Below are 52,188 nucleotides of genomic sequence, written 5' to 3'. Positions count from 1 at the left end.
GTTAGAAGAGAAGGAGAAATTCTGCAGTGATTTAGATGAAGTGATGCAGAGCATCCCCAGAGGTGAGAGAGTGGTGACTGGTGCAGATTTCAGTGGACATGTAGGTGAAGGGAACAGAGTTGATGAGAATGTGATGGGCAGGTTTGGTCTTCAGGACGGGAACGCAGAAGGACAGATGGCGGTAGCCTACGAAAGAGGATGGAAATGGCTGTAGCGAACACTTTCTTCCAGAAGAGGCAGGAACATAGGGTGACATAGAAGAGTGGAGGTAGAAGCACTCAGGTGGACGACATCTTCTGTAGACATTGTAATCTGAAAGAGATCAGTGATTGTAAAGTATTGGTAGGGGAGAGTGTAGCCAGACAACACAGGATGGTGGTGTGTAAAATGACTCTAGGGGTGAGGAGGATGAAGAGGACAAAGGCAGAACAGATGATGAAGTGGTGGAACTTCAAAAAGGAAAAATGTTGTATAGCTTTCAGGGAGGAGTTGAGACAGGCTCTGGGTGGTCAGGAGGTGCTTCCAGATGACTGGACCACTACAGCTAATGTGATCAGGGAGACAGGTAGTAGGGTACTCGGTGTGTCATCTGGAAAGAGGAGGCAGAGGTGGATTTGTACAGGTTGGCCAGACAAAGATATAGAGATGGGAAGGATGTGCAGCAGGTTAGGGTGATTAAAGATAAGGATTGAAATGTATTGACAGGTGCCAAGAGTGTGAAGAGCTGATGAATGAGGAAAATGATAGGGAATGAAGAGTAGAAGAGGAGACTGGTGTGGAGCAGGAAGTAGCAAAGATTAGAAAGAGTGAAGTGAGGAGGGCGTTGAAGAGGATGAAGAGTGGAAAGGCAGTTGGTCCTGATGACATACCTGTGGAGGTATGGAAGTGTCTAGGAGAGGTGGCAGTAGACTTTCTGACTAATTTGTTAAACAAGATCTTGGAGAGTGAGAGGATGCCAGAGGACTGGAGGAGAAGTGTACTGGTGCTGATTTTTAAGAACAAGGGAGATGTGCAGAGCTACAGAGGAATAAAGCTGATAAGCCAGAATTAAGTTGTGGTGAAGAGTAGTGTAAGCTAGGCTAAGGGCAGAGTTGAGCATTTGTGAGCAGCAATATGGTTTCATGCCTAGAAAGAGTCCAACAGATGCAGTATTTGCTTTGAGGATGCTGATGGAGAAGTACAGAGAAGGTCATAGGGAGTTGGATTGTGTCTCCGTAAATTTTGAGAAAGTGTATGACAGGGTGCAGAGAGAGGAGCTGTGGTATTGTATGAGGATGTCTGGAGTGGCAGAGAAGTATGTTAGAGTGGTGCAGGACATGTATGAGAGCTGTAAGACAGTGGTGAGGTGGGCTGTAGGTGTGACAGAGGAGTTCAAAGTGGAGGTGGGTCTGCATCAAGGATCGGCTCTGAGCCCATTCTTGTTTGCTCTGGTGATGGACAGGCTGACAGATGAGGTTAGACAGGAATCTCCATGGAATATGATGTTTGCCGACAGATGGCCACGCCAGGTGTCACCACTTTCCAGGAATTTGTGTGGACCTGCTGTACAACTTTAAGTACAAGTCGAAATGACCAAAAAATAAATAAACATTTCAAATAATATATCTTTACATTGAAATAAAATACATGCATTATGTACAGTTAAGGTTTCTGTCACTTTAGAATTGTGTAGCAGTTACAACAAGGCAGATAATTACCTCTCCCGATTTGTTCATTATTATTTTATCAGGACTATTTCCATTAAAAAAGAAAAAGATTCAAAACCTAAATTATGTCTTTGGCATTTCTTACACGGAACAAATGCTTATAGCACTTCATAGAGATATTTAGTTTTCACTTCACTCATGTGATTTTGGCCTCCTATAACCTAGATATAGTCATTGCTTATACCAAGCTATTACCTGATTATTACCTAGGGAAGTGACCATAATAATATTATTTTTAATCAATCTAGTGGTCCTGTTAAAATGTTATTCTCACTTATTAATGTGTTAATACCGACATGTATCCAATCACTTCATAAACCGATTTGTATTTATTTGAAATGATTTTCTAACTGCCCCTGTCTGGCCACCACATTCCAAGTTTTTCTAGATCCTTCCCTGGCTGTTTGATGGCAACTTGAAGGCATCACGGGGTCAACAGCAAACACGAGCTCTGGACCCGCAAAACATTTGGTTTCAGCCATGTTAGGGTCCAATTTGGTTCTTGTTGGCGGGAGCTGGGATGCAGACTTGGCATGACGGGGCAGCCAGCAAGCGGCGCTTCAGTCCCAGCTCAGCTGAAAATGTCCATAGAGGATCGAGTTACACTACGCCCCATGTTTAAGCCCCACTCGGCGCGCCGTTAGCCGCAGGACAACAGAGGGGAGGCTCGGAGGCTGGCCGCCGGCGGACTTCAGGCTCCACATTCATGTAAGTGACCATTTCCAAAAAGCGACCGAGGCTTTTGGAATTAAAACAACTTCGGCTTTTTGCAGGAGCCGCGTCACTTTGCCCCAACGTCGCCGATGAGCGGAAACTCCTCCGAGACGCCTGTTGCTGTCGCGGCGCGTCCACAAAGCGAAGAAGAGCGAGTTTAGGTGAAGCTTTTAAGCGTCTCTTTTCGGGCACAAAATGCTTTTATATGCGCTGGGAATAACCACCGTGCAGCCACGCTACGTAACTTCTTCACCGTCTTCCTCGTCGGAAGCCTGTTGCTTTCTTGCTCCACGGATGAGATGGGAAGGAGGAGGAGGAGGAGGAGAGAAAAGCGGATTGTCCCGGGAGCTCCGGCGACTACAATCAAAATATCGCAGCCCTGCCCGAGCGGGTTTATTAATAATGTTTACAGGTTTATTGTAGCTGACGTGTTTTTTACGGTAGTAGGTAATATAGGGGGGGGGGCGTAGTCGATGTGCGTATTATTTGGACGAAGGACTGTGTTCAAAAATGACAGCCTGCTATTACTGGCTGTTTGCGGTCACGGCAAAGCTCACACATGACTTTTTCGATTGTTAACGGAGCCGAACGAAAGCTGCCATGTTGCAAAGTCCACTGTGTTTCCTTCGGTGAGTCATTACCACATAGTTTAAAAAAAAAAACAAAAAAAAAACGGCGCTGCTTTACTACACCATCAGTACATTTGAGCAGACGTCCCTGAAAGCAACACCCATCTGTGGTGTACGTACTCCTTTATACCTTTCAGTGTCATAATTTCAATCCACGTCATGGAGTTTTATAAGTACATATTGAATGATGTAGTATTTTTCTTTTACATTACTAAGTACATGATCTGAGTACCTGTCACACCTATACCACTGTGTAACCATTGGAGCCCCGTTATTGTAATAGGATACGATAAATGTATACATTAATCTATAGAGGGAAGGGCAGTGGGCACTCTGTGGAGTTTTATGGCTCACAACCATAAAGGAACATAATGGAAAGGGTGATTTATTAAAGCAGAAATGTGTAAGCATATACTTCTCTAGTTCTGAATGCAAGAAGTCATGTGGTCGCACAGTTAATTAAATGTTCTTCAGTAGCATTATTACAGTGATAGAGATAATCAGCTTTACGCAGCACCACTGTATGTTCTGCAGTTATTTATTAGTACAGAAAATGAAGTTTGATTTTACAAGCAAAGGATGAAAATAATTCCCAGGTCAAGGCAATTAAATGACAAAGCTACTGCATGCTGTGTTTAGAAAGCTCATTAGTCAGTTGGAAAGTTGTAAACTTACAGAAAATAAAGCATATAAGGGGAACATAAACACACCAGTGCTGTGGTGATCCTGTTGCCACATTCACTGTAGCTATTCTCAGCCTCTATACAGGGCTTTTCATTATCTCACCAATCTCCTTTAATCGTGTCTCCCTGAGTCATGTCAGGCCTGTAACAAAGCCACTTCTAAAATCAAGCATGACGTTCCTGAGATGGGAGCTGGCAGCCATCACACCCTTAATAAAAGCATTAGTCAAATAAAAGAGACATAACCGCGTTCATATCTTATTCAGCTTTAACAGTCTGATGAAGGCAGCAAGATTCTTCGTGACAGTGGCTTTGTTTACACAGCACAAAGTAATCTCTCCCTCCTTTGTTCTGATTTAAGCAGTGTGTGACAAATACAACTGTCACATGTATTCTGGTGGCAAAATGTTCATTAGAAAACTGCTGTGGTTAGAGTTACAATGGGCCATAAACGTAATATTTCTCTTGAGCAGCGGAGCACGGCAAATAAAACAGAATTTAAAGGGGGGGAAAAATAACATCAAAAATGCTTCAACTGGAGGCTGAAATCATGATGTGAGCAGGGTGTTAGACTAGTTCCAAAAAAGTCTTGCTAATCATCGAAACATTATTTTAGAAGGAAATGCAGCTATATTGTTTGGATGGAAATGCAGTGGATAGTCATATTTACTGCAGAGAAGTAAATATGACTACTGCCAAAGTGCACTGAACAACCCCCCCACCCCCCACCCCCAGGAATGTAAATTGCCAGGTGTTAATCCATCAATAAGGACATTAGTCAAATATAAGGGAACTAACAACCTACAGTGGATGCAGTCTACTGCTCGTAAAGGCACCACCGAGCTGGTTCTCACATTAAATAGCCTGCAGTTCTTCAGCACAATGGCTACTCTGTGATGTGATGGTGAACCATTCCTAAGAGATAAATATGGCCCTGACAGAAGGGAAATATATCCATTTTCTCTTTCATGTTGACCTTTCGAGTAGAGAATGTTTAAGACGCTGGGTTCAGAGGAGAATAAACCTTTCGTGCTATTTTTTTCCCTCCCAGTATACAGCATATGTGAAAGTAAAAAAAAATAAAAAATCCTGCCTTCATTGTTAAGAAAAAATACCCAACACATTGTGTTTTACTTTGCAGGCCTTGAAAAGAGAAGAGTGTGAAACTGTTGTTATTGGGGGAGAAGTCACATTCAGCTGGAGATAGAAAAATGATTGAAACAATGGGTAAGTCTGCATTTTTATTGTTTTACTGTGGCCAGATAGACGTGGCCGAGTCAGTGTAACTACTGTTAATGATCATAATGGGGTTTTTACATGGCTCACTATCAATGTGTGTCTCAGGTTCATCTTCAAGTGTTCATCAATGGTATTTTTACTTCATATTTCATGAAGGCCCAGCTTAAAATAACAGAATTTTGAGTCTGTCTCCAACACAAAACGTTTTCCTTGTGCAGTTTTAGCAGAGGGGTTAGTCTAGTCAGTTGGGGGTCCATCTTTGAGTCCCACATTTGGCTCCTGCTGTGAGTTTTCTCTACCAGCGTAAGAGGCTCGGGATTCAGTTCAAGGCTTATGGACGGCCAGTGTTGCCACATCTGAAAATGCTGCAACTGTCAATTGAGGAACAAAAAAAAACAACAACTGCATATTCTCAAGAGTTATTGACTTGTTTACAACCTTTGTTCAAACAACAAAGGTACAAAAAGCTTAAGACCTCGTGTACGGCCTATTAGGTGTTAGTCACAGTTGTTGAGCTTCAGACATTGCTTCATTTTTGTCCAGATGACATTGGCCTGACCCATCCTCAATAACAAAGCACTCTGCTTTGGAGTTGGTGTGGGGCTTATGCAGGGTCCAGTAAGCAACCAGTCAAAGGTCTGGTTCTTTTTATCCTTTCCTCTTGATACCTACTCTATGCTTCTGTGCAACCCACCCTAACCTAAAGGCAAAAAAAGAAGGAAATGTTTCTATTTTGAAAAAAAGTAACAGTATGTTGAAAATTTTGTTTTTTTTCCTCACTTGGTGCAGAACCTGATGCTGTGTGATTTCAATATAGTAAGGTCTGTTGAGCATAACTCAGCTGTGACTAAGCTGATTCATCCTTCCTTCATCCTTCCTCTGTGATTCATTTACATGTCATAAAGAGAAAAGTTAAGCATATGCAAAATTGTTATGGAAAAATGTATGTATCATTCGAGGTAAAGTGAAATAACAAGAATTCAAATACATAAATAAGGTCATGTCCAGACCCCCTTACCTGTCTCACTATGTCTTCCTATGTTCTGATAAAGCTTCTTTCCTCATCACCTCTTTCCACCTCTATCTCTCCCACTCCTCCTTCTCCCTGCACCCCCTCCTTTACTCTGTCACTAAAAAATGCGATGGCTTGCAGATACACAGCGTGCCTTGCAGGCGGTGGAGCGTCTCCAGGCCAAACTGAAGGAGAGGGGGGAGGTGCCCACCGAGGAGAAACTCAGCCTGCTCAAATCGGTGCTGCAGAGCCCCCTCTTCCACCAGATCCTGGCCCTGCAGAAGTCCGTCCAGTACCTCAGAGACCAGGTATAGTCCCTAAATTATTTCATGGTATCCGCTTTTGTTAAATACATAATAATGCAATAAACATAACGGTAAGACTTTTTGGAAGGTCCCTAAGAGGCCATAGTTTTGAGTTATTAGTTCACGAGTATGAACTTTTTAAATATAAGTTAGCAGCATCATGCTAAAGAGAAGTAAAGAAGGAGTAGTTTGGTGAAAAATCAGAGCTAATTTAATCTATTTTAGTTAACATTATGTTAGATAAGGGGTTGAGTCAGTGTAACTTCCCATCAACTATTCATTTACTCGTACGTGTCTTGTATGAATCATGGATAACAGTGACTACACATTCATGTACACTTTCTTATTTACTGCTGATTACGGCTTCATGCTATACCATTTGAGCCTTGTGGTCGGGATGTGAGCATCCACAGTAGTCGCATCCCAGGATGTGCATGTCAAGACAGGCAAATTAACTCAAACACATCATGTGACAGCTTTTGTTCTGCTTGGAGCAAAGGAAAAGGCCCTGCAGAGTTCATTAAACCTAGGTAGCAAGGCATTCAGGGACTGTATAGAGTGTAGTTAAGTTGAGTTTTTTGAATCACTGCAATCATTCTCATTAATTATTTCCACATGGAGCTATTCAGGCCATCTAGCAAAAAAATCCTTTTTTACAACGGCTGTAGCCGAGAAAAAATTTCACAACGTGAGTGTTTTTCAAATATTGTGCAGCCCTACTACTGTTCAGTGTTCCCGGGGACATAAGGGTTGTAGTTCAAAGACAGATGCGAGTGGCACTGTGGGGCAGTCTATTGTTAGACTTTACATTATAGCCATAACGTCACCAAGAAGAAGATAGCATTTAAACTCCTGTGTTACCTGTATTCCATCAAGGTTTGAGTGTTGTCCATATCTGTATTCTGGAGGGTTGCTACTGCATTTATCTTCCCTGTGTCCTGGGTGACCTCACTGATTCTGTTTCTGCCTGGTGTCAAGACTCAACCCCCCACCCCTTTCAATCCCCATCCCCAGCAGTGCTGCTGCTGTGGGCCAAACTGCTGCCAGGGTTCATACAAGCCAGACACTATATGGGTGCATGGGCAGAGATAGTTGGTCCATGTGAGTGAACTCTTTTTCAAGCTGATTCTCCCCATTGAGAATTGAACATTTGATAGGAAGGAAAGAGCTCTTGAGTCACAGTGGAAAAGAGGCCAGGGTAAGCGTTTGAGAAATAGAGATGAAAATATGTGAGCTATGCAGTGGGAGGCTGAGAAGCGAGAGGTTTTTGCCCCTTGTGGAATTTAGATTATAAAGGCCCTGCTGGCATCTTTGTGTACTGGCAATTTAGCTTATTTCAAAAGAGGTGCATTCTTCTCTGTGTGTTTGTGTTCGGCTGCATGTGTGTTTGTTTTACTTTGTAAAAATTATCAAGCTCACATCCATTTTAAATTCCCTAGAGATCTTACAATAGCACCAATGTTGTAACAATGGCAAAGAGACATATTTGATAAACTACAACAAATATATTAGAATTTTGACAGAGATTTTAAACCCAAATGCGCTCGTTTTGGAAGCCTTATGTGAGACAACAGCCAGATGCATAAATACACACACACACTGTCTGTCTTCTGGCTCTGCTAGTTAAGGCCTTACTCAGCCCATGTCACTATGGCGACAAGGCCCTACTCTCCAATGAAAAAGAGGCCACTGTGTGAAGTGGGGCAGAAACAATTTCTTAAATGTGCAAGAACCAAACTGGAACTTTAATCCTCTTAGCCAGGCCCCAGCTAACAAAGCTCATGGATGGGGACAGTAACTTAGCAGCATGCTACGCTAACTTAGCTCGGCCCATAGGGTTTTGTTTGCACTGTGCAGCACTAATGTGCCCTGTCCTGTGAAGTTTTGTTTCTGAGCACTAATCTGAGACTGCGTTTAAAATAAGGCATAATTTACTGTACATGTTTTCTAAGATCTGAAAGTTCCACAGTTCTAAATAGGGTGCACAAGTTTACAATGACAGCTTTCACTTGGAAATGCCATGTGCCAAATGGGGTGTTATGAAATTATCACTGTGTGTTATTTCTGTCCTTTGGAATCCAATTCAGATGGTCATAAACGTTATGCCCTTTGGCTAATGAAATTGGAAAAAAAACAGTTTTATGTTGTTGTCACTTTCATGTAACTCATCTGTCACACAAGTAAAGTCATTGCAGTAATTAAAACCCAGGCATATTAAGGCATCCAGATGGCCAGTGATGCTTTTCGAAATATTGTATTTGGAGCATAGTCATTGTTGGAACATCAGCTACAGTAAGAGCCATTATCTGCTGAAGGATTAGGCTGCCATAGATCCAGCTAATCATGGTGGGATAACAAACTATCTGCCATCGCAGACTTCAGGGTTTTGGTTTCTAAAATTAAACTAACTAAACTAAATGCTTATGTTCCCACTAGGAATAAGTTGTGATGGTTTCTTTTTGTTTTGTCTTTGGCTGGTTAAACACCATTAACTGCTGCTGTGTGTAGGATCACCGTAGACATTTCAAAGATGTTTGAAGTACTTTTTATATGTAACAGGCAAGATTGCAAGTTTCATAATTGAGTGGCTCATTTTCTGTTTGAGAGTTTATTCAGATGAAAATGCAGAAAAATCTGTCAGTCAAAACCACGCAGTTTTATACATAATCCACTACACATTTCTTTGTTTTTGTGTCCAGGGAAGTGTCCCAGCAATACGTGGAAGTGACCTTGGCGATCATGTCACAACAGAGAAGCCCAATGGTGGCCATGTCTCCAATTCAGATATTTCAGCTGCTACGAATATCAATGGCAAGACAACATCTGAAGACTTTGAACGCATCATTCAGTCCATGGCACAGGTATTAACAATTACCAAAGCTGAAGTAAGTGCTGTGATGTTTGCATATTGGTTGTGAGTTTACTAAAATGTAGTGTTGAGACCAACAGAAAATAGAAAGACAGAACCACAGACACACACACACTCACGCTCTGTCCTCTTGAGGCACTTCAAACAGACTTTTAAAAGGCTGACTCTAGCTTTGATGCTATAGTGAATCAGCATAGGGTCAGAGTGTACCATATATATTTGTGTGTGTGTGTGTGACACAGGGGCGCTACGTGACACACGTGGAGTTACAGAAGCCAGTGTCAGGAGGTCTGGGCTTCAGCGTGGTGGGCCTAAAGAGTGAGAACCGCGGTGAGCTCGGCATCTTCATCCAGGAAATTCAGCCGGGAAGTGTGGCTCACTGGTATGTAAGGATAAAAATGTCATCATTCAGACAGCCATGTGAACACTGATAGACTTTAAACTGAAATAATAAAATATTATCTACTGTATATGTTTCAGTTTGTCAAAATCTGGCCAAAATTGCAAGTACAAAGTCACCAAAGTGGAGAATGTTATGAGAGTTATATTAGGTCTTTACTAAGCTACTAAGCTAGATAGTGTATCCTTTCCTCTAAATGACACTCTCTGCATCTTTCCCATTCAGTGATGGAAAGCTCAAAGAAGCTGACCAGATCTTGGCCATTAACGGCCAGCCCCTGGACCAGACGGTGACCCACCAACAGGCAATAGGCATCCTGCAGAGTGCTTCAGAAAGGGTGCAGCTTTCAGTGGCTAGAGGGCCAATACCTCCACTGCCTAGTCCTGGCGTGTCCCGCACACCCTCTGCTGCCAGTACACTGTCAGCAAACTCCAGCGCGGTAAAATATATCTACAAAGTCGATTTGTTAGTGAACAGTGAGAACAAGAATTGTACATTTACTTCTCTGTACAAAAAAATGCTATTTTTTAAAAATATGGATCCAATAATCCCATGTATGCAATTGACTTCCTACTTTAAAGGACACTGTAGATAAAATCGATAAAACTGTACTTTCAGTGAACACCATCAGCATTATAGAACTGAAGCTTTTTTTGGATCTTTTAAAATTTGGCTAACTACGTATGTTCTGCAGTTAATCTCCCAAACACTGGTCTTCCCACTAGACTTATTCTGTGTTCCTCTGTATCTACATAGTGGCAGCACGTGGAGACAATTGAACTGGTCAACGATGGGACCGGTCTCGGTTTCGGCATCGTCGGAGGAAAAACAACTGGAGTTATTGTCAAAACCATCCTTTCTGGAGGCATAGCTGATCAGGTGATGGTATTAATTGCAATAATTAGCATTGCTAAGGCAGTAATTACCATGAAAAGCGGAAGATTTCTTTTTGTGTTTTATGACACTTTCAGTGTTCTAGATAGATGACTCCTGTCAGACCAGTATAATGAGTATGTGGTAATTGGAAGCAAGCACTGACTTAACTGTCACTCAGTGTTTTTTGTTTGGTATTGGCAGCATCATTATTTTCTGATTTCTACTAAAGCTCCACAAACTAAGGCGGAAAACATGCTCCTTCTTCCTCAGGATGGACGCTTGCGCAGTGGGGACCACATCCTGAGAATCGGAGACACTGACCTCTACGGCATGGGCAGCGAGCAAGTGGCTCAGGTCCTAAGGCAGTGTGGGAACAGGGTGAAGCTGGTTGTTACCAGAGGTCCTGTGGAAGAGAATCCCTCCCTCTCTGCTGTCATGCCGGTGGTGCTTCCCACTGTGGATGAACAACAGGTGAGAGACGATGTTTCATTGTAGAATAAAAATACTTATTCTTACAATAAGGAAATACACCCGTCAGCTACAGCATTGGCCAACCTTGCATTTTTCCCATGCTGACCCCTGTTCATCAACATCAAAACCCCATATAATACATATTCAAACAAACAATTCAGACCCAAACTTTAGACCATTTATTCACCATCTTTCTTACTTCTTGACAGGCCTGGATACACAGAATTAAAGAAAATTGCAGGTTACATCACCTGTGACTCACTCTTTGAAGAGCAGATGCCGCTTTACTTTCTCAGAAACACCACTCACAAACAGCAATTTCATCACTATTCTCAACACTTAGCTCTAAACCTTGAATCAATTCCATTGACTGGCTACAAATAATGGACATTGGATCCTTTTCATAACAAACATTAGTTGAGTGTTTTTTGTTTTGTTCGTTTGTTTTTTGCTGCTAATAAGCTCGACTTCCGTCTTACGCAAAGTAGAAAATATTTTTTGGTGATCATGTGGGACATTTGGATGAGTCATGATTTGCTTTTCTGCTGTTGATTGTTGATGTTCATGATGTCATTCTCGTTGAATGTCTCACAGGACTATGAGGAAGAGGAGACCGAAGCGTTTGATGTGAGCCTTACTAAGAACGCCCAAGGTTTGGGGATTACTATTGCTGGCTATGTTGGAGACAAAAATGCTGGTGAGAAATGGCATATTATTTTTCAGAATAAAAAAGTCTGTGATTCTGGGATTTACAAAATATAAAGTTGAATATTTTTAAGTATATGAACAATGGATCAAATGCATAATCCATTTCTGTTTCATCACCCAACAGTACAGTGTTTTAGTGGCTTTTAGGTTGTTATTTTGGTTTCAAGACCCACAACCATGTTCCAAGCTGTTTTTTTATTATTTTTTTAAGCAGAAATGCTCTGATAAAACAATTTTACTAAACTTTAACACAAGTTTGCTTTGTGCAGCTAAAGACTCTGAAACAGGAAATTAAAACAGAGCTATAAATACTATTACCACATCACACTTGGATGTCCTGATCCTTTAACCAAAATATGATCAGTTCATCCTTAAGCCTGAGTACATTTTTATGCCAAATTTGAGTAAAGTTCGTGAACAGTTCTTGTGATACCAAATACCAAAAATGCTACATTTCGAAAACTCTATTAACACAATAAAAAGGGGTGAAAGTAAGAGCTTTTTCACATGGAAAGAAAAACAACTACTCAAATTTGTGTTTTTTTGTGCTTATGTTCTTGAATCGATGTGACAACTGCAACATTTTAGTAACAGGAATAATGTAGTGTCATTGCTGTGTTTTTATACCTTTCAAAGATTTCAAAATGTCAAAAACAAAATCCAGTCAAGGCTTTTTAAAACAGGACCAAAATTGTCTGTTTATTATAACTTGTTATGCTTGCTGGAACAAACAGACTATTGAATAGTCTTGGATAAACACCACTCTACATTTTGTCTTTATTTTCAAGGTTAACATAGCAAGTGCAATACGTTTATCATATAATTTCGCAGTGAAACCTGTTTACTAACTGTGTCTTTCTACATCGTCGTAAAATATCATGGCATTCTTCCTCGTTTGTTAGCATTTTTTTCACTTGTTTTCGCTTCTCAGAGCCCTCTGGTATTTTTGTGAAGAGCATAACAAGAGACAGTGCCGTAGATCAAGATGGCCGTATTCATGTAGGAGACCAGATAATAGCTGTAAGTATCCCACATTATGCTCTTCTTAGCTATTACTATTTCCCGTGTCTTCAGTGGCACGAGGTAAAATATGCAGTGAATCTTTTATATTATTCATTGTAGTGGTCACATTTACTCATTCAGTCAGTGAAGGAAAATTATGAGATGCATAATTTTGAATAATTCAGAATTAACTGATACTTAATAGTGTTTTTTTTTCTTGTTCTCCTAATAAAGAAAGTTGAATTAACACACTTAGCTATTCAATTTTTATTTCATTACTGCAGGACATTAACAGTGAATTTAAACTGTCTGTAATGCCTTGCATCATTTGAAACATCAGTTAACATTGCCCTGTGATTTCTACAGTTCTCACAAACTCTTGTTTTGTTCTGCTGTGTGTGCAGAAGCTGGATGGAGTTTTGTTCCTAAACATAAATGAAAATGTGCTTTGGAACACAACTAAAGAACTTAATAAACCACCTAATTGACTGTGGATTATTTAAACACATGGATTTTGTACCTGCCCTAAATGATCTTAAATAAATTAAGCGAATTGCTAAAGTAGATTGAAAATCTCATGTGCAGCAGTTACTGTGTATGCCTGCTGCTTGTTTTGATCAATCTTATTTCAATTGTATTTATGTCTACCAATAATATAGGGGGCATTTCAGCTCACTAACAATGTCTACCCAAGCTCTTTTGCACTGATTTGATCCTTGGGCTCACAAATGATCACCCCCTGCAGGTCGATGGTGTAAATATCCAGGGATACACCAATCAGCAGGCTGTGGAAGTTCTCAGACACACCGGCCAGACAGTCAATCTCAAGCTGATCCGGCGGGGCTTCAGACCTGAGGAGATCCCCCCTGCTGTGACCCCAAGTGTCACTGTCCTGCCCCCTTCATCTCCATCCACCTCCATCCCCATCACCGTGATGAGGGAGCACGAGCTGGAGAAGAAGAAGGCAGAGGAGGCTGTGCAAGGTAAGAAGTGCGAGAAATTTAATAAGTAGAGAAAAACACCTTCCTCGTTACTCATCATCCTGTCAGAAAAAGATGTCATTGGATGTGTAAATGTGGCTTGGAGATCATTTATAATACAGTGAGGAATAATTTCTGTGTGACTCTAGATTTCTAAATATTGTTCAAATATAGAAACTGAATTTTTTCCAAAGTTTCACTTAAATACTTAAGTTCTCATTATATATGTTGACAGTGATAGAATTATGAACAACCACACTTCTAAATAAGGAACCAAGATTTTCATATTATGTTGTGTAGAAAGTAGACCACACTCAGTAAAAACACTGCATGTTGAGACAAATGTTCGACACAGTATCTGTATAAAATAAATGTATAAGTAACCATTTGCATTTTCATAATATTTATATATTTTGTAATACATCAACCAAGATACGCATAGAGAGTAAACAGAAACATTTTCATCTCCTGGTGTCCTGACAGGACCTTCAGGCTATCACAGAAGCATGAAACGGAACTTGCATAAGTTGTTTGGTGTCAATAGTGATTGATAGGAGTTTGAGCCCCTGTAGCCCCAAAATCTGCAGAAAAGAGTTTTTTCCTGAGTGCTGTAAAAACCTGTCATAACAATATACAGGAGTTTGCACTTGGGTGTATAACATAATAAAGAAAGATGTGTTAAAGATTCCCTGGGTGCAAAACCAAAACAATGTGGTGGGTAACTATATCTCTTTTAGCTAACTTACAGGTTTGATATAAAAACTTTTAATAGGTCACTAAAAGTAGTTGAACAAAAGTTGTGAAGTTCCTTTTTCTTATACCAGACTAACCACTGTAGTATGAGTTTAATGTTGGCACTTAAAAGATGCTGATGCTTGTGCTCATAGGCAGTGACTTCATGGGTGACCAGTTTGGTGCCCTGTGGAACTCCAAAGACATAAACGGTCACATAAAGTTGTAAAAAAAAAAAAACGTGCCGGGGTCCTTAAACATGTATTTAAATTCTTGGTACACTAACTAAAGGGACATCACAATTCTAAGAGGAGTTAAAATGTAAGACTATGAAGCTCAAATTATTCAGAAAGAATTAAGTAGCGTAGGATGAAATAAATCAAATACATTCATTAATGGTGGACATTTTCATGTATTTCAGTACGTATGTGTGCTATGCTGGTAAGTCCTTTTTTCCCCAGGCTGTGTACATCTAACTGTCAGGTTTGGGTGCCTGCCGCCTGCCTCTGTCTATCTCACTGTTCATTGTGTGCTTGCAGTCACCACAGATGAAAAGACGCTAAAAACAAAGAGTGAAGGATTTGATGTCAGCCCAGCCATGGATCAGCTAACAGAAGACAAACATGGTAGGAGGCTGGGAGTCTTCTTTAAATATGCCAGCAAGAGATACTGGGCAGACATCTGACAGATAAGGGTTATTGTTGTCAGGACCACACTGACTAGCAATACACAATGTGAGGAAATATAGTGATGGGTGCTGCTTGTTGTTTTACAGACTGTGCAATACTTTTAAATTGTATTCTAGATAAAGTATTATTTAAAAAAGTATTGTAAGTACTTTTCATTGTGTTTTTCCAGGCACGAAGTCGACCGCCGTTGAAGAAGAACAACTAATGAAAAAATGGCAGGAGATTCTGGGTCCAACTAATGAAATTGTAGTAAGTTTCACTTTCAAAGTGATTTTTCCTTTTGCTCATACATCAACCTGGAACTTTGTTTACTGGCAGCCATCAAACAAAGAGGAGCTAAATTATTAACATAGTTTTAATCGTGTTTGAGAGACAAATCCTTCTACCTGCAAATTGTGTTTCGATGACAGGTGGCTCAGGTGGAGAAGTTTAGTGAGAACAGTGGCCTGGGCATCAGTCTCGAAGCAAACAGTGGGCATCATTATATCCGCTCTGTTCTACCTGAAGGACCCGTGGGTCGCTGTGGCAAGCTGTTCAGTGGGGATGAACTGCTTGAGGTACGTAGTGTCTTAAATGAGACACAGAAACAGTGTAGAATGTTTTAAAGTGCACCTGATGTTATTATCTGCAAACACTTAAATGTTGAAATGTAAAAGTACTTTGTTTATGAGACAACACACATAATGTTATAGTATGCATAGCATACGTATGCATACTGGAACTATCAGTTGCATTTACTCCACAAGCAGTATTTTTATGATAACAAAAAGCTGAAAGTGTGTCAGTTCTGCTGCCCCCAAGTGGATGAAAACAACATTGACGTCTTATTAACCTGATGTGCATGATGTGTTTATTTTTGTTCTACACATGCTCATACTAACATTTCCTGTCACAGGTCAGTGGTATATCTTTGATTGGTGAGACACACAAGGAAGTAGTGAAAATCTTAAAGGAACTCCCACTTCGAGTATGCATGATATGCTGTAGACCTGCCCCTCACCTGCAGACTGACATGGATTCTGTCCAGCCAGAATCAGAGGCTTTGCCCACATCAAGTAAATTAAAGGTACTGCATGTCCATTTTTCTCACAGCTTATCACTATGATAACTTATGCATAAGTGAAAAACCCAAAGAAAGTGAATTAGTCTTTGTCTTCTCAATGCTAAAAATATGCAGGCTGTATTACTTGCAGCATATGATGCATAAAAGTAGGAAACTCCCTGCGTTTCCTTGACATGCTGCAGTATATCATGAAACTTGTTTTCCCGCCCCTGCATAATGGAGAGGGGAACGTGACTGGAGAGCGATACTCTATAAGTATTCCTCCTCCTTTATAACCCATCAACCATTATTAGTGTAGCCTGGGCTGTCAATCGCTCCATTGGCTTCCCACATTGCCAGCCATGATGGATTAAGACTTGATGATAAGCAGGGGAGGCTGAAGGTTTATTAAGACCAATTCTAATGCCTCACAAGCAGTGGCCAACAACATTTGCCAGTGATATGAGACATCAAAAGCAGCATCGCTTTAGGGGTTTTCATCTCTCTAGCTTTATCTCTGAATGTACTAAGGTCCTAGTATCCCAAAGATATTTACCTTTTATCTTCTATCAGTAACCTGAGCCAGAAACAACTAGAGGGTAGCAGCCTATGAGTTGGGAGGAAAAGTGAGGAATAGATACAGTTACATGGAAATGCTGTTGTTTTTTTCCTCTGCAGAAACAAATAGACCTGAGCAGTATTCTGGTTGCTGAAGACTCACAGGTGAACACAACGGCAAGGACACAGGATAATGTGACGGAGGAGGCCATGGGATCTCCTTTGGCCATGTGGGAGTTGGACATCCAGAATATTGAGCTGGAGAAGGGAGAAGGAGGGTTGGGATTCAGCATTTTGGACTACCAGGTTAGAGTTCTGTTTTTGTGCAGAGATATTTTGGCTTATCTTACACAGATGTATTAGTTTGGTATTAACTTCAATAGATGTTGCTGTCTCATAGACACAAGCGTAAATCTGAAAAAAATGGCGTACTTCATTGAATCCCCTGTTAATTCTGCATATGTTTAAGGCTGTGATCATTCACTTTACTCACTTGGCTCCACGACAGGACCCACTGGACCCGGCCAAGACAGTAATTGTGATTCGCTCTCTGGTTCCCAACGGTGTGGCTGAGCAGGATGGCAAACTGTTGCCAGGAGACCGACTCATGTATGTTAACAGCACCAACTTGGAGAACGCCAGCCTGGAGGATGCCGTCCAGGCACTGAAGGGGGCCAAGCTCGGCAAGGTCCAGATAGGAGTCGCTAAACCACTGCCTGTAAGCATTAATACAATTTCTTTCCTCTTTGTTTGCTTTCATTTCAATTTGTGTGAATATTAAAGGTTGGGGCCAAATAGACAAGTTGAGGTTATATGTTGGCGGTTACTGCTTTTGTGAATATTTTTTAACAAAATTTGCTCATCTTGCTGGCGATTTATCACTGCGTGTATATAAGGTTACGAGTCAGGTTGTCTTCACAACATGCAACTTTTATCCAGTTACGAGGGTTCAGCTTACAAGGGCTTGAATTTTTCATGCAGGAAAAGAAAAGAGGTAGGCTGCATGGTTTAGCATTCCACCCACTTGTTCCTTCAGAAGAGGCGGCCGACCTAAAATGCTTTGTGCCCTTAGTTTCATATTATTATGTTATTGAATTTTCCAAGAACACTGAGCCTCTTGTACACTGGGGCACCTGTCAAAAGTGAGGTCTGTGCAAAGGCATGTCCTTCACTCTGAGCATCTGTACTCTTTGTATAGGATGCTTCTCTCTGCAAAAGTGCTTGCATTCTTTTAGCTTTATAGCTGCATCTTTCTTTTACTGAACCTGCCAATGGATTACACAGTGAGACCTCTGGGCTGCCAAGGCTAACTTAGCAGGGCTGTAGGAGACCCGCGGTCTTGTCTAACTCTCCTGCAGGACGTGGAATGTACTTCTACTGGCTATTTTGTTGTTTTGCCTCTCAAAATTGAGTCTGACATGTACAATCCTCCAGTATGCCTTCCTGCTTTTGCTATACAGTCTTTATGCAATGCATGCTTTGCAAAGTCAATATCAAGACCTCCTCTAAAACAGTACCCGTCCGCTGAGAATAATTTCCAGGAAATTCAAACTATTTTTCCTTTTAAAGTCTTAGACCACATTTATTCTTTAATTCTGCAGTTAGAGTATACAATGTTTCATTCATTTCTAACATCTTTTTCCATTTCATACTAAATCCTTTGTCCTTGATTTGGTCACTAGAATATAAAAGACTAAAAAGCTCATCATATAATATCATACAAAGCTGGAGACACTGAAAGAATTTCTCCACTTTCCTAGGGAATATGTGGATATTCCCACTCTCCACACCCATATGGTGAGCAGGAAATTACATCATCATCCACCATCCATTCATTTGACTTCAGCAATATTTTGGTAGAAGAAGGACAGGAAGAAGGACTGACTGAGGGCATCGTTTACCGAGCAGAGCCTGCATTGGTTAGTTAGCTTTTGGGAAAACCTAAAGAAAAAAAAAGTCAGATCATCCTGAAAAATTAAAAACAAATTGCACTTTACATGTGATAAATCCCGCTGTGTGGTTTGTATGTATTTAACCTATATATGGTTTACTGTGTATTATGTGTGCCATTTACTGATTATTATCTTTTTATTTTTATTTCAGTCTTACAGTTTTTGTATTAGTGCCATCTAGGGTCATAGAACAGCACGATAATTTTATCTGTCTGTGATCGGATACTTTATTGAATAGCTGAAATATAGACAGTTTTGCGTTTCAGTTCATCACACGCTTTCCATTCGGTATCACAGATTGACACCTGTGAAGCAGACCTGTCTGATGAAAAGGTGCTTGAACATACCTTTACCGAGATAGAGGACGACACTTTCCAGGCATCCATGATAGCTCTTCATGGCAGCAGCTGTCGCACAGACCTGGATTTCCTTAACTCCTCCACACCTAAGGTAAATAAAGATTTTTTTACCGCAACACAGATTGTCACATAACAGAAACCAGAAGCACAACTTGAAATCATTTTCTCATTTTATTAAATGTTACGACAACAGTAACCGCCCTTTGTCACGATGAACTACACAGCATGTAGTCATTATTCTTGCTATTGTGAAGCAAAATGTCATGAAAAGTGTTTTTTTTTTTTTTTTCATTTGTTAAGGGAGTAACAACATTACTGACTTTCTTTGTTATAAGAGGATTGTAGCTGTGGCTGCTTTTGTTGCCTTGGGTGCCCAAGCACTGCAATTCCCCAGATGGATATTAAATTATAAGGAAAATAAACAAAGACGAGCAAGAGCCACGCAAAGTGTTTTCCTAAGGGCATCTCTGTGCTGCCAGTTTCCCCAAAGGTCACAGCTGAACTTATTTGAAGGGCCTTCCTAAGAAACTTACACATAAATAGACATGGGCCAGAACAACTTAGGGCATTTTATACCGCAGTGGGATTTGACAAAAGTGATATCAAGTGTTTGTATGAGGTCAGACAGCTCAGTCTCCTTGTGATGATGAACCGTTTTTTCCCCTAAAGCTCTAGAGAGAGACAACAAGTCCTGGTGATAAATCTCTGATCAACTTCAGTGACTGTAACCAGCGTTGACCAGCGTTTTCAGATATCTGACACCATCTAAGTTGAGATATTTTTAGCTGGATTCTAAAGATTGAATAAGTGCAGCGATTCCAAAGACAGTCACTGTCAGTGAAACAGTGACATTTTTTTTCCTCAGCAGATTAGAGTAAATGCCTTTCTAGTGTCTAGTTTTGAAGACGGTGGTTGCATTGGCTGTACTGTTTAAAACTGTTAAAGATCATTTTGAGACTCTCTATTTTATCTCCATAATAAGGAAGAAAGTGCCCTTTTAAAATGTAACTAATAAAACAAATTTAACAGAGCAAACCAGACCAATACCATAATTTATGCCTTAGATTAATTTTCAAAGCGATTATAAAGAAATGTAGCTTTCATGGCACCTTGAGCTTTACTTACACCCAGAGCGTGAAAGAAGTATTTGATTTTATCATGATGATTTAATGTCATATGTGATTAATTTTGAGAGATGCTGAAGGAGTGTGTACGAAGTCTGCCTTTTGGTAAAAACGTCTTATGTTAATCATCACCTCTCTAATAATTTAATGCATCCCATAAAAATTGACATATCATTATGCACACTTTTAATGTTGTGCATTCAGTCAAGACATACTATATACTAATAGTGATTCATGTCTTTTAGGGTGAAAACACACTGCAAACTCTACATTTTCCCCTATTGCCTATAAATGTCTTTTATATTCTGATATATTCTGGTCACCTTAAACTTATTTCATTGCCTCACAGGTATATAAAAGCTCCCCTGAGCTTTTTAATGTGGGGTGAACATATCACGGCCTAGTTCACCCTAGATGGATTTCTTTTTTTTTTCTCTACCTGCTTATCGAGCCCCACCTGTATTTACTTTTGCACATTTAAACTTTTTTGGCCCTTAAAGGGGAGTTCTCTCTCCCTTTGAGATCACTAGCTAGCCTGGTTCTAATAAAGTCTTAAACGCTGTTATAATAAAACTATATTTTGTGCATTATGCTGTCAAGATCACCAGTAATTCCCACAGTCCTTTGTGGCCACTGATGGCTTTTCTATGGCTCATTACAAGGAGGGCAGGATAGCAACTGAGCAAGATGAATTCCCCCTGTTGGGCAATTGTCTAACTAACACAGTGGAACGTTCATTCAGCTGCTGTACTTTGTTTTACCCCAGCTGACAGCTCGCCTCGACTTGTTGGAGGAGCATCCCTGCTTTGCAACGACAGTGTCCAGCTTCGGAGACAACACCCAAGTGTTCTCCCCGGAGAATTCGGCCTCTTTCACCCCTCCAAGTTTGAGAGGTCATGTCCCAGCTTTTAATGCCATGCTAAGTGGTCCAGATCACTACCTGGCACAGCACTCGACCAAAGAAGAACCAGTAGAGTGCGCAAACTTGTACAGTCTGTTTGCTGAAATAGCGACTGGATCAAATGATCAGGAGGAACCAGCGGAGTCCCTTCACTATCAGAAAGAGCCAGCCATCTCTTTTGGGGATATGGGAGATATAAAGATTTTGATGAAGGTAAGGCTCTGATTATAAATTTAATTCAGCTATGAGCATCCAGTTGAACTAATGAATTAGTGATTGGCATGTCATGAACATCAGATGTCAAGGTGCATTTTTAGAAAATTGTTTTTGAACTTGAACTTTAATTAACATGAAACTTTTCCCCAGTTTTACACAAAGCTGTTGTCAGATAGTTGATAAAAGAAAATACTAAGCTCATTTATTAGACATTCATTTCCACAGCTACTATTTCTCTAGAGAACCCTGCTTTGTGAAACTAAACTAAAATTTTCATTTACTTTGAATCATCACTCTGAAGGACGAGGAGCCCGGTGTGAAAGAATCAGCAGAAGATGGTGACAAGGAAATCCTGACCTCCGGGAGCAATTTTGAAAGGACTATCACAGTTGTCAAGGGCAACTCCAGCCTTGGTTTGTGTTAATTTCCTCACATTCTTTGATTTGATCTTTGTATTTATATTCCCCTCATCTTTGGCAGAAGTGCAAATGAGGTTGTGGCACTGAAAGGCGTATTTGGCCTCTACATTTGTGTGATGTTTTATGAATGCCAGATTTGAAGTTAAATGACAGAAACTAGTTTTGGCAGTTTTCCAGTCTGAAAGGGTAATTCTATTGCTGCACAAGGTATTTGCATTACAAAACCTGCCCATGGGGCTGCCACTGGCTTGGAGAGTAAGTTTTACCTCCTGAAACAAATAGATGTTGTGAAGGCAGTGTTAAAATCCTCCAAACCGCTATGAAAACGGTATCTTATTAATATCTTAAGTATTTTGTGAAAATCTTTGTTGGTTAATGGAAAAATGTGTGCTTACATTATTATTGACTTCAAGTATTCAGTTCAAAAAAAGTGCAACCGCTGCTGGCTAATTTGTTTCTACCACAAGTCTTTGTGATTATTACTACACAAAATTCAACGATGGCTATGTGTGATCAACCTCAAAGGCATGACTGTAAGCTCCATGAAAGATGGTTTGGGGATGCAGATCCGCAGTATAATCCACGGTGGGTCCATTAGCCGTGATGGTCGTCTTGGTGTTGGGGATCTCATCCTGGCCATCAATGGGGAGCCCACAGCCAACCTGACCAACGCCCAGGCTCGTGCCATGCTGCGAAGACACTCTCTCATTGGACCAGACCTGGGGTAAGAGATGTTTGTGTACTTTGATGAAACTCTACGTAGGGAAGTGTTGTGGTTGCTTCTACACTGAAAATACAGTTCATTTTAACGCACAATGTAACACTATTATTATTAAATCAGGATCTTTCTGCTTCTTTAAAAATGTGGATTTCCAAGGACTTTTTGGAATTTGGGAAATAGAAAAAATATCAGTTTCCATATTGATAAAGACATTTGCAAGTGCAAATGAAAGTAGAGGACCAGAATTTAATATTCGATTCAGTCTGTGTGTATATATCTAATTTTTGTAATTTCTTTCTTTGCACTTAAGTGAATTCAGTTCCAAGGTCTTGTGATTGTTTTTTACTCTTAAAAAAAAAAAAGATTGTGCTGACAAGTTTTGTACTTCTGAAAGTAGCAAAGCTTTCACGTATCTCCAAAAAAATATGAAAGCCAGAATACATTAAACCTCAAGGTCCAACAGTATTAAGTTGGTATAAGATTGCTTATCTGCAAACCTAGCATTGAGTACATAATTTTTCTAAAAAATAAAAACAAAAAAAAACGGGGGGGGGGGGGGGGGAATACAGGCTGGGAAAACAGGCAAGGCTAAGTAAATATAAAGGCAAAATAATAAACATTTTATTTCAGTTATTTATCTGAACTGCAAAATTCCTACATGCAGTAAGTTAGGTTATAAGAGATTATTAGAGATACCCATTCCTCCCACCCTTTACAACAAATTGCCTTACAAATAAATTAGATGTGGTATTTTAAGTGCTGCTTGCTAAACTCAACTCAGCTTTGGTGCATAAAAGCCAACTCTTCACATTCTAGATCTGCTTGTGCACCTGAGGACGATCTGTGCCCATTTTATGTGTGAGTATGACTAACTTCCACGCTGGTGGCGTTTCAGCAAAAAAGCTGCCGTCTTGGTTTCTTTCCTCTCGTTTTCTCCATCTGCTGCCGGGCTTCACTGCAGTCTGTTGAAGAGTTTTATCCAGACAGATTTAGAAAATGGTCCGTGTCAAACAACAGAAACAATGACAACAGATATCTGTTGTCACTGTTTCTGTTGTTTGACATTTGGCTTGGACTCAATTTATAAATATGATGTTTTTGATATTGTTCAAATATTCCGATTAACATTTAACCATGATGTGACTGTAACATTAACCAATAAAAATAGTCTTGTGGCAACTAAGTCAAAAATGTGTCACTACACATCTTAACACACAAAATCGTTAAAGTACTATCTGGATAAATCTTGATGGACTGCATCACTTACTTACTGTACTTGCTGCGTAACTTCTTTTCTTTCTGTGACTAGCATGACTAACACCATTTATGACTCATTTTAAATTCTCAGTTTTTATATTAATCATTAGTATTTAAGCTCTGCCGTGTCTCTCACTGCATGTTGTGACGTTTCTAATGAACTGACTCATCCATTTTATTATTTCACTGGGATTCATTTTCCTCTCTGTCGGCATGCTGTCTCTGTTAAAAAACCAAATCAGCCCATCTGTTGAAGATCTGTCAGCTTCACTCAAATGTGTTAATGTGCCCTTCAGAATCAACTTCACTCTGAATTGTTTGGAAATGGGACTTTAAGTGGGTGTCAGATTTTGTCAGCTTGCTTTTGGATTCATTTCTTAGCATGAATTAGTAACCAGCTCATAAATTAATGATATGCGCCCTTCAAATCTGTCACATGTTCATCACACAATAGGTGACAGAAGTCTTGATTTGCTCTGATGTTTATGAGGGTAAACATCTGTTTTGAACAGTCAGATGTCAAGAGCCCATCTATAATTCATTAATATCTCACCTTGGGCTGTTGATAGGGAGAATGATTTGCCAGGAAACAGACTGTTATTGCTGTTGAGTTAAAGCTGAAAGAGTTGAGAAGAAACATGCTTGTGAATGTAAATGAATGGCTTTAAAAGGAGTTTTATTCCTGTATTTTATTTATTGTTTTCATATCACTTTTCTACCGAATGCCTGTTTCTGTCCGCTCTAAATTAAGTTCACTTAACAGGAGGGGCATAATTGCCTCTAAGGCGGGTAATTAAAATTCTAAAAGTAGGGAGAAAGTAAGAAGAAATTAAGAAATGTGTGTGTGTGTGTGTGTGTGTGTGTGCGTGTGCGTGTGTGTGTGTGTGTGTGTTCAGCATTACATATGTTCCAGGAGAATATCTGGAGGAGTATAAGGCCAGCCTAGAGCAGGGTAAAGATGATGTCTTCCCTGAAGCAACTCCAGTCCCAGTTCCACCCCCGAAGTACGTTCTCACACACTTCCAAAGCACCTTAGGTTATATAATTACACTGAAAACCAGGTAAAGTTAAAGCTGCAGAACACATTTGCTAGCTACTGCTCTTCTTATTGTTACGGACACTTTCTGACAATTAGTGGAAAAAGCTGAAATACATCAAGTTAGGTTTTACTCAAACAAACACCCGATAGCAGTGCTACTTATCAAGAACTCCCTACTTCTCTTACGTCATATTATTTAATGTAACATGTGGATTGTTTTTTATGTTTCTCATTATTATTTGTTTTAACGTAATCCAACTTTATTCTAATCCTGTCTATGCAGTGTTTCTAACTTGCCTGAGCGTGAAGATGGAGAGGGAGAGGAGAGTGCCTCTCACAGCAATTGGAATCAAGCTAGGAAGTGAGTACTGACACTTTTATTATGTGTCTAATCTGCTTTTCTGAACGTGTCCATGACACATTTTACAATCACAACAACGAGTAATTCAGCAGATGCTTCCAAAGCAATTTACAACTAGCAGACACTAGGGACAACTTGGGGGTTCTGACCCTCTGCTTTGTGGAGACTGCTTTGCCAGCTGAGCTACAGTCGTCACCCCTTAAATTTTACACAATTTGCTCAGTAATGAAGTAGAAATTAAGTTATGGTGATTCTGGTACCTTCCTCAGAGTTGAGCTCCTCAGAGAACCAGGCAAGTCCCTGGGTATCAGTATTGTTGGGGGTCGAGGGATGGGCAGCCGCCTAAGCAACGGAGAGGTAATGAGGGGTATTTTTATCAAACACATCCTGGAGGACAGCCCTGCTGGACAAAACGGGACCCTGAAAACTGGAGACAGGATTGTTGAGGTAAAAGAAGTCTGACATCATAGAGGCATGACCAGTAAACCTAAGATGACAAGTGGACATTTTGTGGACATTTTTATCAAATCCAATGAATAAAAAGTGTCTAAATAATTCCTCACAGAAGCTTATTGTGTAGTGTGAACATTTCAAATGCCTGAACAACACTTATTTACTGTCAGGTGGATGGAGTAGACCTAAGAGACGCTAGTCACGAAGAGGCAGTGGAGGCCATACGCAGGGCAGGAAACCCTGTCACCTTTTTGGTCCAGAGTATTGTCCACAGGGCAAGGGTAAGTCCATAGTGTCAAACCAATTTCTAGTGGCTACCTTATAATGTAAATGTCTCAATTTCTTAACTCTGTATTTTTTTTCCCACCTCTAGTAAAAGTTAAGTGTATCTGTATAAGCCCGTTAGGGCACTTTCAAAGACGTGAATATACAATGTACAACCCCTGTAGTATCTGCTTTGCATTTGAAAGTCGAAAGAAAGTAATTTAGAATTTTTCTGTGACAGCAGGAAACCCTGCGTTGCATATCAAATGTATTATCAAGTTTTAACCTTTAAGTGGGACACCAATTGAAAAGTACCGTATCAACAACATCGTTTGTTGTTTGAAAGTGCCCTCAGGCTTTTAAAGCTTGACTAAGTAGTTTCCTGCTGGGGCTGCTACTGGCTTGGCTCCAGTGTTAAGATCTTTTTCATGGTCAATCACTTTTCATGCATATTTGAGAGACATTCCCACATGCTTTCCTTAACATTCTCATTAACCCTTGTTTAAAGTAGCAGATGACAAGAGGGGCATGAATCACTGTTAATACACAATCATTTGTTAAACCGTGGAATCTAACAACTGCCTTTAAAACTCTTTCGCTAGTGTTTTGCAATCAGTGTGAGCCAGTGTAAGAACAAAATTCTAAATATGTCAGTGACAAATTTAATAACTAACCATAGAGTGCGGTAGAAATAAGTCCTAAAACCTGGAAATCAGTCACCATTTGGGTACATACAGTTCCCTTGTCCCACAGTCTGTGAGTTTTCGAAATGGGTTTTTAGTTACTGAAATAAGGTCTGTAGTTAACAATGCAGACAGAAGAGTCATCAATAAAAAAAAACCCTTGTTATATTTTTTGGTTTTTACGTGTATTTAATAAGACAGTGCTTTACAAGTGGCTAAATGTGACTACAGAGGATGTTGGTAACATTCAACGTCATCATGTCAAACGTGGAGATGGATTTACAAATTGTAAATTTAGTGGTGGAGACGTTGACTAGTGAGTGTATTTAGGTTTTTAATAAAGGGGTTTTGATCTGTGAATAATATCTTGCTGGACAAAATGTGTAAGAGTTATAAACTAATGTTGGTCATAAAACTTACTTCTCTGTAAAAATCCAAAAGGAAAAGTCCCATTGACTTTTTGTGAAGGGAACCAGGACGATGCTAACTACTTTAAGTAACAGACAGCAAAAGGTGCTGATTCTGAGGGGGCGTCGGCTACAGACAGGGTTAGATCAATTTTCCTTTACCCAAATATGTCACACAATTTCTCTTAGGACCATGCAGATTTGATTTTATTTGTTGAAAAGTGGTATAACATGGAACCTTTAACTTAGCAGCTTTAGCTAAACATGGCTCTGTCATCATGTAGAAACTATTATCCAAAATGTCACTTTTACTTCATTGTGAGTTGCTTCACATCTCCATCTCTGTCTCTCCACACTGCTTTTTTAGCCTGAGTCAATATATAGCCCAGCTCCATCACCCGCAGTAAAGAAACACACCACTGCTTTCACATGCATGCCATATCGCATATGTCAGGTAATCTGTCTTTGTCTTTTTGTCTCCCTCATTTTTATTGCATCAGCTATCCATCACACCCAATCTTTGTTACATTATCTCTCCTCTCCCCAGAAAGCTGAGTCTTTCTTTTTTTAACTGCATCTTTGACTTTGATATACACACAGCGCGTGTGTGTATTAAAGGAAATGAAGACAAACTCGAATTGGAGGTTCTCGCTGGGAGAAAAAGAACTCAAGGTTTATTGTAATATCCAGACACCCTATTCCATTTTCTATCGCAGAGTAATCTGAAGTTAACAATGATGTTTTTAATCAAAAGGGTCAGCAAGCTCTAAAATCAATTTTGTCTCTGGCAATAGCAAATAATTTAGAAAACCTCTAAGCCAAAGGTGTGTAATGCTGACATTCATCCGTCTGGGCTGTATTCTTAATGCAATTTAATCGTGGGAGTTATTGAAATTTGATCATTATCTATTGCTGTGAAGGCTCCCATCATCAACTAGGCAATAGAAAAGCAAATAGGGAAATGATTCATGCTTCTGTGGCTGCATGGCATAGGAAATAAAATTGAAAGTCTTTTTCATTTTACTCTAAAGTCGCTGATATTAAGCTGCAGCTAAACTTGAATTCATAACAATCCACCGAATCATTTGAAAAAAATAATTCTGACTAGATGGTATCGCTAAGCGCTGTAGGCAGGTCAGTAATGCTGCTTTTAAATGCCACTGGGGGCCACCTAGAGAGCATAATAGAATATCCGTGCTGTTTCCCTTTAAGTTTCAAATCCTTTTTTTTGTAAGCAGTGAATAATCTCAAGGTAGCCTGAAGGAATCTTTGAAACATTTTGTTAAACTATTTCAGAGAAAGACTTTTTGCTCTGATTTTTTTCAACACAGAGGCTGTCCTCAAGGAAACCACTTGCTTTAATGGCTCCTCATTTAAATAGAACCTGAGGTGCTTCTATTCTCCCCACACTCCTTTTTTTTCTCCCGGGTGGCCTCTGATTGAATTTTGTCAGAAAAGCTCAGCTGTCATATTCAATATTTGTCATGTTGTCAGCTTGTTGGCCCTGTGTGTTGCTTTTAGAAGCCGCCCCTGCCCTTTCTGCAGCTAAAAAGCCACAACGGGTCGAGTCTTCGCTGCATTAATCAAAGCTACTTAGCACCTGCCCTCCCTCAGGTTAGAAAGCTACTCCTTGTCTGTGTCTTTCACTTGACTTGTGCTGCTTTGATTTGTGCTGTGTTAGCAGCTAGCTGCATGGTGTGAATGAAGAAGATGAATGTGTGTAAATACTGTTTCCTGCAGTGTGTCAGAATAGCCACCAGTCCCATTAAAAGGGGTACATGTTCCCAAATTCCAAACTGTCTTTTGCCTTTTGTGCTAAAAGTCTGCTAGTAGACTTGCATGTGAATGTGTTTTTGTATCTATACATCCTTCTTATCTGTTAGCATATGTTGCCTTTCCTTTATATATCTCTCCATCTGTGCTTTTATGTTTTCCTGTGTTGCTCCAAACAAAAAGCAAAACCCTACTTTTACTGTAAGTGCATTTTATTTTCTTCCTGTCGCCAGCTTTGAAGGCACAATTTTTCCCAATTATCCCTGAAACACTGTCCCAAGTGTCTCATTGCCAAACGTAAAGACGACAACATGATAAGCCAGAAGGCAGTCAACACAAATTCTGCTATTATGTGAAGACGTATAAAACCTTTTTTACAAATTGCCAGAATTTCTGGCAAAACCTTTTAAGCTTGAGTATTGAGGGAAAAATGGTCAATCCCGGAAAGACGTGGTGCTGGGCAGGCTTTTTTTTTTTTTTTTTTTCACTCAACACATCGATGTTTTGATGTATGTGTGTGTGTGTGTGTGTGTGTCTACTTCACGTGTTCAGTCTGGCTTCAATTTAGCTAAAGGAAAGAAGTGAACGTTTTTCTGTGTTTTTAAGAAATGTGGATTTTTCTTCAGTAGTAACATTTATAAACAGATGGCCTTTCATGATACAGCATATGCTGCATGAGACTGGTTTTCGTCATTCTGAACACTCTGTATGAACTTGTTAATATTTATGGGATTACTGTTTTGCATTGCGCAGCAAAATCATGCGGCATCTTTTACTCTCTGGTGACACTGAAATGAATATTATGAATTTGTTCCCCAGACGTAATACAAATTAATTTGAAAGCCCTTATTGTGACTGTAGAGCTAGAGGACAATGATTTACCTTTATGTCTGTCTTACACGCCACAGTCATCAGTAACAGACGCCAGTGAGGACAAACCTGCAGCTGTAACAAAGGACAATGAGGACAAGGTTAGGACTTTTCCTCCGCCTCTTCCCAACTAACCCTTTCACTCCTACCCCGTTTAAGGTTTGTGCGTCTCTGTGTTGTGCTTTCCGACCTTACCTTTTTGTGTGTTCGTGTACAGATGTGTTAAATGAACGATGCAGTCCATGCACTCAGCATTAGATGTGGGCGAAATTGCTGGTACACTTCTATATAAAAAGAACCCTTAATTTTATCTGAAATGACTGACAAACCAGTTCAATTAAAAAAGCAAAGCAAAAATCAAGGTCATATTTTTACTTTTTTTTTGTATTTAAACTTTTTGCTCAAACCTTTTTTTGTCTTTTATCACTTAAGAGTTACTTTATCTTTGAAGTTATATCAGAAAAAATGTGGTTTACATCAAGGTCTGCATTCTAGCATCCTGTACATGCATACACATGTCCTAACGTCCTGTGGCTTGTCGGTTTTTGTAAAATCAGCACATCTTTTATCTTTTCCTTTTTGCCTGTGATCACTTCTTTTGGAAAAAAAATGAATTAACACTCATTTTAATAGGGAACAAAAGCTAAATTTAGCTTTTTTAATATCTTGTTTGTAGAAAGGTTTTGTATTAAAAAAGTAATCAAAAGTTTGATTTTTGTGCCCATGGTTTTCAGGTAAGTGGAATCGCAAATGCTAAATGAAGGAATGTTTGATTATAAGTTCTTATTTAAGGATTTAAATAATGGTACAAAAAGTAATTTTATAATATTTAAGGCTGAAGCTGAAAGTTGCAAATAAGCTTAGATCTGATTTGAGCTTCTAGACTCATATTACATAATTATTTTTTAGCCAAAAAGCTGCAACCAATGCAACATATGTCTTCTGTTGATTACATCTGTCTTCCTATCTTGAATGATCACAACAACTTAATTTGAGCTCAAATGCCAAGATAAATCCTTTCTTTCCCTTTGCTCTTCACTAATAAACTATTTTCCAACTCAATCTGTGGCATGACAGCCAGTGAAGCGTGAAGCAGCAAAGGCATCTCCCACCAGTGCTGTCCTCCCCCTGCCAGTGGTGCCCCATGTGGGAGAGACTGATACAGACACGCTGACAGAGATTCCTGGCAGACCTGCTGAGGCAGAGGAGAACGAAGAGGAGGAGGAGGAGGATGAGTTTGGATACAACTGGAGTGAGTTCAGAGTGTTCCCACTGTTGTTGTTATATATTCTGTTAGGAATGTGCTCTTTGTTATATTTTATAATAGCGTATTTAATTCCACACTGGCCTATCAACAGCTAACCAGATATTGTTTGAAATATGCCAAATATTAATGTGACCTGTGTTTGAAAATATATTCCTGTAAATGTTACCAAAAAATAAATGACAGAAATGCTAAATCACTAAATGTAAATGTAAACATAACCTATTAATACATGTATTTATTTGCTTTAGCATTGTCATCTGACTGCCACTAGAGGTCCCCCAAGTTCATTTTTCTCTGGCTTGCTCATAAATCTCTCCAGAGTCTGTAACAGAAGTACTGATTCACATGCTTGAAGTAGTTGTACCTAAAAAAATACTGAAGGACGCCGTGCCCCTGTTAGGGTATTAGAATTCTGCAGATGGTAACTTTAGGATGAACTCGCTGCTTGAAGGAGAACAGGTCACATTCAACTCCGGCTTCCAGCATAAAGGACAGACTTCCAGCCTCCAGACACCTGGGACTGTGTGTATGTGTGTGTGTGTGTGTGTGTGTGTTAGAGAGACAGAACCCATCCTGTGGGTATAAGATTGATGAGGTTGGGCCCAGGGAGGTGAGTTGTGGAGATTAGTACAGGACTGATGGTTCAACAGTGGCAGGGAGCCCAGAACAACATGAGCCCATTGGTCTGAACAGTGGCTATCTAACACACCAGAGACAGAAAAGTTGGTGAGAAAGAGAAGGCACTGGAGTGAGAACAATACAGACAAGACTGAGATAAAGAGATAGACTGTGAGACTGGTGGAAAAAGTGCTGTCTGACATTTTAAAGTTTTACCATTTACTTTTTTCCCCTGTGCATCTTAAAAAGTCCAAATACTTTACCATTTTAGAGCACCAGAACTGATATGGATGCTCAGAACTAAGACAAACCTGGCTGTGTTCAGCATTACTGTCAGCTTACATGTGTCTGCCACGGCGTCATCTGCCTCTTTCAGAAAACATAATCCAGCGCTATGGCAGTCTCCCAGGTGTCCTACACATGATTGAGCTGGAGAAAGGCAAGACGGGCCTGGGCCTCAGCTTGGCGGGGAATAGGGACCGCTCTCGCATGAGCGTGTTCGTAGTGGGAATAGACCCCAACGGGGCGGCTGGAAGGGACGGACGTATGGTGGTGGGGGATGAGCTGCTGGAGGTGAGATGTACTGTGGTTCTCAATTCAGTAGATACAGCTGAGTGCAAAAGTTTGCATCCCCTTAATTTGAAATGGCAAAACAAGTACAACAAAGAATGCTTTGCTCATCAACAAAATATTTATTCGAAATGTTCCTTCATCATTAGACGTAATAAAATTGATCAAAGAGTGTAAAAAAAACATATGTTTTCATATGTAAATTATCTCAGTGCAAAAGCTTGCAAGGTTCACGATGAACCCTGTACAGTGTTAACTTTAACATGTAAAATCAGGTGTTTGATCTTTGAAAAAGTCAAAATAATGCTTGATGAGTGGCACCAGGTGTGTAAAACTGGCCTTACACTTTAAAGTAGCAAGTGGAAAGCAGTGAAAACCTGTGGACAGTTTTTAAGAAGGCTGTACATGGCAGTAAAGCAAAGCATTCTGGTTAACTTGGAACAATTATGACGTGATGACTGGACTAAAATTACACCTGAAAGGATGTAAATGCTGCTCAGATGGTAGCCAAAGAGGTTGGGGAGGAGGTTATAAAGGCAAAAGGAGCACATACAAAGTAAAAGATTTTTTCTTATAATCCTAAACACTCCTTGAACATTCTGGTTACCTCAGGTGATAAAGCAACATTCGTACCAGCTATATGTTCATTTAATATTATGCTGATGAAAAAATATGTTTTGCACTTTTTGCCCTTTCAAAGTAAGGGGTTGTTTTGCCTTTAGCTGTTTTTTGAAGGTCTCTTTAGTTTGTTATCTAATCTACAATTTTAACATTTATTCAATGCCTCTTTTTGTTCTGTTAGATCAACGGACAAGTCCTTTATGGCCACAGTCACCAGAATGCATCCTCCATCATTAAGAGCTCTCCATCTAAAGTCAAAATCATCTTTATCAGGTATACAAACACTTGTATATTAAGCTTCTATAAAGAAAACTTTATGGCAGCAGCTACTTGTTACAACGTGGGAAAATTCAAGCCTCTTGTAATGTTGTTTAAAATCCAATAGAGGGCGATCTTGTAATTTACAAAGGTGAAGCAATACAGTTGCTGTTTAGTGGTGGTAAACAGCTTCTTTCAGATGCACTTCTTTTCAGTTATTTATTCTAAATCCATGTTAAACATGTTTTAATCAAAGTTTTCACTTCAGTTTTATTATATAATCAGGCCTATACTAAGACTAAAATGTAAGTGTTAGAACCTTCACCCTCCTCCAGACAGTACTTTATATGATCACACGGTTTAACTTTCTGCTTAACTCGTCTCCTGACCCCCTGAGAGAGACACACTGTGATCAGCTCACAGTTAATCGCAGCCAGGCTGTCATGAAGCAGAGGAGCAATGATTTACGTGAGTTATGACTCTTTGAAACAGGAACACTGAGGCACTGAAGCAGATGGCTGTGGGACCTGTGAGAGAACACGAGACAGACACAGCGGAGGCTTGCACTGAGGTACAATCTCGCTTCGTGGCCACACACATTGCACACACAAAGACAAAACCGATGGGGATGTCCGGGAGTAAAGTTCCAGCTATGATAACTCACTTTTTACCCTGTATGAAAAATTTAACATCTACTTCATACTTTACTAGCAACTTCCTGTGTCCATACAGCTGGATACAGCTGCTGCAAATGGCGATGCTGATACCTCAAAACATCTCCATCACATCATCAAGCTGAAGGTGAGATACATCACATACACACAGGAGAAGCCCGTTCTTCTGAATCAACCTAAATGAAGATAATAGAAAATAATAGAGAGCGAGTTCTGGAGGTGAAGCAGTAATGAGGGAGGTGTTCACAAAAAAGTTAGCGGGGTGTGCCAGAGAAAGACGGGGAGGGAGTACAGAGTGTGACGAGCTGCCAAGACAGAGAAAAGAGTCAGAACATTGTCAAATAAGAGGGTGATTAAACAAAACAATGAGTGAATAGAAGAACACTTCCAAAGGGAGGTAAAGGCTCAGTTCACTCAAGTAATACAAATGATGTGTTCTTCTTTGTGATGCAGCAAGGTTTTCCACAAAACTGTTTCCACTGAAATCTTGGGATTATTTAGGCTCTTTTAAATGTCTGTAATAGTTTGATGGCAGGAGAAGTCGCGCCAGGGGAAATTTTACCAAAAAACAAAACTAGATCCCAAAAGTGGTCAGACATAGAAGGAGAAGCCAGGAATTTTGCTTGGAAGACCACTGGACGGTTCCCTGTTTATGGGACTGTCCATATGGTGTATAAGACAACAGGGGGTAACACTGGTAAAGCAGTGGCTTCCGTGCAGCTCGCTGATATGAACACACAATCCCAATTAGGTGTAAGAAGGTTTAAAAGTGAAGCTGGTGATGACTCTTATCATCAGAATCACTTGTTTTTCAGCAGCTGGTGCAGCCCTGTCTGATCTAGTTGTCTTCCTATAGGAGGATGGAGGACTCGGCCTTACCTTTGCCGAGGGAAACACTGAGAGTGGAGTTGAAATTCAGAGTATGTCTGAAGAAAAAGGAAACCCAGGCAATGTATGGTTTTAAACATAACCCAAATGGTTCCCGTGATCCACACAGTCGCCTTGGGTTTGCTAATGAAGCTATGATCTGCTTTTTGCAGGAGAGCTGCATGGAGCCAGGGGACAGTCTCCTAGCTGTGAATGGTGAATCCGTCCGGGGGTACAATGTGGAGAAGGTAAACTGTCACTGGAGATAAACTGGACTCATTTACATTTTTTTTTCTTCAGTGACTAAGATGGTCTTTAACAGTATGTTAGTACAGTCAGTTCTCTAGAGAGAAAAGCCAAAGGTCAAGTAAAGCTAACCTTCTGTAAAAATGAGACCTTCTCCTTCTCCACCCCCCAGCCGAGCAGCGAGGACAGGGGATGCTCGGACACAGTCCTCGTCAGCCTACCCAGCATGCTTACCACGACTATCCTGAGTCAAACAGAGGTGGAAGCAGCCATTAGTGAGTCTGCTGTTGTTTATTAAATATTAACAATATGTATTAACTGATTCAGTAAGATTTGATGGATTGATAGGTTTACTATATCAGACAACAACCTTTATTTCTTGTTTATATGATGAAGATATGACTTCCTGTATTTTAGGTCCGAGTCGCTCATCCACTCCTTCCACTCTGGCCTGTGACCCGACGACCTGTCCCATCATCCCCGGCTGTGAGACCACCATTGACATCTCCAAGGGCCGGACAGGCCTGGGCCTCAGCATTGTGGGGGGCTGTGACACCCTGCTGGTAGGAGACCAAATATATGAATATAAGCTGTAACATACTACTAGAACTAATCTGATGTGAGGAGAATACAGGTACTGGAAACACCCTTACAGTAAAATTGCAGTAGTTTGTAAGAGTTTCTTGAGTCTAGTTTTTTCAGTTGCCACCTATGATACCACCCACTAAGAATCTTTGGTGGTGGCATAACCTCACTTTGAAATGGCTGTGACAGTCCAAGAATGTAGGAAATGATATTACAGCCCTCCTCCTCCTCCTCCTCCTCCTCCCCTGCCGTCCTTCTCTCAGCCCATCCATTCTGTCTGCTCAGTCAGGCTTTGGGAGAGCAGCTCTTTGTCTGGCCCCAGCCGCAGCAGACAATATCCAGCCCTGGAATGTGACCTCTGAACCCTAAATGACACTCACATTGGAAGGCAGAGAAAACACACTGGAAGTCAGAAACGTATACACTAAATAGGAGTATGAGTAATGTTTGAGTATGAGACAATGATAATCCAAATAGCACACATCAATTTTAATTATATCCTCATGGATGGTTCTTTTTTATTCACTATTTCCAGTGAAATTATTCCTGTATCTACAGAAGATTAGAGCCATTGTAAATAATTTAATGAGTTCTGTTTTTTTTTATTTTTTTACAAGTCTGACTTTGTTTAAAGTCACAAAAGATGTTATGAGTTATTTTGAACACCTGACAGATATATGAGTGCAATATGAAATTTCAAAATTAGACATATTGTATTCACGTAGTATATGACAGCAATGATGATGTGTGTTTTACTATCCAGGAGTTGTATGGCTTAATTATAAAGTGATTATAATGGGCTCAAATAGTCTTACTTGCTTGGAACCACAAGAAATAGAATAGTTATTTGAGAGACAATCTTTGGTGTGATATATATCAGTCACATAAAAAAGTAATGAGTGGTTCCTATTTCAACTCAGTCAACTCCTCTGTTCAGTATTTATTTGCTTTTTTTTTCTCTTCCCTCTCCAGGGGGCCATCATTATCCATGAAGTATATGAAGAAGGGGCGGCCTCTAAAGATGGCCGACTATGGGCAGGAGACCAAATCCTAGAGGTGGGGTGCATTGTAACAATTATTACATACGTATGATCTAGGTAAAATCAGGCTTGACATCTTAGCAGCAGTAGCTTGTGATCAGATACTACAATACTGAGTAATACCCAATTAATATACATTCAGAACAACATATTTTACTGTTAATGAGGAAATGCACTAAAAATAACAGTAACCACTTGTATGAGTCCTGTGTGCATTATGTGGATTGAGGAGCTAAGTAGTCAGATCTGCCCTCCATTTGACCTCATGCTTTGTCACACAGGGAGGGCAGGGGTGGAGCTCAGGAGTTTAGTCATGGTAGCTCAGTCAGTAGCTCGAAACTAAAAGGCGCGCACACACACACACACACACACCTATGATTTAATTGCCCTCATTATTTTTTTGTTTTGTCGGTTGTATTTAGAACAGACATTCAGAGAAGAAAAGTGAAAATCGTAGTTTCCCCACTCCAAAGTGATGCCATTTCCTACTTTGGAAAAAATATCCTTTGCACATCTGTGGTGAAAGCTAATGGGGTATTTCCCTTCTTTGATGTGGAAATAAGGTTGGACATACATCTATGCTTAAACTGACCAGTTGAGCTTCTCACAGAGTTTTGTGGCAGTCGTACTTCCCTTTAGTCTAACCCAAGCTTTCTTACATCACCCTGTACGATCCGGTGTTCATGTAGGTCAGCAGTTTGGGTTTCTAAAGAAGAAAAGTGGCTTCAGTATTGTTGGTTTTGGCATTACAATGTGGCAATTAGCACTTTTTCTGAAGTCTGAAGTGCATTTTTGTGAGTAATTATAAGTAAAATAAATCTAAATAAAATAATGAAGCTTTTTAATGACACACAATATTGTATTGCACGTATAAAAAGAGGACAGTGATTGGTGCAACGAGCCCATAATTCTGGACTGCACAAATACTGACCTCTCTTTCTGTCTTATCACAGGTGAATGGCATTGACCTGCGTGAAGCCAGTCATGATGAAGCCATCAACGTGCTTCGACAGACCCCACAGAGGGTTCGGCTGACAGTCTACAGGGACGAGGCCCAGTACAAGGAGGAGGACCTGTGGGACTCATTCACTGTGGAGCTGCACAAGAAGGCTGGCCAGGGCCTGGGTCTGAGCATCGTAGGGAGGAGGCAAGAGAAATTTATCGTCAGCACTGCTGCATAATGCATAGTGTGCACTTATTAATGTTCAGTGCAATTTACTGCGATGCTGAATGAGCTTTGAAAAGAGGCTTTTTCACGGAAGAGCCTGCAGCTGGCTTTGCAAGTTGCTGTTCAGGTCACAGGGCATATTAGATACCTTAGTAACCCTTTAAAATACTAAAATATACATTGGCATAACATAAATACTGAAGAGGTCTTTAAGGCGTTAGTGTTTTTGAAGTAGTCGTAGTGGTAAAAGTAAAATGTAATGTTACTATTTTTCTTTTTCAATGCAGATCACGGGACCAGAGGTAACCCTGAATAAAGTCCTACATTTAAATATAGTGTTACAATATTTACCATTTTTAGATTAATAACAACAATGTAGTATTGAATTGAATTTGGTGTTTAAAGAAACTGTAGAGTCACAAAACAAACTGGTTTCCTAAATAAGTATGAAAGACACATTTTTTTTTTCTTCTCACTGCTTTCTGTGAGCTCAAAAAAGTAAAAGAAAGAAGAAAATTCAAATATGAAAAGCAGAGAAGCCCTGAATTGTAATACACTACCTACTCTGAACACGTCATGCTTAAATGATGGGTTTTAAATCGCATTTTTTAGTTGAATGATTGTTTATCTGTCTGGTTGGTTTGCTAGCGCAGTAAACGTCATAAAGTGGAGGAGTGACTCAGCACCAGTGGTTTAGTCATTGTCTGTGGCTCCAGTGGGGATCCTGACCTCGGTGTTTTGTCACAGACAAGCCTGTGACCACCAGTTTGTTGGGGTCTGGGATTTATACAAGTCTTACTAGGTCATGAGCTGGCAAACTGTGAGCTGTATTGCACATGAAGTAAACCCGGGACTTCATTTTGGTAGAGCATTTATGGGCTGGAGCACATGTGGGAAAAGGTTTGCTGGTCCAGAGACACAACAGTTTGCTGCTGTCAGGTGTGTGCTGATTGATTTCGCCTCTGGGATACACTTCAACAATGGCTAATGCGCCATACAGGCACATGACTGCGTAACCAAGTGTGCCTGTATGTGTTTTTAGACTTCTGTCTGATATCTCTGGATTTGTTCAACTGTGTAAATGTTTGTAGATATGAGGTATATGTCAAAGAGCTCATTGTTAAATACAAATAATAGTTTGTACAAGTTGGGGTCAAAGGTTAAAGAATTTGGACAGCAGTAGACTGTTGCTGTAAGCGTTTTTGCTTTGCTGTACAATTGGGGGCCAAGAACGAAAGAGCAAGAATGCTCGATAGGATGGAAAAGACAGTAACAACCTCAAATGGAAAGCACAAGCTAGCAGTTAGTGGTGAGAAGATGTGACAGCCAAGCACCTCTGGCACTGGGGACTGAGTGCGATCGAGTTGCCTCTTCACAGCTTCTGCTTGTGTTAGTCTTTATCCACGTGGAGACTGGTACCTCAGATATGCCGAATGCACAGCAGAGATGTGCATTTGGAAAAAGGCATCATCACCTCTGCTAAAGTGAGCACCGACTTGGACTATATTGAGTAGAGCCTAGAGACAGAAGCATGCACAGACTGGGTTGTATTTTCTGTGACTGCTGATTCGTGAAAGGATCGGAGTTGTGAACTTCCCCCCTAGAAATAGAAAAAGCTCTTTGAATCTGTAATTTTAGATTTTGGTTTACTACAAACTGCTTTCAACGCAGACAGTACTGCCTGTTGCTGAGAGTTAAGTGGCAGTCATTACAGTTGATAGGTTAATTCCCAAGGCCTGCCTCTTAGTGATTTTCACTGTAACCAACGCAGAGAAATTAAAATGTTAAGTCACAGGCTTTATAATATCTTTTGTAAACAGAATGTGCCTGACTGCAAAATGTTCACAGTAAGGATCCAAGATGGAAAAAACATTCTCCAAAGTCTCAGCTGGGGGATAAACACACTCCTCGCTATTACATTTTCCACTTTACCAGCTGTTTTCCAAGAAGTATGAGCCATATTTGTGCAGAAATTCATTGGAAAAAGCGTTAAATTGCTGAATCAATAATGTATTATCAATTACAAGCTCAAAAAGGGTAAAACTCTGTGGAATGATATGACCCAAGTCAGCTGGTACAGAAATTTCACTGTCAGTGTACTGTATAGGTAGTGACGGATGTGTTATCTCACTGTCATGTGCTTGTCCGCCCGACATTCCCACCAGGAATGACACAGGAGTGTTTGTGTCTGACATTGTGAAAGGAGGTCTGGTGGACAGTGATGGCAGACTGATGCAGGGCGATCAGATCCTGTCAGTCAATGGCGAGGATGTCAGGTCGGCCACTCAGGAGGCCGTGGCTGCTCTGCTCAAGGTACGTTTATTGCACTTCTTAACAGTGGGCAGCAGGAGTTAGTGAGTAAAACATCTTCTCTAAACTGTGTTAGACAACTAAATAAACAATGGTGTTGTGCCTTGTGTTGCAGTGCTGCACGGGGCCTATAAAAATGGAAGTGGGGAGGTTTAAAGCTGGACCTTTCCACTCTGAAAGAAGGCTTTCTCAAAGCAGTCAGGTAATGTAGCAGCCATTTAACATAAATCAAGGTTAAGTTTGATAGACAGTGGAAATCATGGGTTTAAATACACATCAAAAATGGACACGACATTACTATTTGTTTTAGGTGAGTGAAACAGAGAGTTGCAAGGTGGCCTCTCACTCAAGTCCAGACTCTGAAAACCCTCCTCACTGTCACCCTGACAAACCAAGTGGGAGTCAGGAATGTAAGTAACCACATAACTGGTATGACTCCTGGTACGATGTGCACAAGGCATCCAAAATAATCGGAGTGTTGACTTTGTCACAGCTCCGGACCACCAGGACACCAGAATGGTGGAGTTCAGTAAAGGTCCCAACGATTCTCTGGGTATCAGTATAGCAGGCGGAGTGGGCAGCCCTCTGGGTGATATACCCATCTTTATAGCCATGATGAATCCTGTCGGCCTGGCTGCACAGACTCAGAAGCTCAAGGTACGCGGACTTTACACCTCAGCAACCTTTATTTGACATTTAAAAGAATGTAAAACGTACGAAAGCACGCATACAAATAATTCTTGTGTGGCACTTCATGAGAATGACAATTACTTGGAGCCATCTCATTCCCACTCACTTTACTCGTTCTGAATCACAAATCCAACCAGAGGTCAAGAGTCTACAGCCTTTAGCAGTGACCTTTGCATTCGAATGACAGAGAAACTGACAATTGTAGCTCTGTGCGACACAGACTGGAGGAGGACAATAGCCGTAAATCTCCCACTCCTGCATTGACCTCAGTAAGCCTAAAGACGGACTCCTTGAAATGAATGGGGGGGTTTCATGCTGCTTTATCTTTTATCTTTTCATTACTGAGCTGAACACAAGCATAGTTTGGCCTTTGTTGGGTGTGGTGTCTGCAAATTTCAAATAGTATTAGCATCCTGTTATTGTGCAGAGATTAAAAAAAACGGCTTCACTGCAGTAAGTGCCAAGTTTGTTTCCCTCATGTGATCCCTCTTTAAATACTAAACTCTCACTTCTCCAGATTGGGGACCGCATTGTCAGTATCTGTGGAACCCCTGCTGAAGGCATGAGCCACTCACAGGCTGTCACTCTTCTCAAGAACGCTACCGGCACAATACAGCTGCAGGTCGCAAATCGCGCACACGCACACACACATCCAAACACACACACACACACTCACACACTCAGACACAGAAAGACTCATCACTTCAGCCTTTCTGCTCTTATTAGATAAAACCTGCAGACAGTGTTATATAATCTGCAGTTGATCTGGGCAGTATTCTTTACTTTATCTGTGTCTAAAGTTACTGTGTGAAAAGAACGGTTGAAGGCTACCAGCGGCAGACTTTGAAGTGCCATAAAACTTGTCTCTCACATCTTGCAATTCCACCATGCTCAAGTCTTTATCTTGTCAGCAAATCACGTCTACCACATTACAACAGCGTGCGATTGTTTGTGTGTCTTCGTGCACCCGTAGGTGGTGGCAGGTGGTGACACAAGCGTGACGGGTCCCTGTCAGGAGCAGGCGGCTGGAGGTCTTACACCCAGCTCCATTTTCCAGGATGACCTTGGGTATAAACTGAATATTTTGCTGTGTCCAAACATCCAGCTTATCCCTATGAATGTAAAATATTAGTGAGGAGGTATTTGCTTGTTAAAGTAAATGTCTCCTCTTTCCATCAGCCCACCTCAGTATAAGACCATCACTCTCGAAAGAGGCCCAGACGGACTGGGTTTCAGTATAGTTGGAGGGTACGGCAGCCCCCACGGAGACTTGCCAATCTATGTTAAAACAGTTTTTGGAAAGGTAAGAGGGGCAAGTTTAGACAAAATGAGCTGGGCACATATGCCAAACAGTGTTATTCATCAAAATCCTTCCTGTGTGTGTGTTTAGGGGGCAGCAGCAGAGGACGGTCGTCTGAAGCGAGGAGACCAGATAATGGCTGTTAACAGACAGACTTTGGAGGGGGCTACACACGAAGAAGCCGTTGGCATGTTAAAAATGACCAAAGGAGCTGTCACACTCACTGTGCTGTCATAGACACATGTTCACACTCACACACACACACACACACACACACACACACACACACACACAGTATATCTCCTTTTCATTTCTATATTACACGCAAAAGTTAATTCACATCTACAAAGACTGATCTTGATCTAAGTGATCTAAGTGGCGACACATCTTGCAGGTGTGTTGTCATATCTTGCAGAATGAAAACACTCACACCAGCACCATTTCACAACCACAGTAGTCGATTGTATTAAAACCTCCAGATAGTGATCTTTGAAAATATGCACACTGAAACGTGCACAACCACACACTGACACATGAAGAAGCTTGTTGCTCAATGTAGCTTTGAATATTGTGACCCATGCAAGTCTACAACAAAAAGACTTACACATGTCATGATTAATCCCTTCATCTTGACATATTCACCTCATTCGCTCCTAAATATTGTGTAAATGCGTATGAATCCATAAATATGTTGCCATGCGTGAGTTTTAGAGAGCTTGTAAATTGTATAGATGTAGAGACATCCCTCGAATCTGTATTGAAATATGCACTGGACAGTAGTTAGTATTTTGTCGTTTTCTGTATTAAGATAAATAGAGTTAATAGGAAAAAAATCATTTCCAGGACTATTTTACAATAGAGAACAATTCTAAGCAATACTGTATAATATTGCTAACGAGGGGAGGCATGTACGTCTTCTTAATGGGTGATCTCCCACTAAATCGGAGCATGAAACCGCATGATAACCCACCCTTAAGGCAATTAATAGATTAGCAGGATTTAGCTAATAGCTGTATTATCCGATCACAGCATTATTATTCTTTCTTTGCACTGCTGTTGGCAATTCTCTGAATTTCCAGAAAGGCTGCTGCTTCTGTAACTGGTGTTATCCAACTTACCATGACGTCACTGGTGTTTAAGCAGAAGTGGCCTGTGTTAATGTAAATCCACATTGTGTGGATACTTTGTGAAGGAAAAGATGTGAAAAGTGTGGTTTACAAACCTGACTAGATGAAGGATTGTGCATGTGAAATACTCACTGAAATGCAGTGCTGCTAAAGCTGATATATAAACATATTATAGCACAGTATTTGGATTTTTTAAAAGTATTATTTTCCCTCTGTGAGAGAAGGGTTCTGTGCTTTTTTAGACTGGGGTGGATGAGTGGCTGTTTTTAAGTGTTACATTTGTCAGATGGATTATATAATGGAGCTGAGCTCATTTTGACCTTATTGTTTACCCACAACACAGTCATCCAGTGTGTAGTTTCTGAAGTCATTAAGCATTTATTGTGTGGTCTAGTGTCAGAGGACGTTCTCTGTTTTCTCTGTCTTATCACCTTAAATGTGGCTCTAGTACTGTCAAAGTGATAGTACTGAATTTATTTACACTGCGTAGAATAAAAGTGACCTTTGGATTCAGTCAGTCTGTTCTGCTTTTTGCATTGTCTTGTATTTTATGTATTGTCTCTTTTACTGCAATTACCAAAAAGTTATATATAACTTGCTGGATTTAATGCCATCATTAAATCCAGCAAGAAAACCACCTCATCAAATCTTAATCCGAATGGCCTTATGCTTAAATACAACCATATAATGTTATTAAATGAAAAATAGTCTTTGAGCTTTGTGAAAAAAAAAGTGCACCAGCTGTTAGTCAGTCTCACTGCTCCTCACTGAACACTTGGATTATTGTACTCCGTACATCACATCTGACATCCCAGATACATTTTATCTGGGAGATAAAAAGCAATTTACTGTCGCCAGAGGTCACATTTACATGAAAGGTGATCTAAGTCAGGAAGTAAAGCAAGTGCAAATGAAATGTACATGAACAAAGATTTATAGATATGGGATAATAAGGCCAAGTGAAACAGCACATACAGTCCCCCATGAACAGACTCTCCGTTGTCACTTGAGACTTAATAAAACCCAGACAGAGAGAGCGAGCGGGGCAGAGCTCTGTGTTAAAATATGGCGCCCCACCTGTCTGACAAGCACAGCTGCCTTGCAGACCTGTCACATGATTAGTCCTGTGCATGAAGTACATTTCTTCAGTCGGTTTACAGCAAACACAGGGCCTGCTAATTAATCACACGAGTCAAGCGTGGCCTTTGAGGTCCTTTGTGTAATGAGGTCTGGGGTTTGCGCAAAAGAGAAGAGCACTGTAGTACCATTACTGTAGAAGTGCGTGCCCTCAGTGGGCGACACCATCACCCCCAAGGTCAAGACCCGACGATGTGACCTGCAGCTGCTGCTAGCTAAACTGCACTCAACAGCTGAGCTTTTCACCAAGCACCTGTTGTTTTAATTGCCCCAGTGGCTTTAGAGGTTACCCAGCCCCTCTCCGGGTTCAGGAGGCACTGGTTGGTTTACAAAAGGCTTGTCTGCACAAGACTTCTGTTTGGGAGATCTGATGTTGCCGCTGCGTCACACTTGAATGTGGATAAATGGGGCAGCGTTTCGGTCACATTGGCACCTGAGCTAAATCGCTTGAAAGTACTGAATTATCAAGATGCCAATCAGGCCTCTATGTACATCTCCATGGGATTATCCTGTGAATAAGACTTTTATACTTAAACGCATAAACAAAGAATTGTAACAAACACGTTTTACATCCTGTCGCAAATCAAATGCCAGCAACATAATTAATGCCTTCGACCCCGCAGCTTTGGATGCAGCCCGTGAAATAATAACGTTCATCCTGTTCAAACAATTCAAAGCTCAGTATCGTAGTGACTCATGTTAGCTCCACTCTCAATAACACGAGGTTGGGTGAAAAAAAAAAAACAATAGTTGATGACTGGTCCATGACTCAGGGAACATTTCGAAAAATGGTGGTAACAACAAGCCGGGACAAGAAAGTGTGGAAAATGTTGGTTCAGACTCCAAATGTTTTTTTAAATGAAGAACACTGGTTTGTATATATGTGAAAAACAATATATTCAGCCTGATGCTGCACATCAGCATGCTAGCATTGTCATGAGCTTGTTGCTATGGTAACTGTTCCTAAGGACAGACTCCCAGAGCAGCTTTACAGAAGTGCTACCATGTTCTCACCTGAGGTAGTGAGTGTTTTACCTGCAACTAGCTTTATTAGCTTTTAGAAATAAGGGCTGAAATCACTTTGCAACTAACCCAGCGTGACACATCAAACAAGGTTATTCATCTCCCAGCTACCTGATCTGCCACGTGCACTGTCATGGAAAAAGCTGCAGCTAATATCTTGTGCATGGATCATCCCTTTTACATGGCGAGTGTCTTTTTGTCGCCACGTTGACATGTGCTCCTGCACACGTAACAAACAAGCATAATTAAATGTGCACTGTGGCGACGGCGTACGTTTGCTGCTGGATGAACAAGAGGGACATTACTTTTCCCTTCATCAGAGGAGAAGACCTGCTCAGAAAGCGTTGTGAGTCAATCACTTGACCTTCTCACACCGCGACTGTGGTGCCTCAAGTCCTCGGGCCGTTTGTCAAAAAGATTAGCGCATCACACGAGCACAGTCCTCTGACTTGTCTGAGTCAGCGTGCATTATTTGCTCTTCGTCAGGCTTTTCCGCTCCACACAATGGCGCAGCTGCTGACAGTTGGTGATTGTCAGGGATAACCGAATCTGTCCACGGAAGACAAACACGTCAAACGTCGGGAGCGTTTATCCCAGTGAATATTTCCATAATGAAGTAATTATGAAGTAAGACTAATAAAGACTGGAATGCGGCTCATTATGTCAGCTATTTGTTTTTATAAGATTAGCATCATTAAACTTTATTGAGAAAAGAATTAATGATAGCACATTCAATGGCAATTGAGTCCAAACCTTGAGGGAAATATTACCTGAGACTGCTAAACAAGTCTTACAGCTTAAACCCGGTATGAGGAATCATCGCTGGCAGACTGAACATTTGCATGACAAATTTTACCCGGCTCTGCTTATCAGGCGTTTGCTCTCGTTTTACATTTCTCACTCTGGCGTCTCGTTTCCAGCACAAACAAAAAGATAACTATCCTCTCTTTTTTAGATGGTTTCAATTATATTTCTCTGCGTAAACAGTCAACACACAAACAAACACATACTTTTACTTCTTTCATAACCTGAAATTATGCCAGAGTCCCACTTTGCTCGCAGGAAGCTGGATGTTACTTTGATTTACAGTGAGGTTTTCCTCACTGTGGGGATGGCTGCAGCTCGGCACACACACACACACACACACACACACACACACGCCTTCCCCTGACTGTTTGTTTGAATAAACTTGGGAGTTGACCAAAGCAGCGCTGACATCATGCAGGATTGGATGTACTCCGCACCTTTAGTGTGTTTGCACAAAGTGGAGTGTGAGGGATAAAGGGTCCTGTTTGCACAGAGCTCACCATCAATGAAGGAAAGAAGACAAACTCTGATATTAAATGTTTGGTGTCATTTGCCACTGTACAGCTGAAGCTCCAGAAACAGATGTTTAAGTGACCCACCTCATACAGTAACACAACAAACCCCTGTCTGTCTACCTGACTGTGCGTGTTTCTCCTGGTACGTATGTTTGCATTTCAGTTACTGCTTCAAATTACATCACCGCGGCTGAGGCCTGATAAGGCAGCGTGTGTAATCATCGCCTTATGAGCTGTGTGTAAAGTAACGCGGTGACACAGCCGCTGGGAAATGTTTGCAGGACTGAGGGTGGAAGAATCACCTTTGTTTGCACGTGAGAGGCGCACATGTCCGACCTTGAGAGAGGTTGTGGGGCTGTTGAACCAGCGTTTATGGACATAAAACAGAGGCTTGGACACAGGACAGCATTGAATCAAATGATGCGTGTTTCATTCCTTCAGCTTAGTGCGAAGATATTTTGGGGACATATTCCTGAATTTCAAAAAATAGCTGTTAAACCGAAGTTTCTCCTCACTTTCGTAGTTTCACATGCTAATTAGCATTAGCAATGTGCTTGTTCCACATTCGTTCCACATGGGTGGTTTTATTGACCGCCATCTCTCTGCACCACTGATTTAAAAATAAAGGCATCCTATTGATTTTACGCCAGGATGGAAAAATGAGCCCGTGATGAAAAGTCATTTAGGCCTCCGGCCGTTGCAGCTGATTGAGCCCATAATCCATCTTCATTCAGCAAACCAGCCTGTGCCATCACACTGAAACGAGTGTTATATTGAACGATACACCATAAATAACCTCTTTTTTTTTTCTTTTTAAAGCGGTACTTGCTCAGGGTTTAACTTTAATGTCCAACTTTTGATTCATGTCGAGCCCCCTTTATTATTGTAATGATGACATTTTTAGTGTGTGTTATTAACGTTTGAGTTACAACCAGGGCTTAAACCTTTATTTCAGACTATGTTACCATTGTTACGGTTTAAGCCGCGTGGTGGTTGGTGTTAGGGGGTGGGGGACATACTATCTAGAGCTGTCAACCTTTGAAATAATTCTGTCGTAGTTGAACCCATTGTCCCTGAGATTTCTCCAGTCATTAGTCCTATCACACAACTGCTATCTCACCTGAGCCTCTAATTGTTGTTACACTAACAATTGTTAGATAAGGTCATTAAAGTTTGCGAGCAGCTGCAACGTGCCCATGAGGTACATGTGCAGATTTTGTACGACTCTATTCTTAAGACCTTATTTGTTGAGTGGCAGCTAGGAATGGGAATAGTATTCGATGTATTTTGAGGACTTTCTTGTTAGGCTACATTCTCAAACAAACCCATGAAATGGAAAAAAAAAAAAAAGTAAAACAGTCTGGACTTTACACAGAAGTTCCCACGGGTGAAGGAAGCCCAAAGTTGTACCATTTTATTTTTGCCAAAACCCAATTCAAGCAACAGCATTACAGCATGAAATAAAGTTTAAAAGGAATATCAGTAATGAAAATAGGTTGAAATTCCAATGTGACCTTTTTGGTCAACAGCAGTCTGTGCTCTTTGCAAAACATGTCGCTGCTGTGGCTGCGTCTCCTGATTTATGAGAATGCCCCGCAGGGTGAAGAGACAAAGACTTGATGTTCCTCCGAACGCTTTCAAACGTGTTTACATGTCCCTGACCAGGTGAAAGTATCCGTGTGCTTCGTGCTGTTAGAAGATTTGCTGCCAAAGCACATTTTCCCTTTTCCTTGTAACCACAGATGCTAAATAGCTCAGCTTGATGACTGTCTTTGTACTTTAGTCATTGTAAAAACAAGGCTAAAGAAGCAGGAACATGTTTCTTCTGCTTTCATCTGCCCAGTTTCTAACAAGTTAGTGCGAATAAATAAACAAAAAAAGATAAAGAACACAAAGGTGCACCCATGGGTGACTTTCAGACAGGATTGCACTGGTGGCTATCTGACATGCCTCTGTTCGACTGTCACATCAGTCTAACTGTCCTTAAAATAAGAACACGTGTTTGAGCCTGGCCCGTTTTGTAATTCTACCTAAAGGAGAAACATTTAGCCGACGTCTCATGTTTTCCCTAAACGCATGAAGCATGAAATACATTCAGCAAAGTTAAACACAATTAAAAACACGCTGCAGCCTGTTCTCCCTCTGTGCGTGTACTTGTTCAGTACCGCAAAGCCATGCATATTAACAGTTTCTTTGAATGCTTGCACACGGCCACGCTTTTGCCTTTTCTTCCACAATAACGGCCTTTCAGCTGCTTATGCAACACACTCCAAGCTGTTTTGTTCAGTAGCATTTTAATTCACCGTATTACCTGAGAAATTGTCCAAGGGAGAACTTTTCACTAGACTTGCATGGACCTGTTTTTTGGCAAGCACCTCGTCTTATTTATGCTTAATTTAAGTTGCTACACTGATCTACTTTGCTACAGGCAAATGCAATGACAGAGACAAGAATAAGAGGAGATTAATTTAGGCTTAATTGCCACCTCGCTTGGCGGATTTATTTAATGACTTTCCTGACAAATGCAAACATTGGCCTAGTCACTGTTGTCGTTGGGGCAGTAAAGTCAGCACATTTCTGTTTGTTTGCAGAAAGTGAGCTGCCAACAGACAGGGCCGCACGAACACGCTTAGGACACGTTTCCACGTAACTTGGCAGGCTCCACTTTGTTTCACACCTGTCGCTCATCACAATTCATTTCTTGAACGTTTACACTCTATGCAGACATAACATTGTCACACATCCTGTGCCATTTAGTGCAGCCAGTTAAAAGTGCACCAGGATCTGATCATTTTAAAGCTTTCAACTGCAATTTTGTTATTTCGAGTCAAGTTTCACTAAACTGTGGAAGAAGAAAAATCTGACAATTTTAAATTTACATGATGGAAGGTTTTTAGTGAAGAGAATCTGAATTTTAACAGCATTTAATACCAAATGATTTAACAATGAAGGTAGTAAAACCAGAACATACGTAGTTCGGTCCACTTACTAAAGGATACAGCCTGAAATAACCCCCACAATACACTATATGAAAATATTTATTCCCAAACATTCTTCAAATGATGGGATATCAGCACAAAAACAAAGTATTCTGCAAAGCCTTGCAGCCACACATTTATCTTCCCACTGTTTTCAGATGTGGGTTGTAGTGGAATCCGTGCAATGTTGCATTGCTCGCCAAGGTCCAGAGATTCCCCTTGAATTTCACTTTCCAACCCTGTGTAAAGTAGAGTTTATAGCGGCAATGCATTTGACAATAATGATTTATTAAGCTTCTTTAATCCATTTTTCATATTAGTGTTTTGTGAAAAGAAAAAGAGCGAATGCTCGTAATATATATGGAAATAAGCTTCTATTTTGAAGCTTAATCTTTGCTGTATTTCTCAAATGTTGAATGTGTAATTAGTAAAATAACGGATCTTGCTGGGGTCAAAGCAGATGAAGATTTATTGTTGACCTTGGAAACCTATACAATATTTGCGATAGGATATTCCCAAATGTACTTACCTGGCATTTAATCTCTATTCTGCGGCCATGCCCAGTGTGATTCTGGCCAAGGAACGTTGTGTTTATCCTGCTTTCGAGTCCAATTCCAATTCTTTGGAAAAAGTTACTAAGGGAAACTTGAGTAATTAATATTTTATTACACAGAACTGAGCTTGTTAGATAAATTCACTATGGCAGCCATATCCAATGATTTTATGAGGAAATGGATCTCTGTGCGGTTATAACCAAGTGTGTAAAGATGAGGAAACGTTCCTCAAAGCCATTAGTAGGAGTAATTCATAGCCGAATGTGTTCATTGTTTTAAAGGGCAGGAAATCTCCCTGACTCTTCCACTACTTTTGCCCTCTGAGCAACCTGAACGATCATTCATCTTCATTATTCTCTTAGCAAAAGTACAACATCCTAACCTACACGTATGAGGCTACAGCCCTCAGTGAAGGTGGAGGCAGAATATCAAGCCATCTATCTGCATAAGCAGACGAGCTGTCGGCAAGCAGTGCAGCAGAAATTCAAATGATGACCGTGCACAGAGGCGATCATTAAAGCACGCTGTCAGCACCCTGAGCACTGTTAGGTCGACCAGTCTGTGCAGCTGCTACGCTAAGAGCTTTAAAGCGGAAGTCACCTTAGTCAGCCTGTGCTGCATGACGTGTGGTGCAGGTTAACCCCAACTCTGCACTTGAGAACTTTCACAAATGCAAAGCACCAAAGCTGTATTGTAAAAACCAAAGATCTGCATGACTGGTGACTAATAAAAGACAGTAGGTCGACGACGTCACCGTAACACACTGCTGCACTCTTAACTCCTCCCTGACAGCAGCAGTCTCCTGAGGCCTATCAGTAACAGCCTGCTAAGAGGCTTTATTACTCCCCCTCCTCCGAACACAAAGAGCTGTCTGTTAGGCCAGGGAGGCATCCCAGGAGTCAACTGAGACAGGTGGCTATCCCCACAGGGTATGTATGTGGGGGCTGGGAAGATGAAGACTGGAGCAATCAGAGACAAGTCAAGAGACAAGTCAAGACACAAGCTCGGTGTTGTTTCGGTGGTGTGGGTATCAAACTGCTGTTTGAAGGAGAGAAATACCAAGATAAACACAAAGTATTTTCATTTAACGCAGATATCTACACCTGCAGGTCTCACACCAGAAAATAAAGTTACATTCTCAACATTTTTATCGCAGTGCTGCAATTCAGTATCATGCATCATGCAGCTATGAGGGAGGAGGCAGCATTTCATAAGTCAAGGACGTAGGTCCAACAAATAATTACAACTTTGAGAGTGGTTTCTGGGAAATCAGACTTGAGCCCATTTTAACATTTAATTAGTATTAATTTGAATATTATATAGACATTTATAGCTCAGTTGGTAAAGGCAGTTGCTTACGGACCACAGGGTGAGTGGTTCGATCCCCGGCCCTGGCTATATGTCGAAGTGTCCCTGGGCAAGACAATGAACCCCTAACAGCTCATTCCCCCTCCCCAGCGATGCAGTGCCGGTCCAAGCCCGGTAGAAATTGGGGATGGTTGCGTCAGGAAGGGCATCCGGCGTAAAAACTGTGCCAAAATCAACATGCGGACAATGATCCGCTGTGGCGACTCTGAACTCACGGGATAAGCCGAAAGGAGAGTAGTAGATATGGACATTTAAAAATGAAGTGACTTGTGCAGCCAAACATTGGAATCAAGCTCACATGTTACAGCGTTAAAAAGTCAACATGAGGAAATTTGATCCAACTGTTCCTCCGACTTTACACCTTGAATTTAAATCTATTTCTCTTTTTGCATGTAAACGTTCATGTAGAAGGAGCCTGGCGGTTATTCAAATCTTCCAAAATTGCATCAAATCCTGCTGATGTAGAAATAATCTTGTGTTTTCATTGAAGCCCTTGATTCGAATGAGGGGGCTTTAATAGAGTGCCAAGAAATCCCACCACCCCAGATATTTGAGGTCCTTTACACCTCAAACCAAAGCACTTGAGAGAACTCTTCAAGGTCCAGTTAGACCACTTTTGAGCTTCAAGGGGGGGTTTTAGAGGTGTGTCTTCAGGGTTTGAACTTGGTGTTTAATTAGTACAGAATAATAATAATAATAATAATGGTAAAAATTCCAGTAAAATAAAAACAAATGAATGTTTCATTTGTGCGAGGAAGTTCAATAACAGGAGCCTAGATAATAGTCGGGATTAGGACAGAGGACCAGAGGAGGGTCTTGCCTTGCAGGACAGTGATGGGGGAGTACAGAATTTGTTCTTTCCCAAGACCATCACATCTCTTTCCCAGGGAGGATGACAGTTTATGAGACAGTGCAGACAGACGGGTTGGGAAAATGGGATCCCACAGTGACAGGAAAGCTGTGATACTCTTGGACAGCATGTGTACAGTACAGTAATGAAGACAGATGAGTGAATTGGTCCAGAACTCATGTGGGCAGAAAACTACAACAA

At 40.7% G+C, this 52,188-nt stretch overlaps 1 protein-coding gene across 2 annotated transcripts; it reads left to right on the top strand.

The window, feature by feature from the left end:
- The first annotated feature begins 2,179 nt into the window (after nt 1-2,179).
- LOC137137397 (multiple PDZ domain protein) lies at nt 2,180-43,272 on the top strand. Of its 2 annotated transcripts, XM_067523614.1 has the most exons (49): nt 2,180-2,414; nt 4,874-4,959; nt 6,125-6,291; nt 8,988-9,149; nt 9,400-9,539; nt 9,783-9,996; nt 10,314-10,436; nt 10,704-10,904; nt 11,499-11,601; nt 12,544-12,632; nt 13,360-13,597; nt 14,866-14,952; nt 15,185-15,264; nt 15,426-15,572; nt 15,911-16,081; nt 16,736-16,921; nt 17,124-17,333; nt 18,376-18,534; nt 18,865-19,017; nt 20,817-21,164; nt 21,469-21,580; nt 22,112-22,310; nt 23,124-23,165; nt 24,461-24,568; nt 24,887-24,964; nt 25,234-25,411; nt 25,588-25,698; nt 27,139-27,225; nt 28,293-28,385; nt 29,453-29,515; nt 30,492-30,666; nt 31,676-31,872; nt 32,672-32,763; nt 33,241-33,319; nt 33,460-33,549; nt 34,279-34,374; nt 34,463-34,537; nt 34,708-34,810; nt 34,953-35,098; nt 36,093-36,176; nt 37,114-37,307; nt 39,494-39,641; nt 39,754-39,840; nt 39,949-40,048; nt 40,132-40,295; nt 40,846-40,950; nt 41,302-41,396; nt 41,508-41,631; nt 41,719-43,272. In XM_067523614.1, exons 2-49 carry the CDS (start codon nt 4,944-4,946, stop codon nt 41,863-41,865), a joined length of 6,366 nt encoding a protein of 2,121 aa, XP_067379715.1. In that variant the 5' UTR covers nt 2,180-2,414; nt 4,874-4,943; the 3' UTR covers nt 41,866-43,272. The 2 variants fall into 2 exon arrangements, with proteins under 2 accessions (XP_067379715.1, XP_067379716.1); XM_067523615.1 differs by lacking the exons at nt 27,139-27,225; nt 28,293-28,385 and having other exon boundaries at nt 2,182-2,414.
- The last annotated feature ends 8,916 nt before the right edge of the window (nt 43,273-52,188 follow it).

This window comes from Channa argus, chromosome 12 (genome assembly GCF_033026475.1).
Source record: "Channa argus isolate prfri chromosome 12, Channa argus male v1.0, whole genome shotgun sequence".
NCBI classification, from domain to species: domain Eukaryota; kingdom Metazoa; phylum Chordata; class Actinopteri; order Anabantiformes; family Channidae; genus Channa; species Channa argus.
Note: the sequence above shows the minus strand (reverse complement) of the source record. Positions and strands in the feature narration are given on the sequence as shown.

Excerpts from the sequence above, each read along its gene's own strand:
- LOC137137397 (XM_067523614.1), top strand. Across the intron at positions 9,997-10,313 it reads TGTCAGCAAACTCCAGCGCG|TGGCAGCACGTGGAGACAAT; the intron begins GTAAAATATATC and ends GTATCTACATAG. Across the intron at positions 24,569-24,886 it reads GTCCCAGTTCCACCCCCGAA|TGTTTCTAACTTGCCTGAGC; the intron begins GTACGTTCTCAC and ends CTGTCTATGCAG.